The 70,047-nt window shown below is 53.2% G+C and overlaps 2 protein-coding genes across 4 annotated transcripts in view; both read right to left on the bottom strand.

The window, feature by feature from the left end:
* NECAP1 (NECAP endocytosis associated 1) overlaps positions 1-2,742 on the bottom strand; it is a 16,320-nt gene extending 13,578 nt beyond the window's left edge. Inside the window, exons 1-2 of one of the 2 annotated variants that reach the window (XM_068166028.1) lie at positions 2,107-2,387; positions 1,184-1,296 (exon numbers count right to left, since the gene is read on the bottom strand). In XM_068166028.1, coding sequence (XP_068022129.1) covers positions 1,184-1,296; positions 2,107-2,118 — 125 coding nt within the window. In that variant the 5' untranslated portion in view covers positions 2,119-2,387. Of the gene's footprint in view, positions 1-1,183; positions 1,297-2,106; positions 2,388-2,554 lie in introns of those variants that run through there. The other variant, XM_068166029.1, reaches the window with a different exon arrangement.
* A 13,409-nt stretch (positions 2,743-16,151) lies between these two features.
* Positions 16,152-69,245, bottom strand: FOXJ2 (forkhead box J2). 2 transcript variants are annotated; one of them, XM_068166027.1, is made up of 11 exons: positions 67,787-69,245; positions 30,847-31,199; positions 30,328-30,402; positions 26,341-26,409; positions 25,840-25,980; positions 24,437-24,632; positions 21,825-22,148; positions 20,742-20,843; positions 20,095-20,295; positions 19,283-19,381; positions 16,152-18,630 (listed from the first exon to the last, which is right to left on the bottom strand). In XM_068166027.1, the coding sequence occupies exons 2-11, from the start codon at positions 31,177-31,179 to the stop codon at positions 18,542-18,544; spliced, it is 1,629 nt and encodes a 542-aa protein (XP_068022128.1). In that variant the 5' UTR covers positions 31,180-31,199; positions 67,787-69,245; the 3' UTR covers positions 16,152-18,541. The 2 variants fall into 2 exon arrangements, with proteins under 2 accessions (XP_068022128.1, XP_068022127.1); XM_068166026.1 differs by having other exon boundaries at positions 24,437-24,635; positions 67,787-69,244.
* Positions 69,246-70,047: the final 802 nt, after the last annotated feature.

The following is a 70,047-nucleotide window of genomic DNA, read 5'->3' as shown; positions in this document are numbered from 1 at the left end:
CCATTTTTCTCATTTTCTGATTTTCTTGGACTTTTGAATCATCTACATCTGAGCATAGCCGGAATGGACTATGAACTTTACTCACGAACTGTAAATATCGTTTTGGATTGGATGGACAGTATGAACAGCCAATGAAATTGTTTAGAAGGGGTGGACTGTGGCCGGTTGACGTTGCCCCCTTAAGAAAGGGAACATGGTGGACGGAAGTTGGTAAACGGAAGGAATAGTCTAAACTAATTTCATTGGACGAGTGGGAGGAAGCACTTCTGAGCTGGGACTATACTGGACATTTCCAGCACTTCTCAGTCAGTCTTGCTTCCGCCTCTTCTTCAGGCAACAGCTTTCTGTCCTGGGCTTCCTGCCAAGGCTTCGGCCTTGAGGCCGATAAGATACCAGGCCTGTATATTAACTCCTTTCCAATTAACACAAAACTGCTTTTAACTTCTTTCTTTCGCTCTCTCTCTTTTCTATCCCACTCTGGGGAAAGGGGGGGGGAAGAGAGGGGAGAGCGGAGGTGGGGGACCCCTCTCTGCCGAGGGGGGCACTCTCATTTCTGTGTTACTCTGTTGTATATCTTTGTATATATTGTAGATATTGTAAATTTGTAAATAATCCCCTGCAAACCCTACATTGCTTTGTAAATATAGCTCCACTGCTTTGCTAATTCAGCTTGCGAGTTTTTTTTCCTTTCCCTTCAATTTTTTTTTTCCCTTTTACTTTACAAGGGGGAAGGGAGGAGGCTTCTCAGCCTTATCCTTCCAAACCCACCACAGAATGTGCTGCCCTGGGAGGTGGTGGAGTCCCCATCCCTGGAGGTGTTCAAGAGGGGATTGGATGTGGCACTTGGTGCCATGGTCTAGTCATGAGGTCTGTGGTGACAGGTTGGACTTGATGATCCTCGAGGTCTCTTCCAACCTTGGTGATACTGTGAACTGGAGGCTATTTCCTCTCATCCTATCACTTGCTCCTAGGGAGAAGAGACCACCACTCACCCTGCTACAGCCTCCTCCCAGGGAGTTGTAGGGAATGAGGTCTGCTCTCAGCCTCCTTTTCTCCAGGCTAAATAACCACAGTTCCCTTAGCCAGCCCTCACAAAGCTCTGCTCTCCAGACCTTTCACTAGCTTCACTGCCCTGAACCGTGGTGATGTTGCATCAGGAAAAGCCTCCACTCCATCATCCTACCCTGCTGTTGTAAAACAGCGTCGAGTACTTCTCAGCCCAGACGCAGCGAGGTGAAGCACACCACACACACACAGAGCCATCCTGCCCGGCCCATCACACCCTGCCACCCACTGCTGCAAAGGGGAAAGGAAAGAAAGGAGGGGAAAAAAAACCACAGGGAAAACAAAAAAAGACAATAAAAGACAATAAAATAAACCCTAAAGCCTACAGATTGTGCAACTAGAAACACCTGCGGCCAGGCACATCCACAGGCTGCGCGCCCAGCGGGCACCACCAGCACCTCAGAGCGCACCGCCCCGCTCCTGCCAGCCGCTGGGCACAGCGTCACCCCCCCGCTGCTGGGCGAAGGGAATGCCTTCCCAGCTGCCGGCCCTGCAGGCTCTGCTGAACCAGGCTGAACTCGCCCTGGCCTCCCGCTGCGGCGGCGCAGGGCCAGCGGGCCCGCACCCGGCACTGCCATCCCTGCCCCGCAGCCGGCGCTGCCGTCCCTGCCCCGCCGCAGCCGGCGCTGCCGTCCCTGCCCCGCAGCCGGCGCTGCCGTCCCTGCCCCGCAGCCGGCGCTGCCGTCCCTGCCCCGCAGCCGGCGCTGCCGTCCCTGCCCCGCCGCCGCCGCTGCCGTCCCTGCCCCGCAGCCGCCGCTGCCGTCCCTGCCCCGCAGCCGCCGCTGCCGTCCCTGCCCCGCCGCCGCCGCTGCCGTCCCTGCCCCGCAGCCGCCGCTGCCGTCCCTGCCCCGCAGCCGCCGCTGCCGTCCCTGCCCCGCAGCCGCCGCTGCCGTCCCTGCCCCGCAGCCGCCGCTGCCGTCCCTGCCCCGCAGCCGCCGCTGCCGTCCCTGCCCCGCCGCAGCCTCGCGTCCCGGGGAGCCGGCGACACTGGCAGGGGAGGGCAGCGCTGCCAGGAAGATGAAGCTGCTCAGACGCCTTCACCTGCTGGCACATGATGAGCAGAGCAACCCCTGCTTCCTCCCCGCAGCACGGGGGCAAAGGCTCCCGCTTCCAGGCGGCTCCAGCCAGCACGTCCCCCACGGCCACAGCCAGCTCACAGCCACCGCCACCAGCCACCGCCAGCTCCCTGCCACGGCCACAGCCACAGCCAGGCTCCAGCCACAGCCACCGCCAGCTCCCTGCCACCGCCACCAGCCACCGCCACAGCCGGCGGGGGCTAAGGCCTCGGCGAACGGGCCCGACCCGCTGCGGTCGGAGGCAACGGCTTGCCAGGGCCCCGGCTCACGGTGAGCACGCCCATCCCCGGGCTCAGCCGATGGCTGCCCTGCCCTGCCCTGCCCGGCAGCGGCAGCCCCGAGGGCAGGGCGGGCAGGGGCTCATCTAGGCTGCATCGAGCCAGGGGCACCCCGGCTACAGCGCAGAGTCTCACCTGTACCCGCGGTTGGAAGTGCGCGGCGGGATGCGGTAGACGTTGACATCAGTCTTCACGCAGAGAACGGACTCATACTCCAGCTCAGCCGCCGCCATCTCGGCCACCAAAGCGTGAGCGAAGAGTGGGAGACTAATACCCCAGGATGCTTCCGACCACCATCTTTGATGAGGGCAGACACCGCCTAAGGGCGGATGGGCAAGCCTACGTCGAAGACGCGGAGGAAGACATCTTGGATCCTGGCAGCAGCCCCGGTGAGGGGAGGTGGCCATCTTGGAGACGGTTCTGATACAGTTGCGACGCTGGCGCCATTTTGGACACTGGCAGTTTCCACACAGGGTCTGGCGCGGCCATGTTTGCTTGGGGCTGGGGAATGAGGTGCGGGGAGCATGAGGATTCCTGCGTGACTTCGGTGGAGGCCCTGAGCGCTTCTCGCCTGAGTCGTTTTCTTTCCTCGCAGCCTGTTGGGTTTAAGGGCAAACGGAGTTTTGTGTGGTCTGTGATGCTGAAATCAGGAGTCCATTGGTGAAAGAGCAGCACATCAAAGAGAAAATACAGCACAGACTTAGCCCAGGTTGTGCAGCTAGAAGCGGTGAACGTGCCTGCTGAGGAAAGGCTCATCTGAGGAGTGCTGCCCGGAGAGGTGGCCAAAATAAGTGTACAAACATTTGGGTGAGTGTTCTTATCATAATACCAGTCAGCGTTGGAAGGGACCACAAAGATCATCCAGTCCCAACCCCCCTGCCATGGGCAGGGACACCCCACACTACATCAGCCTGGCCACAGCCTCAGCCAGCCTGGGCTTAAACACCTCCAGGGACAGGGCCCCAACCACCTCCCTGCACAACCCATTCCAGGGCTTCACCACTCTCATGGGGAAGAACTTCCTCCTCACCTCCAGCCTCAATCTCCCCACCTCCAGCTTCATTCCATTCCCCCTAGTCCTATCACTCCCTGAGATCCTCAGCAGTCCCTCCCCAGCCTTCCTGTAGCTCCCTTCAGATCCTGGAAGGCCACAATGAGGTCACCTGGGAGCCTTCTCTTCTGCAGACTGAACAGCCCCAACTCCTTCAGTCTGTCCTCACAGGAGAGGTGCTCCAGCCCTCTGCTCATCCTTCTGGCCCTTCTCTGGACACCTTCCAGCACCTCCACATCCCTCTTGCAATAGGGGCTCCAGAACTGGAGGCAGTACTCCAGGTGGGGTCTCCCCAGAGCTGAGCAGAGGGGGAGAATCACCTCCCTTGCCCTGCTGGCCACACTTCTCCTGCTGCAGCCCAGGCTCTGGTTGGCTTTCTGGGCTGCAAGTGCACACTGAGAGCTCCTGGTGAGCTTCTCCTCCCCCAGCACCCCCAAGGCTCTCTCCTCAGGGCTTCACTAGAAGAAAGACATTGAGGTGCTGGAGCAGGGGTGTAGAGGGGCAACAGAGCTGGGGAAGGGTCTGGAGAGCAGGGCTGGGGAGGAGCAGCAGAGGGAGCTGGGGGTGTCCAGCCTGGAGGAGAGGAGGCTGAGGGAGACCTCATTGCTCTCTACAGCTCCTGAAAGGAGGCTGGAGCGCGGTGGAGGTTGGGCTCTGCTCCCTAGGATCAAGTGAGAGGCTGAGGGGAAGTGGTTGCCAGTTGCACTAGTGGAGGTTGAGGTTGGATGTTAGAAGAAACTTCTTTGCTAAAAGTGTTCTCCAAAACTGGAACAGGCTCCCCAGGGAGGTGGTGAGTTGGTAGAGATGTGGTGCTGAGGGAGAGGTGAGCACCAGGCTTGGGATGGGATGCTGAGTTAGAAGATGGTTGGGCTCTGTGATCTCAAAGGTGTTTCCCAGCAGTGTGCCCAGGTGGCCAAGAGGGCCAATGGCATCCTGGCCTGCATGAGGAGCAGTGTGGCCAGCAGGAGCAGGGAGGTCATTGTGCCCTGTGCTCTGCACTGGTTAGCCCACACCTTGAGTCCTGTGTCCAGTTCTGGGCCCCTCAGTTTAAGAAGGACATTGAGAGACTTGAAGGTGTCCAGAGAAGGGCAACAAGGCTGGGGAGAGGCCTTGAGCACAGCCCTGTGAGGAGAGGCTGAGGGAGCTGGGGTTGTTTAGCCTGGAGAAGAGGAGGCTCAGGGGAGACCTCATTGCTCTCTACAACTACCTGAAGGGAGGTTGTAGCCAGGTGGGGGTTGGTCTCTTCTCCCAGGCAAGCAGCACCAGAACAAGAGGACACAGTCTCAAGCTGTGCCAGGGGAGGTTTAGGCTGGAGGTGAGGAGAAAGTTCTTCACTGAGAGAGTCATTTGCCATTGGAATGTGCTGCCCAGGGAGGTGGTGGAGTCCCCATCCCTGGAGGTGTTCAAGAGGGGATTGGATGTGGCACTTGGTGCCATGGTCTAGTCATGAGGTCTGTGGTGACAGGTTGATGATCTTTGAGGTCTCTTCCAACCTTGGTGATACTGTGATACTGTGGAGAGGGGATTGGATGTGGCACTTGATGCCATGGTTTAGTTAGCCATGAGGTGCTGGGTACAGGTTGGACTTGATGATCTCTGAGGTCTTTTCCAGCCTTATTGATTTTGTGATTCTGTGATAACTGAGAGAATTCTGTAATTCTATGAGACAGTAGTGACAGAGCCATGGCACAGGCTGCACAGAGAGCTTGTAGGGGCTCCTTCTCTGGAGACATTCAAAACCTGCCTGGATGCATTCCTATGTGACCCACTGCAGGTGATCCTGCTCTGGTAGGGAGGGTTGGATCTTTTGAGCTGCTTTCCAACCCCTAACATTCTGTGATGGAAGGAGCAACTGAATGCTTTGTGTTGTCTGTAGCTTTTGACTGGCCCTGTGCTGATGTGACTTGCCACAGAACTATCTCCCCACCCCACACTACATCAGCCTGGCCACAGCCTCAGCCAGCCTGGCCTTAAACACCTCCAGGGCTGGGGCCCCAACCACCTCCCTGGACAACCCATTCCAGGGCTTCACCACTCTCATGGGGAAGAACTTCCTCCTCACCTCCAGCCTCAATCTCCCCACCTCCAGCTTCATTCCATTCCCCCCAGTCCTATCACTCCCTGAGATCCTGAGCAGTCCCTCCCCAGCCTTCCTGGAGCCCCCTTCAGATCCTGGAAGGCCACTTCTCCCACTCATGGAAGAAGTGCTTGCTGTACCAAGGTTGGCTGCAGGGCAGTGGTCTGAACTTGCAGGATCAGAGCTGATTTACTGGCGGAGGACCTTCCAGCAGAGGAGGGTTTGACTAGAGCTGGTGAGCAGCAGGATGGTGAGAAGGCTGTGTGGTCCTTGGTCACCAGCAACAACCCCTATCAGCACTTGCTGGGTCTGAGGAGTCCCCCAAGAAAAATGGCATCTGGGACTAAGATACAGCTAGAGGAATCTTCCTGGCAGGCTGGTGAGAGCCTTTCCATCTTTGCAGGCACAGCCCAGCCCTGGCCTGCCTTCCAGGTTTGGTCCTGTGCTGGAGGTGGCGTTCATGTGTTTCCCAGAGCTGTGCTCAGGAGGAGAGCTCTGCTCTGCTTGGTTCATTTTCCAGGCCAAACCCAAAATACAAAAGGTGATCCCTGTGTGCCTGGGCTCTCTCGTGTCTGCTGGAAGTCTTGATCTCCCAGACTGGGAGGGTTGGTGTGGAACCTTGTCACTGCACACTTGAACTGCCTTGCCCTGGATGCTGCTTGTAGTCTGGCCACATGTTGTGCTATCAGTGTTTCAGATAACCTCTTACTAACTTTTCATCAGTCAAGTTCCTTCTTACTTACACTAAAACCAAACCAACCAACCAACCACAAAACCACATTAGGATCTTCAATATCCTGAAAGGTCAACAGTTAGGTGAACATTCCATTGCCATGGTGAGTTCTGGTTTGCAGTGTCCTGTGTTTGGTGAGCTAAGCTATCTGAGGCTGGGCCAGAAGCTGCTCTGCTTTTATGAGTCCTAGAAATGAGATTGACTGTGTCAATGTGCTGCTCTGATAAAGCACAGAAGTGGCAACAGGACAACAGATCAGAGAGAGCTGAGTGTGGTGTGCCAGGGCTTGGAATTGCCAAACACCTTGAGCAAAGGTCAGGCTGCCAACAGGCAAGACCTCTGATGCAGCTGTGTTGTGACAACTACAGCAAAGTCTCACAGTCTCACCAAGGTTGGAAGAGACCTCAAAGATCACCAAATCCAACCTGTCACCACAGACCTCATGACTAGACCATGGCACCAAGTGCCACATCCAATCCCCTCTTGAACACCCCCAGGGATGGGGACTGCACCACCTCCCTGGGCAGCACATCCCAATGGCTAACAACTCTCTCTGGGAAGAACTTTCTCCTCACCTCCAGCCTAAACCTCCCCTGGCACAGCTTGAAACTGTGTCCTCTTGTTCTGGTGCTGCTTGCCTGGGAGAAGAGACCAACCCTTTCCTCTCAATGTCGTTCTTAAACTGAGGGGCCCAGAACTGGACACAGGACTCAAGGTGCAGCCTAACCAATGCAGAGCACAGGGCACAATGACTTCCCTGCTCCTGCTGGCCACACTGTTCCTGATGCAGACCAGGATGCTATTGACCTTCTTGGCCCCCTGGGCACACTGCTGGCTCATGTTCAGGCAACTGTCGATCAGCACCCCCAGGTCCCTCTCTGCCTGGCTGGTCTCAGCCACTCTGACCCCAGCCTGTAGCTCTGCATGGGGTTGCTGTGGCCAAAGTGCAGCCCCTGGCACTTGGACTTGTTGAATGCCATCCTGTTGGCCTCTGCCCATCTGTCCAGTCGGTCGAGGTCCCTCTGCAGAGCCCTTCTGTCCTCTAACTGACCAACCCAAAGAGTGGCTGTCCATGGCTCCATGTCCCAGTGGAGGCCAGGGACAAGCAGAGTCCCTCAGGGATCAGTCCTGGGACCAGGCTTGCTCAACATCTTTGTGGGTGCCATGGACAGTGGCACTGAGTGCACCCTCAGCAGGTCTGCTGATGACACCAAGCTGTGTGGTGCAGCAGACAGCTGGAGGGAAGGGATCCATCCAGAGGGACCTCGACCGACTGGACAGATGGGCACAAGCCAACCTCAGGAGGTTCAACAAGAGCAAGGGCAGGGTCCTGCAGCTGGGTGGAGGCAATCCCAGGCACAAATGCAGGCTGGGCAGGGACTGGCTGGAAAGCAGCCCTGAGGAGAGAGACTTGGGGGTGCTGGGGGAGGAGAAGCTCACCAGGAGCTCTCAGTGTGCACTTGCAGCCCAGAAAGCCAATCAGATCCTGGGCTGCAGCAGAAGTGTGGCCAGCAGGGCACGGGAGGTGATTCTCCCCCTCTGCTCCGCTCTGGGGAGACCCCACCTGGAGTACTGCCTCCAGTTCTGGAGCCCCTATTGCAAGAGGGATGTGGAGGTGCTGGAAGGTGTCCAGAGAAGGGCCAGGAGGATGAGCAGAGGGCTGGAGCACCTCTGCTGTGAGGACAGACTGAAGGAGTTGGGGCTGTTCAGTGTGGAGAAGAGAAGGCTCCCAGGTGACCTCATTGTGGCCTTCCAGGATCTGAAGGGGGCTCCAGGAAGGCTGGGGAGGGACTGCTCAGGATCTCAGGGAGTGATAGGACTAGGGGGAATGGAATGAAGCTGGAGGTGGGGAGATTGAGGCTGGAGGTGAGGAGGAAGTTCTTCCCTATGAGAGTGGTGAAGCCCTGGAATGGGTTGTGCAGGGAGGTGGTTGGGGCCCTGTCCCTGGAGGTGTTTAAGGCCAGGCTGGATGAGGCTGTGGCCAGGCTGATCTAGTGTGGGGTGTCCCTGCCCATGGCAGGGGGGTTGGAACTAGATGATCCTTGTGGTCCCTTCTAACCCTGACTGATACTGTGATACTTCCAGGGATGAGGATTCAACCACCCCCCTGGACAACCTGTTCCAGTCTTTGAGAACCCTTTCAGCTAAGAAGTTTCTTTAATTGCCAACCTGAACTTCCCCTAGTGGAACTGGAGGCTATTTCCTCTTCTCCTATCCCTTGTGACCAAGAAAAAGAGACAAGCACCCCCCCTACCACTGCCTTTCAGGGAAGTGTCAAGAGCAAGAGGGTCTCTCTCCAGCCTCCTTTTCTCCTAGCTAAACAACCCCAGTTCCCTCAGGTGCTCCTCCCCAGAGCTGTTCTCCAGGCCTTTCACCAGCTTTGTTGCCCTTCTCTGGGCACACTTCAGCACATTTCTTTCTGGTAGTGAGGGCCCAAGATTGAACTTAGCCCTCACAGCATCACAGAATCCCCAAGGCTGGAAGAGCCCTCAAAGGTCACCATTCAGTGTGTGGCCTCAGCAGCGCTGAGTCCAGGGGGACAATCACTTCCCTGCTCCTGCTGCCCATGCAGTTCCTGATACAGGGCAGGATGCTGTTGGCCTTCCTGCCCCCCTGGGCTGACGTTCAGCCAGCTGTCAGTGGACACCCTCAGGTTTTTCTCTGCTGGGCAGCTTTCCAGCCATTATTCTGAGTTACTCTTTGACCCAGGGAAATCTTCCAGTTTTGCATTGGTGAGAAAGCTTCTTTCACTTTGAATCTTTGTTTAGTGTAGCCATAGGTCACACCCAAGGCTTCACGTGTGAGCAACGTGAGGCCTTTCTGTCAGGATGGGAGAATGCCCTTAGCCAACCTGTGCCTGCACAGGAGGAGCTGGCATTTGTGCCCTGGTAGCTTTCTGAGTGCATTGGCTTAGGCTGAGTGGCCCCACTGGAAGGGACAAGGGACAGAGCTACCCTCCCCCCCTGCCTGTGGCACAGTGCCAGCTGGATTGTATGTTCTGCACCATGTTGACATCATACTGCAGCACAGGGAGGGGCTGGCTGGGGCTTGGGGGACTGGAAGTATGTTCTGTAGCTTATATTGGCTGTGAGGCCAAATGGACAGGAGGGGAAGCTCAGGAAGACGTAGGAAAAGTGTCTGTTTATTGCAGGGCACTCGAGGCCCTGCATCCCACTGCAGGTTAGCAAGGCTGCCAGGGCCATGGCTGGCCCACACAGGGAAGGAGACACGTTTTCCATCTGGAAAGTGCTGTGAGCCTTCAGGTGGCAAGGCTCACCCAGGCCTGTGGGTGTGATGGGACTGCAGAGCTGTGGATAGAATAGAACAGAACTAACCATGTTGGAAAAGAGGCACTGCAAGGGTGGGGATGGTGTGTCACACCTGGCAGGAAAAGGGTCTGGAGCACAGCCCTGTGAGGAGAGGCTGAGGGAGCTGGGGTTGCTTAGCCTGGAGAAGAGGAGGCTCAGGGGAGACCTTATTGCTCTCTACAACTACCTGAAGGGAGGTTGTAGCCAGGTGGGGGTTGGTCTCTTCTCCCAGGCAACCAGCAGCAGAACAAGAGGACACAGTCTCAAGCTGTGCCAGGGGAGGTTTAGGCTGGAGGTGAGGAGAAAGTTCTTCCCAGAGAGAGTTGTTAGCCATTGGAATGTGCTGCCCAGGGAGGTGGTGGAGTCCCCATCCCTGGAGGTGTTCAAGAGGGGATTGGATGTGGCACTTGGAGCCATGGTTTAGTTAGCCATGAGGTGTTGGGTGACAGGTTGGACTTGATGATCTCTGAGGTCTTTTCTGACCTTATTCTATGATTCTAAGGGTGGAAAAGACCTCAGAGATCATCAAGTCCAACCTGTCACCCAACACCTCATGGCTAACTAAACCATGGCTCCAAGTTATGATTGGATCATCTCACTGGTGGCTCTGTTTAGCTGGTTTCTGTGTGCAGTGCTATCATTTATCAGTAATCTCACCCAACTGACAAGTGGCCCAGAAGAGAGCACTTGCTCACCCTCTGAGAGCTTTCAATGTCCTTGGCACAGCAACATCAAACTACTTTTGTTGTCTCTTAAACCTGTGCCTGGTCCTGACCACAGTTCCCCAGAACAGCATTTGGAGGCCTGCCCTGGAGCTGGGTGATTCTGGGTGGCAGGGCATGCAGCAGAGCGTGGGCAGTGCCTGTGACCCTGGCCACCTCTGGTGCTTCAGAATTCACCCCTGACAGGCTGGGAAAATGCTTGGGAAAATGATGTTGTCAGGCTGGAAGTTCCCAAGAGATGCAAAGCCCTATGATGTGCTTGGGCCTGGCCTGTGCCCTTCGAGCCCTTCTCAGTGCTGGTCAGCATGTGGAGGAAAAGGAAGAGGAGGTCTCTGGGCCCACAGACTGGCCAACAGGCATGGCAGCTGCACTGCAGAGCCAGCCTGTGCCAGTAACAGTCACCCCTGTAAGGCAAGGAAGTACGGAAGGAAAACAGCTCGTCCTGCAAAGGATGAGGGTGAAACAGGGCCAGAAGAGGAAGAGCCAGAGGTGATCACTTGATCTTTATCCCTGTGCTGGGTTAATGCCCATTCTGTGAACAAAAAAACAAAGCAGGGGAGAGGGCTTGTGAGTGCTTTGCCCTCCCTGCAGGGCATTTCCCCCCTGGGAAGCTGAGTCTGTTCCACTCCCCCCTCCCTGCCCAGCTAGGGTATAAAAGGGAGGGCATTGTAGCTGTTAGTGCCCCTTTTGGCTCCTGCCTCTCCTGGAGGAGAGCTGCTGCAGCTGCCTCCCTGCTCCTCTGGCATGTGGTTGGGCCTGACCCTTCTCCCTGCTGCCTCTGTGCCTCTTCAGAGAGAGACTGGGTTTGTATTCTTATCATAATATCATAGTCTCACAGTATCAGTCAGGGTTGGAAGGGACCACAAGGATCATCTAGTTCCAACCCCCCTGCCATGGGCAGGGACACCCCACACTACATCAGCCTGGCCACAGCCTCATCCAGCCTGGCCTTAAACACCCCCAGGGACAGGGCCCCAGCCACCTCCCTGGACAACCCATTCCAGGGCTTCACCACTCTCATGGGGAAGAACTTCCTCCTCACCTCCAGCTTCATTCCATTCCCCCTAGTCCTATCACTGCCTGAGATCCTGAGCAGTCCCTTCCCAGCCTTCCTGTAGCCCCCTTCAGATACTGGAAGGCCACAATGAGGTCACCTGGGAGCCTTCTCTTCTGCAGACTGAACAGCCCCAACTCCTTCAGTCTGTCCTCACAGGAGAGGTGTTCCAGCCCTCTGACCACCCATCCTTGTTCCTTGCCCTTGTGAACCTCACCTGTTATATACACATTGTTTAAAGAAAACTCTACCTCTTCAGTTCCAGACTGGCTCCAAATGACTGCGTGGTGGATTTGCTCCTTACCCTTTCCTTTTTTTTCTCCCTCTCTGTTGGGAGGGAGGAGGGGGGAGCCGGGGAAAGATCCTCAGCCTTGCTCCCATCTGAGCTCTTAACTCCCAGTTAAGGCTCAAACCACCACAATCCCTGAGCCAGCTTCCAGACACACGAAAGGACTCTGGCCGCTGCCCAGGCAAGCCCATCATCACCTGGCTGCTCCAGTGCTGGGACAGTGGGGCCAGGAGTTTGGAGCTAAAAGGCAGGGAAACCAAACACTTGGGATCCATGTCTAGGGCAAGGGACATTGACAAGCCATCAGAAAAATGGTACAAAGCCTCAGTCTCTGGAGACAGCGTCCAGCAGGTGTAAAGGATAGGCACATCTTCAAGGAAGGTAGGATGGGTCACCTGGGAGGATGGATCACCATGGAGGAAGGCATCCAGTACCTGGGGAGCTAGCTGTGGTGGTGGAAGTGCTGGAAGTGCTCTATAGTGCCATAAATGACAATCCTCAGCCAGATGAGGTCATGAGCTACGTGGAGAAAGTGTCTGCAAAGTACACAACACTCATAGGCCAGCTCCTGGGCAAGGACATCCTGGGCCATAAAAGGTGTCCAAGGACAAACAGTGGATGATATGATTAGCGTGCTCCAGCAAGCTCCAGCAGTGTGAGGGAAGTCTGCTTTCTCATGGTCAGGCCTGTGTGTGTGGCCTGCACTTTGGCCACAGCAACCCCATGCAGAGCTACAGGCTGGGGTCAGAGTGGCTGAGAGCTGCCAAACAGAGAGGGACCTGGGGGTGCTGATTGACAGCTGCCTGAACATGAGCCAGCAGTGTGCCCAGGTGGCCAAGAAGGCCAATGGCATCCTGGCCTGCATCAGGAATAGTGTGGCCAGCAGGAGCAGGGAGGTCATTGTGCCCTGTGCTCAGTACTGGTTAGGCCACACCTTGAGTCCTGTGTCCAGTTCTGGGCCCCTCAGTTTAAGAAGGACATTGAGAGACTTGAAGGTGTCCAGAGAAGGGCAACAAGGCTGGGGAGAGGCCTTGAGCACAGCCCTGTGAGGAGAGGCTGAGGGAGCTGGGGTTGCTTAGCCTGGAGAAGAGGAGGCTCAGGGGAGACCTCATTGCTCTCTACAACTACCTGAAGGGAGGTTGTAGCCAGGTGGGGGTTGGTCTCTTCTCCCAGGCAAGCAGCACCAGAACAAGAGGACACAGTCTCAAGCTGTGCCAGGGGAAGTTTAGGCTGGAGGTGAGGAGAAAGTTCTTCCCAGAGAGAGTTGTTAGCCATTGGGATGTGCTGCCCAGGGAGGTGGTGGAGTCCCCATCCCTGGAGGTGTTCAAGAGGGGATTGGATGTGGCACTTGGTGCCATGGTCTAGTCATGAGGTCTGTGGTGACAGGTTGGACTCGATGATCCTCGAGGTCTCTTCCAACCTTGGTGATACTGTGAGACTGTGATACTGTTTGCCATGTACTGATCCAGACTGCTGAGCAGGGTGGAGCTCTGGCACACTTGCAGTGCATTGATGACAGCATCATGGGGGTGACACAGCAGAAGTTGTTGATGAGCAAGGGAAGAAAATGCTTCAGCTCTTTCTGAAGGCTCGTTTTGCTGTGAAGCAGAGTAAGGCCGAGGCACCTGCACATGAGATCCAGTTTCCAGGGACAAGCTGGCGAGACAGGCATTGCCAGACTCCAGGGCATGTTGTTAAGAAGACTGCAGCTCTGTCTTCAGCCAGCAATAAGAAGGAATCCCAGGCTCTCCTGGGGGTGTGGGTCTCTGGAGGATGCATATCCCAGACTGCAGGCTATTTGGGAGCCCTCTCTACCAAGTCACTCAGAAGAACAGTTTTCAATGGGGTCCTGAGCAGCAGCAGGCCTTGGAACAAATCAAGCAGGAAATTGTCCATGCAGTAGCCCTTGGGCCAGTTCAGACAGGACCAGAGGTTACAAATGTGCTCTACACTGCAGCCAGAAGGAATGGTCCCACATGCAGCCTTTGGCAGGAAACATCCAGGGAGACATGAGGGTGACCCCCAGGATTCTGGAGTGGAAGCTAGGAAGGAGCTGAGGCCAACTGCACCCCAACCAAAACAGAGATCCTGGCAGCATATGAAGGAGTCTGAGCTGCCTCAGAGGTGATTGGTACTGAAATACAGCATCACAGTCTCACAGTAGCACTAAGGTTGGAAGAGACCTCGAGGATCATCAAGTCCAACCTGTCACCACAGACCTCATGACTAGACCATGGCACCAAGTGCCACATCCAATCCCCTCTTGAACACCTCCAGGGATGGGGACTCCACCACCTCCCTGGGCAGCACATCCCAATGACAACTCTCAGCTCCTGCTGGCAGCCCAAGTGCCGGTGCTGGGCTGGATGGTCAAGGGAAGAGTCTCCTCTACCCATCGTGTAGCTGATGCCACAGGGAGCAAGTGGATCACACTGGTAACACCATGGGCTCAGACAAGGAGCTTATCCACCTGGGAATCCTAGGAGCCATCACAAACTGGGCAGAAGGCAGAGACTTGGTGATGTCACCAGAGGAAATGGAGGGGACACATGCTGAGGAGGCTCCCCCACACAACCAGCTGCCAGGCAATGAAAAGCAATGTGCCCTGCTCACTGACTGTGGGGAAGCACTGAAGGTGGAGAGCCACTGTGTGGGGTCCCAGATGGGCTGCAGAAGCTGCTGAGGGGGAAGGTGCATTGAGTCAGTTTGCAGAAGTGAGAACCATCCAACTGCCTTTGGATACTGCTGGGTGAGAGAAATGGCCAATGCTCTCTGCACAGACTCCTGGAGGGTGGCAAATGCTCTGTGCAGGTGGCTACAGCAGTGGAAGGAAACCAACTGGCAGCACAGAGTTAAACCCAGCTGGGTAGCTGAACTGGGAGAAGATATTGCTGCTTGGGAGAAGAACTTGGTGGTCAAAGTACATCATGGGGACACCCATGTACCCAAACCTGAGCCCCTGGAGAACATCAACCCCCAGGCAGATCAAGCTGCTAAGATCAGAGTGGCTCAGCAGAACCTGGACTGGCAATGTAAGGGTGAAGTGTCCCTAGCTCAGAGGGCCCACAGTACCTCAGGCCATCAGGGGAGGGATGTGACCTACAGATGGGCTGGAGAGCAAGGGGTGGACTTAACCATGGGCACTACTGCACAGCTTATCCATGGGTGTGAAACATGCTGGGGTCCAACAGGCCAAGTGGTAAAGCCTCTGTGGTGTGGGGGTGAGAGCTGAGATACAAATATGGGGAAGCCTGGCAGAGGGATTACATCACACTGCCACAAACCTGCCCAGGTAAATGCTGTGTGCTCACAATGGTAGAAGCAGCCACTGGATGGCTGGGAACATAACCAGTGCCCTATGCCCAGAGCACCACCCTGGGCCTTGAAAGACAAGTCCTGTGGGGACATGGCAGCCCAGAAAGAACTGAGTCAGATAATAGGACTCCTGTGCAAACCACATCCCCTGTCATGCACCAGCTGCTGGGGAGGTCAAACCTTGCAACAGTCTACTAAAAACCATCCTGAAAGCAATGGGAGGGACCTTTGAAACTGGGATTCACATCTAGCACAAGCCACTTGGCTGGTTAACACCAGGGGATCTACTAATCAAGCTGGCCCTGCTCCATCCAAACTTTAGAATGGGATAGAGTTCCTGTGGCACACATGAAAGGGAAAAAGGTCTGGGTTACTCCTGCTTCAGCTAAAGCCAAACCCACCTGTGGGGTTGGTTTTGCCCAGGGACCTGGGTGCACAAGGGAGGATGAAGCAGCCTGTTGTGTGCCACAAGGTGATCTCCCTTTGGGTGAGCAGACAGTAGATGATGTCTGATGTTCGTCGTTGCTGAGCGTGCCGTAGATGTTACAGAGTAAGGGGTGGACAGTGTCTGTTGGTTGCAGCTGCCTGACCCCACTACAAGGGCCAAGGGGATGGGGCTGCCTGGCCCCAGCAGCGGCCGAGCGCTGCACTGCCGGCTGGGTTGTGCATTCTACACCACGCTCCCTGCATGACAGGAAGGGGCTGGCTCATGGCACTTGAAGTATGTTCTACAGTTTGCAAGTTTCCTGTTGCAGTGTTCTGTGTTTTCCCCTTGGCTGCCAGGCAGGGCTGGGGCCCTTTCTGTTGGTTTTGGTTCTCCCAGTTTGCATCTTGGCCTTTCCCCTGGCTGCCGCACACACTGTTTGTTTGCTCTTTCCTTCTGTGCAGTCTGACCTCCCTGCAGTAAAGCTAGACAATTGTCCTTACCCCAGGCCCCCTTTTTCCCTTCACTTTACAGGGAGGGGAGAAAGCCTGGCCTTCCCCTCAACCCTCAACATCCTCCCATCTGTGGGGGAGGGGAGGGTTTGTGAGAGGGGCTGTGTGAACCCAGGACACGCAGAGAGGTGCGGGCTGCTCGTTTCGTGATGCCCAGGCCTCCATCCTGTGCCTGAAGCAGGCAGTGGGGCCAGAGCCCCTGCGAGGGGCGCCGCCGAGGAAAGAATGCAGAGTGGCAGCAGGAGAGTTAAACCATAACCATTCACTTTTCCTTTTTATTAAGAAAGCATGCACAAAAATAAACTGGTGAAACCATGCCCTGCTCTCCCTGACCACTGACACACAGCACAGGGCGGCCTCTCCACGACTCCCTCGCTGGGACAGGCTGCCATCCCTCCCCTCCCTGCAGAGCTCCACAACACCCACCCCATGCCTTCCAACACACTAACGAGGGGCAGAGGAACGAGGCTAATTTGCACACCGACCTGCATGTATTTACATACGCAAATGAGGCGCAACTTAATATTCAAATGAGGCAAATATGCAAATGAGGAGCACTTGGATACGCAGAAGGAGACATCTTGGTTGGTTTTGTTCCTGGTGGTGTTTTCAGGCTTCTGCAGGGCCAGCTCTACCATCCTCTGTAAAGCACTACCTGGCACCTACCAGAGGCTGTCTCTCACCGGTGTCCCTGGCGGCACGTTCCACGGAACGCTGTCACGCGTGCTTCCGAGCTGTAGCGCTCCCATCCTGAGGCAGCAGAGAGAGCAGCTGACTCCCTGTTCAAGTTGTCTGGGATTCCTCCTTTCTCTTGGAAACACTCAGTGATGAACTTTCCCCCCTCCCCCCTCAAACACACGCTTAAAAAAGAAACAAAACAGAACAAACAAAAACCCAACAAAACAAAACTGCCTGTCCCCTCCCCGCAGCACGGCCAGGCTGTCCTCTTCCCTGACAAAGGTCCAACTGCTGCGCCCCTGCAGCACAGGAACGTGCCAGGCTAGCTCCCCACCTGGCAGCAGCCACAAGAGGTATTACTACTGCCCTGCCCCGAGCCTGTCAAGCGACCATGATGGTTTCAGCTCATCTCGGTTCCCTTCACTGGCAGACAGGGAACAAGGGCTGGGGGAGGATTCACAAAACACCAAGAGGGATCTCAAGAGGTTTGGCAGAATGGGCCCATACCAGAAAAAAGGGGAACACAGGACACAGCTTTGGGGATGGAGTCTCAACACTCTCTCTAGTTCCTGGCACCTTCTCCGCCCTCCTGATTCGCAAGTGCTGACAACCCTTATTCCTCAGGACCTACACTGCATTCCATCAGCTCCCCAGCCACGCTGCAAGGGGAGACCCATCCTCCTCCCTTTTATACTGACCTCTGTCTGCTTGGTTTGAAACAGTTGCCCCACTTTGTCCTCTCTCTTCTAATGTACCTCTTACAAAACCCTCTCGTGAGAGCCTCCCAGTTATTTGACCAGAGCTCCTCTACTCCACCTCCCCTCTGAGCAGCAGCTTTCTCTCCCCACCATTAGCTTATTCCCCACATGGGAACCACTGACTGAGAACTTGCACCCAAGCCACAAGGCTCCTGGGGTTGGCCACTCTCCAACTGCAGGCAAGGACAGTCTCCAAAGAAACGCAAGGGGCTGGCAACTGAACAAATACTGATGGAAGGAAACTTCCCAATTTGCATGTGCAAGTAAGAGCCTCATGAGACATTCTGAAGAAGGGTCTGAAGAGGTGTGGGGTGAAATTAAAAGCTCTGGGGACTGGCATTTGCTGAACCACGTGCCACCCCTGACTGCTGCTTCGTCTGACAGCTGTGGATGTTTCACTTGGAGACTGCAAAAGGCAGTGCACAGAACAGGGCAGAACTGCCTCATGCTCTCAGTCCTCATGGGTGACACAGCACTCCCAAACTCAACTTTTCTGCTGAAATGTCCTCTCTGCTACCTTCTCCTTTCTCCAAACTAAGGTTTGCCCTCCCAGCTCAGCTCAGCTCTCCCTGCCTTAGGGATGACCCCTTCCTTTTGGACTTGGGAACGCTACTTTTCCTCCCGGTGCCAGAAAGTTCACAGAGCTAAGATGCGCTCCAGTGTCCCTTTAGCCCCCTGACCTTCACGACATTTATGAGACAACAAAACTAGAGGCTGCCAGGGCTCACTAGGCTCTCTCACTCCGGTAGCCAACCTGGCAGGTTTGCTGGCCACCTTGAAGGGAAAGAGGGATTGTTAAACGGGAAACAACGGAGGCAGGAAAGATGCACTCGAGGACTCAGCCTTGCAAGGTCTTTTCACGGCACCGCGGAGCCATCTTTCTGCCCTCCACACGACATGAAAGAAGCCATTCTGATGCATCCGAGGCCACCAGAGGAGGGGGAGGGCTGTGCTCAATTATTGGTAATAATAATAACAATAATAATAATAACCAAAAGGAAAAGAAGAAAAAAAACAGGAGGCAAGGAAGGATTATCTTCGGCAGCATCTTGCGGTGGCTTCTCTGGCGGAGATAAAGAATATAGATCTATACACAGGTGAGGCAGGGAGGCCGGGGAGGGTGGTGCTGGCACCGCGGGCCCCCTGTCCCCCTCCCCTCCCTCGTCCTTCACAAAGGACGGGCTATCGAGTCTGTAATTTGCTAGGTGATTAAGTCCCAGTCGAAATCATCAGGGATTTCCTCATTGGCACCTGGAGGAGGCCCTGGAGGCCGAGGAACCAGATGGTGAGCTGGGCCGAGAAAGAAGAGAAGGGAAAGAGAGCAGTTAGAATGAAGAGTCAGCTCTTCTGTGGTGGGCAAAAGCAAGCATAAGAACCTTGGGCCTTCCCCCTTCCAACAGGATAATAAGCAGCGATGCTATTGGCAGGAGTTGCTCCATCACACAGCACCTACCAATGTCTCTGGGTGGTGTGCTGGGAAATTCTCAGTATCAGTATCACTAAGGTTGGAAGAGACCTCAAAGATCATCAAGTCCAACCTGTCACCACAGACCTCATGACTAGAGTAGGGAGGACACTCCTGCCCACTGCAGGCTTGAACTCACCACCTTCCCAGTAAGGGTCTTAAGTGCTACCAACTGAGCCACAACAGCAGCACCTACAGAGCTTAGCTTTCAGCCTGCTTAACTCCCCTTACAGCACAAAGGACCTCCTCGATAGAAGCTTCTCATGTAAAGCTGCCTGCAAGCAAGCAACTGAAGGTGAGGCTGAGCTAGACAAGCACTCATCAGGCCACTGAAATCCTACCCCCTGCCAGAGCAATGGCAGAGCCCCAAACAGAGGGGCCCTGGCAGGCCAGGCTCCCTCTCCACTCTCGGTGCTCCACTTGAGTGCATGAAGGGCTGGGGAGCTGGTTGTTAGTGCTGACAATGCTGCTCCTCACCTGGGCGATTGTATCCTGGAGAGTCCTGGGTGGAAATCTGATACATAGGAGATGGCCCGGAGAAGAGATGGGGAGGCTGGGGCTGACCATAGGAATTGACTGTGAAAGGAGAGCAATAACACAAAAAGCTGTTCAGGTTTCTGCTCAGCTGGCTCGGCTCTGACTCGAGCGGCAGCTCTGCCACAAAGGAACTCACTCAGACCCATGGGAGACTGAGGAGGTGTTCAGCTGTTGGGTTCTAACTGCAAGCTATAGCTTGTGCAGCAATCTTTCTCTTGGAACCAGCAGGAATTTCTCTAGTGTGAAAGAAAAACATTTTCATCCAGAAATACCACGAGCTGGCTCAGCAGCACCCATTCAGTAAGTTCAGGACTAGAATATACACACCATCACAGTTCTATCAAGACCCTGAGAGCCTCTCTGCTCTCCTGAGAGCACATCCTCCTGCCATCCAATGGCTATGTCTCCAACACAGTTGCAAGTGCTTTCTTCTGCACAGCTCCTGCCACCTGGAACAGCTCTCTCTCTACCTTGCCATTCCTTTCTGCTGGTTGCCTGCAACACCCACCCCCTCCCTCCTCCTTTACCTTTCAAATGCTTTTCTGACTGGAAAGGCTGCTGTCAGTGGTACCCACAAGTCTGTCTAGGCCACAGACATAGGACACCCTAATTCTTTAAAGCTGGATGAACAGCTCTGACAGCTGAGCCCTGGGTGGCTCAGTGCTGCACTGCCTGGCAAGGCTGCAAGTGGTTGAGGACACTACAGAATTGGGCCTTAATTTATGTGTCCTTTTAGTCTCCCTCCTGCTTACCTTGATTCATGGGCTGCTCCTGTTTGCCACTGTTCAGGGCACAAGAATCAGAGATTCGAGGGGGCTGCTGTGGGCCAACCAGATGGGGGAGCTGCCCAGTCTGGGTAAGGAATTGGTTAAGGGAGTCGCAGAGGTTGGCAATGTGGTGTTGATCCAGCGTCCAGTTCTTCCGCTCAGCCTGGCGCAGACTCTCCATCAGCTCTGCAGGGGACAGACGATGGTGTCAGAGACAGCACCGCACTGTGGCCTTCCCTGCTGAGAGCTTCACTCTTCCATCCCTAAACTCCACCTGCTCCCTGAAAACCCCACTCCACCACTTCAAATCTGTCACCAAACTCTTGCAGAGCTCTCTGTCTAGGCTAGTGTCTCACTGATGCAGATGGGGGAGGGAAGAGTAGGAGGGGAAAATAAATCCATTACCTTCCTGACATGCTCTTATGAATTATTCCCCCTGCCCCACATTCCTGAAGTGCTTAAGTGCCTCAGGGTCTTTACCAGAGCCCATGCAGCACAACACCTCATTTTACCAATAGAAGAGTTGAGTCACTGAGAAAGCCAAGGACCTGACAGGGTTACATTGAGAAACCATCCAGGCAAAGCCCTCTAGGCTGCAGCCCTGGTCGCTGAGCCACTAGGCCAACACTGACCTGAGAACTGGGAGTGCTCAATGCTAGACCAGTTCAGCCGGTTTACCATCTTGAAGCTTTCCTTCAGGGAATCAATGTTGGAGCACCAATCAGGGGGGAAAGCTGGAAGGGAATGGGGACAAGATTATTCTGATAGAGGCTCCCCCTGTCCCTCCACCCCTTCATACAACATTATTGTCCCCTCTTAACCAAGGAGCCAGACAGTGGCTCCCTTGGAAGGCCAGTGCCTCCTTTTCCATGTGCACCCTGACTTTATGCTGCAGCTCTAGACAAAGTCCCAAGTCCACTGTCAACAGAACCTTTCCTTCATTAAGGAGGCACTTTTCCTCTCAGATCCTAACTGGCTCTCACCTTTTCCCATGCACCATTATATAGACTCAGAGAAGCATTAAGGTTGGAAAGGACCTCTAAGATCACCAAGTCCAACCATCAAACCAACACAGCCGTGCCCACTAAACCCACAGTGTCATGTCTACTCTTTTTTGAACACCCCCAGGGAGGGTGACTCCACCACCTCCCTGAGCAACCTGATCCAATGCCTGCTATCTCTTTCAGCAAAGATATTTTCCCTAATTTCCAACCCAACCCTTCCCTGGTGCAACTTGAGGCCATTTCCTCTCATCCTGTCATGAGTTACCTGGGACAAGAGACCAACACCCACCTCACTACCACCTCCTGGCAGGGAGCTGTGGAGAGCAAGAAGCACTTCCTTCAGCCTCCCTTCCTTCAGACTAAACAACCCCAGCTCCCTTGGCTGCTCCTCACAAGGCCTGTTCTCCAGAGCCTTCACCAGCTTCCTTGCCCTTCTCTGGACACACTTCAGCACCTCAATGTCTTCCCTGCAGTGAGAGCCTCAGAACTCAACCAAACGTACTCAAGACGTGCTGAGTCCAGGGGAACAATCCCTTCCCTGCTCCTGCTGGTCACACTGTTCCTGACACAGGCCAGGATGCTGTTGGCCTTCTTGGCCACCTGGGCACAGTGTTGGCTCATGTTCAGATGGCTGTCAACCAGTACAGGCACTGCCTGTGGAATTAGTGTCTGAGGGCTCCTCACTGCTCTATTCCCTCCCCCCTGACTCACCAAAGCCAGCACTGTTGATTGAAGCCTGTGACTGCTGCTGCTGCTGCTGGTGTGGCTGCTGCTGTGGGTGGGAGTGTGGGTGATGTTGTTGATGCTGGTGGTAGCCTCCATGCTGCATTGGGGGTGGATGCATGGACATCACTGGTGGAGGGCCATAACCTTCACCACCCTGCTGTTTTCCCCCTTGGGATGGACAACCCTCTGGGGTTGGAGTGTGGAGTGGAGTGGCAGCACCCACTGATGAAGGGCCTTGCTGCTGCTGCTGCTGGTACATGTAGTAGTTGTGGTTGGAGGGCTGCATATCACCAAGGAGAGAAGAGAAACCTGCCAGGAAAAAGAGAAGAGGAGAAAGCTCTAAGAGCTGCCTGGATCAGACCTCTGCTTACATTGTCCAGCTCTCATCTCGCACTGCCCATCCTGCTACTTGTGAAGCTTCTGGAGTGCCCTCTACAGGCAGCCGGCAACTCACAGCACCATTATGAGCCCACTGTGCTCCACATTCTGCTCAAAACTAAAGGCTCTACAACAAAACCACATCAGGATGCACATAGAATCCCAGAGGAATTTTCTGTTGGAGAAGACCTTTAAGATCACAGAGTCTGATCACTCTCTATTCTAGAGAATCTGGTGCTGAGCCATATCCCTCAGCACCACATCCCTGCCTCCTTTAAACACTTCCAGGGATGGGGATTCAACCACCTCCCTGGGAAGCCTGTTACAGGGTTTGAGAACCCCTTCAGGGAAGAAGGTTCATCTAATGCTCAGCCTAAACCTCCCCTGGTGATACTGGAGGCCATTTCCTCTCACTTGATGCTCAGAAGAAGAGACAGAACCCACCTGGCTATAACCTCCTTTCAGGCAGTTGTGGAGAGCAAGAAGGGCTCCCCTCAGCCCCATTTCCTCCAGACTAAACAACTCCAGTTCCCCCTCAGCTGCTCCTTATGAGACCTGTTCTCCAGACCTTTCACCAGCTTTACCCTCCTCTGAAACCACTCCAGGACCTCGATGTCTTTCTTCACACAAGAAGTACTCCCAGTACAGAGTTGGGTGCTTACAGTCCTCTCTGGATCTTGCTTCTGTTCACTACAGCAAGCCCTGCTTCCTTCACATGTCACCCACAGGTTGTTTTCCTAGAAGTTACCATTAAGCCAAGTCAAACAACAAAATGCTTAGAGAACAGGTAACTTGCTGAATTGGAGTGGCTGTTACCACAAGCTCCCTTCACTTCTCCTTTTAACAGCAGCTGCAGTGGGAACCTGCCCAGTTCTCCTCACACTGATCACTAGAGGTCACACATTCTGCTGCTTCTGCAGAGAGAGCATACTGCACACATCAGGGCTCCTCTTCATACTTCCACTCTTGACTGACTGAGTGCATCATGTCCATACTCTGGTATCTGAGACATCCACCACATGTCAGAGCATCAGGTGTGCTCTGTTCTTCCCCACATCAGGAGCTCAGCACCTCTCTTGCAGCTGCTTTCCTGGTTCAGTCTCCCCTTATGTTGCAGCACCTCTGGGAGAAACTGGAGTGAGTGGCATTACAATGCCCTGACCTGAGCTCCCCCTTCCTTGCTTTGAATGCCCTCACTTGGCCATCCACAAGCAAGCTTTATCTCTCTTCACTAGATTCAAAGTCAACCCTTAGTGCATCCTGCTCCTTTGATGGAGCAAATAAGCTGCATATTGCCATCCTGACTCAAAAGCTGCTCACAAGATGTCCTCAAAACCTGCAAGGTTTCCCAGACTACCTCACAGCTGAAGACTTGGTGGGGGGAACCAAATCAGAGCACTGCTAAGGTTTGAGAGAGGCACACACTGAGCTCAGGCTCTTTACAGTTTTGTAGCTGCTTGGTCCACACCACCTCAGCCAGCAGGCTCCTGCTCAGAGATCTCAAGTGCCAGCATGGTGAAAGCAGTAAAAGCAATACATTTTTATGTCACTGAAGCTACCAGCTCAGGAGGCTACTCCTAGAGAAGCAGACTGTCTCCACTGTGCAGTGACAGCACAGGTGAGAAGGTAATACACATCAGACTAATGCTGCCAGCAGTCTTTCAAGGGAGGAGGAACAGCTGTGGATTTTTCTGGTGTTTTCCATGAACATCTCCTGCTGTCTTTTCAGCCCTGCCCTCTGGTGGCTGCATCCTTCATCCCAGAAATGCAAGCTGTGGATGGAGATGCAGGCTCTCTGCCCCACTCTCAAAGATCAGACCTCCAAGGCCTTGTACAGTCCTGGTTTTAAGGACAGATCTGAGCACCAATGGCTTTCGACTCTCCTTCTGGAGAGACTCCACATGGAACACTCCTCTCCTCCTGGTTTCTAGCCTGACAGATTCTGAGTATTCCTCCAACATGCCTTCCTCCAGGTGGTCATTTCCCTGCCCTCCAGCCATTTCAGCCTCTGCTTCTGCACCAGCCCAAGGCATTTTCAAACCCTTAGGCTCTTCATTCTGGGGAACCCAAGGGAAGCGATCAAGGACGTGGAGATTGCTTATCTGCCCCTGGCAGAGCCAATGGCAGCATGCCAGGGAAGGGAAGGCTGTTTGCACAGGTTCCCAACCTAGGAGGGAGCTCAGTGGACAGGACTGTGTGTGAGGCAGGCGGTTACTCACCGTGCTGGGAGGAGGAGGATTTCTCCAGCATGGACTTGTAGAGGTTCCGGAAGGACCAGCTAAGGTCCTGGAAGTTGATCTCAGAATAGGAGAATTTGAAGTCATGGTTGGCACTGTACAGTGGAGTTGGCACATCAGCCCCTTCACGGCCCTGCCCCCCTGCTACGGTAGAGGCAACATCCACAGGCCCTGCACCCTGCTAAGGAAGAGAGAAGTAAGGCCTTCAGCTTCTTCTAGGCTTTGTAACGTGAAACAGAGATCCAGGGACTAGACACAGACAGAATATGCAATGATAACCCCTGCTGCTTAGCTCATGTCCCAAGGTATAGAATAGAATAGAATAGAATAGAATAGAATAGAATAGAATAGAATAGAATAGAATAGAATAGAATAGAATAGAATAGAATAGACCAGGTTGGAAGAGACCTTCAAGATCATCGAGTCCAACCCATCAACCAATCCAACACCACCTAAACAACTAACCCATGGCACCAAGCACCCCAGCAAGTCTCCTCCTGAACACCTCCAGTGATGGTGACTCCACCACCTCCCCAGGCAGCCCATTCCAATGGGCAATCACTCTCTCTGTGTAGAACTTCTTCCTAATATCCAGCTTAAACCTCCCCTGGTGCAGCCTGAGACTGTGTCCTCTTGTTCTGGTGCTGGCTGCCTGGGAGAAGAGACCAACCTCTGCCTGTCTACAACCTCCCTTCAGGTAGTTGTAGAGGGCAATAAGGTCACCCCTGAGTCTCCTCCTCTCTAGTCTAAGCAACCCCAGCTCCCTCAGCCTCTCCTCACAGGGCTGTGCTCCAGACCCCTCCCCAGCTTTGTTGCCCTTGTCTGGACACCTTCCAGCAACTCAACCTCCTTCCTAAACTGAGGAGCCCAGAACTGGACACAGGACTCAAGGTGTGGCCTAACCAGTGCAGTGTACAGGGGCAGAATGACCTCCCTGCTCCTGCTGGCCACACTGCTCCTGATGCAGGCCAGGATGCCATTGGCCCTCTTGGCCACCTGGGCACACTGCAGGCTCATGTTCAGCCTACCATTGACCTGTACCCCCAGGTCCCTCTCTGTTTGGCAGCTCTCAGCCACTCTGACCCCAGCCTGTATCTTCCCAAAGGCTGCTTCCAATAAGGAAAGTCAAGCACTCTTCCTCCACAGCACACTGGCTCCAGCCTTTTCCTCAGCTATCTAATGACATCATGCCTTTGTCCCTGTGCAGGCCTTTGGCAAAGTTACCTTCCTCCTCAGTTTCTGCCTCCTCCCTTCCCTTCATTTTTGCCTTTCCATTATCCATTTCCACGAACCCCTCTCTTCTTACCGCTGTGCTTTTCCATTTCCACAGTCTCCACCCTCCTCCTCTTCCCACCCCTCACCACACCCTTCTCCTTGTGGCTCACCTGACTGTAGTTGGCAATGGGGGTGGTGCTCTGGAGTGACAGCTGGGAGGTCGCCTCAGGTGGCAAAGATGCTTCTGTGCTGACTGGAACAGCCCCTCGGGGGCTTTTACTCGCCTCTTGCTCTGGGGAGTCTTGTGGCATCTGTGGATGGAGAAGAAAGAGAAAAGGAAAGGAGCAGAAGTCCAAACCAGATGGAGAAGTGAAACTGCAGATGGGAAGCCAGCTCCCCTGCTGTACAAGTTCACATCTTTCACAAGAGGAGGACTGAGCCTTAGTCACTGAAGAGTAAGGATAAAGGACTTTAAACAAGATTAACTTTGCTACTGAACAGCAGCAATGGCCAATCAGCAGGACATACATGATAGCTGATTTAGAGCTAGCCTTTGTCTCCCCATCATCTGCGCCCTCTGCCTCCAAAGCAATGCCACAGCCTGGTGCAGGAAGGACTGCTTGAAACAAGAAGGGAGTTACCCCATGGTGTCTGAGAGGAGCAACACTCACGTCATCATCCGGAGGGTGCCGCCGCTTGCGGGAGATGTCTGGACACGTGTCGATGGTCCAGTACGAGCCCTGGGGAGGAGACCCACTGTGAGTGCAGGGTTCCACTGCACAGCTCCTTGAAGCAGGGACTTATTGCCTTCAAGAACTCAGCACCAACTAAACAGCAGGACCACAAGGACCACCCTCCAGAACAGCAGACAACCAAGACTCGGACGTTAGAAAGAGATTCCTCTCTCGCACTGTGCTGTACTGAACAATGAAGTGTGATGCCTCTGGGGGCAGGCAGAATGTTCTGTGTTTTCATCACCCACAGACAGGGCACCAAGGATCACAGACTGGTAGGGGTTAGAAGGGACCTCAGGAGATCATCCAGTGCAATCCCCCTGCAAAAGCAGGTTTGCCTAGAACAGGTTGCACAGGATCGCAATGTCCAGGTGGGTCTTCAAAGTCTCTACAGAAGGAGACTCCACAACCTCTCCAGGCAGTCTGGTCCAGGAAAGTTTTTCTTTATGGTTAAGGAAAACCTCCTGAGCTCTACTTTGTGCCCACTGCCCCTTGTCCTAGCACTGGGCACTGAAAAAAACCCATCCTCTTGACCACCATCCTTCAGATGTTACAGTATCACAGTATAACTTAGGTTGGAAAAGACCTTGAGGATCATTGAGTCCAACCTATCAACACAGACCTCATGACTAGACCATGGCACCAAGTGCCACATCCAATCCCCTCTTGAACACCTCCAGGGATGGGGACTCCACCACCTCCCTGGGCAGCACATTCCAATGGCGAATGACTCTCTCAGTGAAGAACTTTCTCCTCACCTCGAGTCTGAACCTTCCCTGGCGCAGCTTGAGACTGTGTCCTCTTGTTCTGGTGCTGCTTGCCTGGGAGAAGACACCAACCCCTTCCTGGCTACAACCACCCCTCAGGTAGTTGTAGAGAGCAATGAGGTCTCCCCTGAGCCTCCTCTTCTCCAGGCTAAGCAACCCCAGCTCCCTCAGCTTCTCCTCACAGGGCTGTGCTCAAGGCCTCTCCCCAGCCTTGTTGCCCTTCTCTGGACACCTTCAAGTCTCTCAATGTCCTTCTTAAACTGAGGGGCCCAGAACTGGACACAGGACTCAAGGTGTGGCCTAACCAGTGCAGAGTACAGGGCACAATGACTTCCCTGCTCCTGCTGGCCACACTGTTCCTGATGCAGGCCAGGATGCCATTGGCCTTCTTGGCCCCCTGGGCACACTGCTGGCTCATGTTCAGCAGCTGTCAATCAGCACCCCCAGGTCCCTCTCTGTTTGGCAGCTCTCAGCCACTCTGACCCCAGCCTGTAGCTCTGCATGGGGTTGCTGTGGCCAAAGTGCAGCCCCTGGCACTTGGACTTGTTGAATGCCATCCTGTTGGCCTCTGCCCATCTGTCCAGTCGGTCGAGGTCCCTCTGCAGAGCCCTTCTGTCCTCTCACTGACCAACATCTGCTCCTAAACCTTGGTAAGTGCAGAAGATGTTTTGATACAAGCTAGGCCAACTCTTTCAGGCCTGCACCCCCTCCTCAGTACCTTCCTCACCCCATGAATTTGTTACTGTCTGATGAAAACAAATTCAGTGTTCAGACTGGGCAGGGACAGCAAGAAGGATTGCTTTTTTCCCCCCCTTACTTGTGAGACTCCACTTTGAGCACTGTGCCCTAGACAAACACTGACATGCTGCAATGCATCCAAAGAGGGGCCACCATGGTGCTCAGGAACCAGAACACATGAGGTACAAGCAGCTCACACATACAGAACTGAACAAGAGGCTAAGGGGAGCTAACCACTGTCTTCAACTGTGTAAGGAGATTATAAAGAAGGAAGAATCAAACTCTTATCAGAACATGCAAGGCACAAGAATAAGAGGGAACACATCTAAGTTACAGCAAGGGAAATTATAATCAACAACTTCTTCAGAATGATGGTGTTGCAGCACTGGAATAAGTGCCCAGTTCCAGTATCTGCATCCCTGGAGATACTCAAAAACTCAGTAAGACCTCAACAGCCCAATGCAACCTATCCCTGTCTGGGAGAGAAGTGAGCATGCATGTTGACCTCCAGAGGTCCCTTTCAACATAAAGCAGTCTATAATTATGTCTGTTGTATTCTGAATAAACATAAAGAGAACTCTAGAGAGTGATTTAGCTCATTTTAACTTCCAGCTGAAATGTGAGGAGAGGTGAGGTGGAGGAGGGGAGGTGGTGGAGTCCCCATCCCTGAAGGTGTTCAAGAGGGGATTGGATGTGGCACTTGGTGCCATGGTCTAGTCATGAGGTCTGTGGTGACAGCTTGGACTTGATGATCTTTGAGGTCTCTTCCAACCTTGGAGATACTGTGATACTGTGAACAGTCAGTGACAGGCATGGGCCAGGTTTTCATTATAAGCCCAGCCCAATGTGCCAATGAACAACTGCAAACACATAAACTGAAGTCAGTTAGAATCTCCTTGAATACATCAAATGATCAATGGTATTTTTGAGCAGTGATCTTCAAAGATATACCACTTCCATTTATAGATGCCAACTGAGCACCACTTACTCCTTTAAATATAACCTGAAACAAAAGGCCTGAGCAAGGGGCCCTGTCTGGTAACTTCAGGATGGGGGTGAGCAGTCTATACATCCTTTAGTAGAGCTTTAGTAGTCCTTACATAGCCAAATTCCTTGTAAATGATTTGTACAGATTTGAATGGAGGATGACAAATCCAAGTGCCAGGGGCTGCACTTTGGCCACAGCAACCCCAGGCAGAGCTACAGGCTGGGGTCAGAGTGGCTGAGAGCTGCCAAACAGAGAGGGACCTGGGGGTGCTGATTGACAGCTGCCTAAACATGAGCCAGCAGTGTGCCCAGGCAGCCAAGAAGGCCAATGGCATCCTGGCCTGCATCAGGAACAGTGTGGCCAGCAGGAGCAGGGAAGTCATTGTGCCCTGTACTCAGCACTGGTTAGGCCACACCTTGAGTCCTGTGTCCAGTTCTGGGCCCCTCAGTTTAAGAAGGACATTGAGAGACTCGAAGGTGTCCAGAGAAGGGCAACAAGGCTGGGGAGGGGTCTGGAACACAGCCCTGTGAGGAGAGGCTGAGGGAGCTGGGGTTGTTTAGTCTGGAAAAGAGGAGGCTCAGGGGAGACCTCATTGCTCTCTACAACTACCTGAAGGAAGGTTTTAGCCAGCTGGGGATTGGTCTCTTCTCCCAGGCAAGCAGCACGAGAACAAGAGGACACAGTCTCAAGCTGTGCCAGGGGAAGTTTAGGTTTGTGGTGAGGAGAAAGTTCTTCCCAGAGAGAGTTGTTGGCCATTGGAATGTGCTGCCCAGGGAGGTGGTGGAGTCCCCATCCCTGGAGGTGTTCAAGAGGGGATTGGATGTGGCACTTGGTGCCATGGTCTAGTCATGAGGTCTGTGGTGACAGGTTGGACTCAATGATTCTCGAGGTCTCTTCCAACCTTAGTGATACTGTGACATTTTTCCCCAACACCCAATATTCTTTTGCCTAAACAGGCAGTAATTCTGCTCTCCTGGATCTCCTGATCCCCTGGATCTCCTGCTCTCCTGGATCTTGCCTCCATGAAACCCATGGTGTCACATCACAGTCCTGCTGCTCACCACTAGACATCACAGTCTTTCATGACAGAATACACTGGGCTAGACACACATTTTATATGCAAAGATCAAGACCAAAAAGAAATAAAACCAATCAAGTATATATGGCCCCATTCCCCCACCCTTCTTCCAGTATCTTTAAAGTGAACCAAAGATCACAGATCAGAAAAGCCACTGCTAAAATCATTAAGGCCTCTTTATAGGCTCCCTTTAAATGAATGTTTCCACAGCCAAAGCACTGCAGTAAATCTTAGCACTGCTTCCATTTTTGCCCACACTTTAGGTTTCAAATTTCAACCATGAGTTAGAAAGGGCAACCCTGGCTTCTCCCCTGCAGTGACACTGCCTGCCCAGCAGCAGGCAGATCTCTTACCTTTCCAGGGTCGTCTCTGGGCCGAGGCACCTTCCGGAAACATTTATTGAGGGAGAGGTTATGGCGAATGGAGTTCTGATGAGAGCAAGACAGAAAGGGCAGTGTTACAACAAAGGCAAGCAACATCCTGACTCTGCCTGGAAGCAGGGAGAGAAAATAGGATGGCACACACACAGAAAAGCCACAGCTCACTAGCTGTACCTGTAATGAAGCAGGCCAGAGCTTTGACAAGGATAGGGACAGCTCAGGCTGCACATCTACAGGAGATGCCGTGAAGGCAGTGTCAGTGTGAGGCACAGGTTGGTAGTGATGTGCCTTTGTGAGGTTTTGGGGGTGTTTTTATGGGGGTTTTTTGCATGCTCCTTCTCCAGGGGCCATCACACACCCACAGAGACAACAGGACTTGGGGGACTGTGCTTTCTCCAGTCTTTCCTCCTCCTGTTTTGCCGAGCGAGGACGTTCAGAACGCCGGTCCCCTAACTGGCCCAAGGAAAGGCGCTCCATGGCGCAAGCCCTCACCTTCCAGCCGATGCCAGCGTTCTTGTAGTAGGGGAAGTTGTCGCAGATCCAGCGGTAGATCTCGCTGAGTGTCATCTTCTTGGCCGGGGAGGAGTTGATGGCGTAGGTGATCAGCGTGGCGTAGCTGTAGCGCGGCTTCCCGTCCTGGTGCACCGCCGCCTCGTCCTTGCTCAGGGTGGCGTTGGGGTCTGTGGGCGAGCCGGGGGCGCACTTGCGGGCCGCTCCCGGGGGGCCTGCTTGCGAGGAACCCCCTAGTTTTTCAATAGTAGCCCTTAAAGTAAGCTGTGGGAGCCAGTCTATGGAAGTGAGGCTGCTTTCCAGATCAGAGGCCATGCTGCCGGACACAGGAGTGTCTGCGAGGAGAAAGGAGCAGAAAGGGAGCTCCTGAGGTACAAGCGAGCTGAACCCTGAGAACACAAACAGCCATTTGCCTTCCTCCTCTGCTTCTCCCTCTGTCACAAGTACCTGTGTCCCTGCTTCATGTACCTGGACACAGCCAGCCAGAGTCATCCAAAAAGGCCTATGCCTACCTCTCTGGGAGGAGCATCCTTGCTGGTAAGAGCTGGGACATGCTGGTGGCAATGTTGTTAGACAGTCTCACCCAGCGCATCCCAACTGCTGCCAGGTAAAGAACTAGAGTCTTGGAGTGGAGTATTTTAGGCAGCTGGATCACATTCACTCCTTTAGAATAAACCTTTATTTAGAATAAACCAAACCAGGTTGGAAGAGACCTTCAAGATCATCATGTCCAACCCATCAACCAATCCAACCCACCCAAACAGCTAACCCATGGCACCAAGCACCCCATCAAGTCTCCTCCTGAACACCTCCAGTGATGGTGACTCCACCACCTCCCCAGGCAGCCCATTCCAATGGGCAATCACTCTCTCTGTGGAGAACTTCCTAACATCCAACCTGAACCTCCGCTACTACGTAAGCAACGACCTTGGGACCCTTCACCAAGATGACTCAGAGCCCAGTACTGTGTCAGGTAAGGGAAAAGTCACTGAGATCACTTGGCAAAGCCAGAACGGTGACCATCTTCACTTGAGGGGAGCTAAATTGCTCTCTTAAGGTCCAGCCTCTTTTTTTTTGCATCAGGTGACATCACAGTGAATCCTACTCCTTTGGGCTAGGATTACCTATCTGCTTTTAAAACAGCAAGACCATGCATAAAACTATATACAGATAAACTACATCTGCCACGTCAAGGGGGAACAGTCTCTAAGCTCATCACAGTTAAAGCTTTGCCCATATTGCCCAAATACACATATTGGCTGACTGAATTAAGCCTTGCTTAATTCACAATGTAACAGACAGAGATTCTCCCCAAACCTCAGACATGATAAAAATGCACCCCTGCCAAGACACAGAACAAGTCTGCCAGCCGGTGAGAACAGGCTCAGGATCTTTCCTCTCATGATGATTGTGCATTTCCCCTTGTAAAAGTGAATCACCTCTGTCCAACCTCTACCACCAGGTGTCTACTTAACAATGATTCAATGCAAAGGAAAGAGAGAGCAGGAAGAACTTCTATGAAATTGTACACTTGACACACAAATTTGTGTGCTGGCTTCTGTGGGACACAAGGAATGGAATGGAATGGAATGGAATGGAATGGAATGGGATGGGATGGGATGGGATGGGATGGGATGGGATGGGATGGGATGGGATGGGATGGAATGGAATGGAATGGAATGGAATAGAATAGGAATAGGAAAGGAATAGGAAAGGAATAGAGAATAGAATAGAGAATAGAATAGAATAGAATAGAATAGAATAGAATAGAATAGAATAGAATAGAATAGAATAGAATAGAATAGAATAGAATAGAATAGAATAGAATAGAATAGAATAGAATTAACCAGGTTGGAAAAGACCTCAGAGATCATCGAGTCCAACCTCTCACCCAACACCATCTAATCAACTAAACCATGGCACCAAGCACCCCATCAGGTCTCTTCCTAAACACCTCCAGGGATGGTGACTCCACCACCTCCCTGGGCAGCACATTCCAATGGCCAATCTCTCTTTCTGTGGAGAACTTCTTCCTAACATCCAGCCTAAACTTCCCCTGGCACAGCTTGAGACTGTGTACTCTTGTTCTGGTGCTGGGTGCCTGGGAGAAGAGACCAACCCCCACCTGGCTACAACCTCCCTTCAGGTAGTTGTAGAGGGCAATGAGGTCTCCCCTGAGCCTCCTCTTCTCCAGGCTAAGCAACCCCAGCTCCCTCAGCCTCTCCTCACAGGGCTGTGCTCAAGGCCTCTCCCCAGCCTCGTTGCCCTTCTCTGGACACCTTCAAGTCTCTCAATGTCCTTCTTAAACTGAGGAGCCCAGAACTGGACACAGGACTCAAGGTGTGGCCTAACCAGTGCTGAGCACAGGGCACAATGACTTCCCTGCTCCTGCTGGCCACACTGTTCCTGATGCAGGCCAGGATGCCATTGTCCTTCTTGGCCACCTGGGCACACTGCTGGCTCATGTTCAGGCAGCTGTCAATCAGCACCCCCAGGTCCCTCTCTAAACTGGGGGGCCCAGAACTGGACACAGGACTCAAGCTAAAATACATAGTAGCAAAGATCACCTTTCTACTCCTAACTGGCTGCATCACTCTCCCTAGGAGCAATCCCCTGAAGTCTGGAAGAAGGCAGCTAAGTTTCCATGACCACAGCCTGCACTGCTCTGCACCTCTCTGCGTAAAGGGAGGAACCCTGTTTGGAAGCTGCATGCTCTGCATCTTTCATTTTGGAACTTCACCTTTTTGCAGGGTGAGATCACACAGCCCTGGAGCACAGTGCTGCATGCAAGGGGTAAAAGCACAGACACACAGGCACTTGTGCACACACACACACACACCACATCAAGCACAGGTGCACACGTGAGAGCAAACCACGGCGAGCGCACTGCTGAGGAGCCATTCACCAGCAGACACCTCCCACCAAGTGCATCACTCACATGAGACAGGGAGACACCCATCTGCAGGCACACCAATTACATACTCCATCTAAAAATAGGTATTTGACAATAAACAGTGTGGAGGCACAGGCCCAGAGACACACACAGCCAGCGTTCTGACACACGAGCTCCTCGTTCTTCCCCCACAGCCATATGCATCACACTTGCTCCTCTCTCTCACAGCACAGAAGCTGCCCATGCTCCAGCACCTTTGTGTGTGCTACCCCCCTTGTTTTCCTGCACGTGCTCATGGCACCTCCTGGGGCTCAAACACCTGCCCCATGCCTCCAGCACCACAAGGAGTGGTTTCTGAAGCACCTCTCAGTCGCACAGCTGACGTGAAGCACTCAGACTACCGTGCAGGCCCAGACTGAAAGGCAGCATTGCAGCACTACAGTGTCTGTAGGAGTGCAAACATCTTCCTGTTGGTGGGGGAAAGGAAAAGCCCAATTGCTACTAATTTATCTATCTAATCCTGTGCCATACTATCTTACCAACTACTTGATACACAGCCAACTAGATGAACAGAGCTGCAAAAGGCTTTCTGTTAGCCACCCCTGTCAAGGGGTTGTTAACCAAATTTGGCCTGAATTGACCTAATCTCAAACATTTTAACTTAAACAGTGTAGCACCAGTTGTCCCTGAGATATAAAAGGGTACATCAGCAATGTCTTTTTATCCACTGGAGATGGACACAGAGCTGATCCACATACCTGACAGGGGGCTAAATTTGCATGGTGACTTTACAGCTACAGCCCTCAATAAAAGTGGTGTTCAACCTAGGAGATGAGAATAGAATAGAATAGAATAGAATAGAATAGAATAGAATAGAACAGAACAGAACAGAACAGAACAGAACAGAATAGAATAGAATAGAATAGAATAGAATAGAATAGAATAGAATAGAATTAGAAGTAGAAGTAGAAGTAGAAGTAGAAGTAGAAGTAGAAGTAGAAGTAGAAGTAGAATAGAATTGACCAGGTTGGAAGAGACCTTCAAGTTCATCATGTCCAACCTATCATCCAACACCACCTAATCAACTAACCCATGGCACCAAGCACCCCATCAAGTCTCCTCCTGAACACCTCCAGTGATGGTGACTCCACCACCTCCCTGGGCAGCCCATTCCAATGGGCAATCACTCTCTCTGTGCAGAACTTCCTCCTAACCTCCAGCCTAAACCTCCCCTGGCGCAGCCTGAGATTGTGTCCTCTTGTTCTGGTGTTGGCTGCCTGGGAGAAGAGACCAACCTCTGCCTGTCTACAACCTCCCTTCAGAGAGTTGGAGAGAGCAATGAGGTCTCCCCTGAGCCTCCTCTTCTCCAGGCTAAGCAACCCCAGCTCCCTCAGCCTCTCCTCACAGGGCTGTGTTCCAAACCCCTCCCCAGCTTTGTTGCCCTTCTCTGGACACCTTCCAGCAAGTCAACCTCCTTCCTAAACTGAGGGGCCCAGAACTGGACACAGGACTCAAGGTGTGGCCTAACCAGTGCAGTGTACAGGGGCTGAATGACCTCCCTGCTCCTGCTGGCCACACTGTTCTTGATGCAGGCCAGGATGTCATTGGCCCTCTTGGCTGCCTGGGCACACTGCAGGCTCATGTTCAGCCTACCATCAACCAGCACCCCCAGGTCCCTCTCTGCCTGGCTGCTCTCAGCCACTCTGACCCCAGCCTGTAGCACTGCCTGGGGTTGTTGTGGCCAATGTGCAGAACCTGGCACTTGGATGTGTTCAATCTCCTGCCCTTGGCCTCTGCCCATCTGTCCAGCCTGTCCAGGTCCCTCTGCAGAGCCTCTCTACCCTCCAGCAGATCAACTCCTGCCCCCAGCTTGGTGTCATGCACAAATTTACTGATGATGCAGAAAACAAGCAGGAACTAAATACCACTTGAATGCTTAATTTTCTAAGTGTCACTCATCCAAATTTTCATTTCCAAGGTGCAGGCAGAGAGCAAATGACTGCTATGTTACACTGCTGCATGGTAAGCCATTGTAAGCTACCAGCCCTGCTAACAACCCAAATCCAAACCCAAATCAAAACGTATTTCCCAGCCCCCTCTTTTTAAGACCAGCACAGAATCAAGACAATTAGGTTATAAAAGCTTATCACAGATTAAGATAACACTCTGCATCATGAGAAGCTCAAGAAGCAGAAGAACATACTGCAGTTTTCACAGAGCCTGAGACCTGGACAGGTTCTATCAGCAGCTGCCCTGGAGCGACTGCCCTGCAGTAGAAGGTGAGGCTGCCAATGCGGTACAGCCACCCCCAGGTACACAAGCTGCGGTGTGCCTGTGTGAGAGACAGCTGCCAGGCAGACAAGCAAGGTCAGGATTGGATCACACCACACCCACACTAAGAATCTGAGTATTTCCATTCCCTATTTTACAAACCTCTTTGGCAAGAAAACAAAATCCCTAAACCTTGCATTAAAAACTCTCTTGTCTACAGAGGCACCGCTCCCCCAGGCCTGCACCGACTGCTCTCCTGCAAAATGCAGCAGCTCCTGGCCTGCAGCAGGAGCAGTGTGGCCAGCAGGAGCAGGGAGGTCATTCTGCCCCTGTACACTGTGCTGGTTAGGCCACACCTTGAGTCCTGTGTCCAGTTCTGGGTCCCTCAGGTTAGGAAGGAGGTTGACTTGCTGGAAGGTGTCCAGAGAAGGGCAACGAAGCTGGTGAGGGGTTTGGAACACAGGCCTGTGAGGAGAGGCTGAGGGAGCTGGGGTTGCTTAGCCTGGAGAAGAGGAGACTCAGGGCTGACCTTATTGATCTCTACAACTACCTGAAGGGAGGTTGCAGCCAGGTGGGGGTTGGTCTCTTCTCCCAGGTAACCAGCACCAGAACAAGAGGACACAGTCTCAGGCTGTGCCAGGGGAAGTTTAGGTTGGATGTTAGGAGGAAGTTTTACCCAGAGAGAGTGATTGCCCATTGGAATGTGCTGCCCAGGGAGGTGGTGGAGTCACCATCACTGGAGGTGCTCAGGAGGAGACTTGATGGGGTGCTTGGTGCCATGGCTTAGTTGGTTGGGTGGTGTTGGATGATAGGTTGGACACGATGATCTTGAAGGTCTCTTCCAACCTGGTCTGGTCTATCCTATCCTATCCTATCCTATCCTATCCTATCCTATCCTATCCTATCCTGTCCTGTCCTGTCCTGTCCTGTTCTGTCCTATCCTATCCCATCCCATCCCATCCCATCCTATCCTATTCTCTTTAAGAATATAAATGCTAGACAGTACCTGAGGACAGAAAGTGGCAACTCCAGCACAACAGCAACCACGAGGGACATTACAAAGGAGTGGAATAAGATTTGGTGTCCCAAGGTTGAACTTGATTATGTTATTGGATTTCGAGGTCTGTATCCTGGCAATGTGGCATCTGCAATAACCAGGCACTGCCAGACCTGAAGCAAGGTGGCAATCCCAGAGCACTGCCAGGGCAGAAATAACTTCATGCAAAAACAATGTGCAAAGTTAAAGCAATGTTAAGGTAATGCAGAAAGTTATTGGGAAGAATCCACCCTCTAGCAGTGATATCTGCTATAATTTTTGCTGCATATCTCATTCACCTGAGCCAGGGAGTACAGCAGCCTGACACTGCTTAATGGTATGATGAAACAAGACTTCAGCCAAATCAAAGCAGGTTGGTCTCTTCTACCAGCCAATCAGCACCAGAACAAGAGGACACAGTCTCAAGCTGTGCCAGGGGAGGTTTAGGCTGGATGTTAGGAGAAAGTTCTTCCCAGCAAGAGAGGTTGGCCATTGGAATGTGCTGCCCAGGGAGGTGGTGGAGTCCCCATCCCTGGAGGTGTTGAAGAGGGGACTGGATGCAGCACTTGGTGCCATGGTCTAGTAGTCCTGAGGTGCTGGGTGACAGGTTGGACTTGATGATCTCTGAGGTCTTTTCCAACCTTAGTGATTCTGTGATTCTTCCAGCTTTCCCCTCCCTGTTTATAGCCTGGCAAACCTTCTTTCAAACTCTTAATTTCTGATCCCACTCAAGCAAATGGAAAATAACCTAAACTGCTAGCAACTAACAAACACACTGATCCAGGGTGTTTGAAACAAAAACCAACACTGTGTTAGCAAGCCAGAATTAACTTTGATGAAGCAAAAAGAAAGTTTAAGACCAGAATTCATAATCTCCCACTTTCCAGGGTAAAGGATGTCCACATGCATTGGGCTGGACTTAAAAACCAAGGGTAAGGCAGAATAGAATAGACCAGGCTGGAAGAGACCTTCAAGATCATCACATCCAACCTATCATCCAACACCACCTAATCAACTAACCCATGGCACCAAGCACCCCATCAAGTCTCCTCCTGAACACCTCCAGGGATGGGGACTCCACCACCTCCCTGAGCAGCACATCCCAATGGCTAACAACTCTCTCTGTGTAGGACTTCCTCCTAACCTCCAGCCTAAACCTCCCCTGGTGCAGCCTGAGACTGTGTCCTCTTATTCTGGTGCTGGTTGCATGGGAGCAGAGACCAACCCCCAGCTGGCTACAACCTCCCTTCAGACAGTTGTAGAGAGCAATAAGGTCTCCCCTGAGCCTCCTCTTCTCCAGGCTAAGCAACCCCAGCTCCCTCAGCCTCTCCTCACAGGGCTGTGCTCCAAACCCCTCCCCAGCTTTGTTGCCCTTCTCTGGACTCGTTCCAGCAACTCAACCTCCTTCCTAACCTGAGGGGCCCAGAACTGGACACAGGACTCAAGGTGTGGCCTAACCAGTGATGAACACAAGGCACAATGACTTCTCTGATCCTGCTGGCCACACTCTTCCTGATGCAGGCCAGGATGCCATTGGCCCTCTTGGCCACCTGGACACACTGCAGGCTCATGTTCAGCCTACCATCAACCAGCACCCCCAGGTCCCTCTCTGCCTGGCTGCTCTCAGCCACTCTGACCCCAGCCTGTAGCACTGCATGGGGTTGCTGTGGCCAATGTGCAGCCCCTGGCACTTGGATGTGTTCAATCTCTGCCCTTCGACTCTGCCCATCTGTCCAGCCAGAGTCATCACCATCACCAGCTGGAAATTGAGTGCAGCATTCATTTCTCAAGCACTAACCAGTTCCAAGTGTAATTCCAAGCCAAGATAGGTATCATAGTATCACAGTATCAGTCAGGGTTGGAAGGGACCACAAGGATCATCTAGTTCCATGGGCAGGGACACCCCACACTAGATCAGCCTGGCCAGAGCCTCATCCAGCCTGGCCTTAAACACCTCCAGGGACAGGGCCTCAACCACCTCCCTGGACAACCCATTCCAGGGCTTCACCACTCTCATGGGGAAGAATTTCCTCCTCACCTCCAGCCTCAATCTCCCCACCTCCAGCTTCATTCCATCCCCCCTAGTCCTATCACTACCTGAGAGCCTGAGCAGTCCCTCCCCACACAAAAGTGACAACCCAGCACTGATCCAAACTACAACTAAAGAGAAGAGAATCTGTCTGGCTCCTAAGGACAATGTATTCATCACTACAAACAGCCTAGCACTGAGCATTGTTTGTAACTGCTAATTCACTCAGCCTTCAGTTCAGCTTTCCAGCAAAGCCACTGACTTCAGTACTTGCAACTGGCAAACTGAACCTCAGGCTGAGAGTGGAAGGCAGGCAGCCTGAGGTCTGTCAGAGAGCAGTGCCATGCTTGCCCATGGACTACACAATCTCTACTCTGCCTGCCCTGCTCTTTTGCAAACCCTTGCTGTAAGCCAGTCAGGGCTTATCTAAGGGCCAATGCCACTGATAGATCAGGACTGGAAAATCTGGGAGCAGCACTCTAAGGGTCACAGCAATTGCAGCTAATAAGCATTTATCACCTGAAACATTCCCCAGGGCTGAGCTCAAAGGCTGGGCAGGCAGGATCAGTCACAGCTGGAGCAGAGAGCCACACAATGAATGAAACTATGCTGTGCACAGCTTACAGAAGAGGCACCTTCTAGAATAAAGCTCTACAGTTACTTCTCCATATTTACTTTCACTGTTGCTTTATTTGCTGCTCTTCCAACCCAATGAAACACCACTGGCCAAACACTGAAAGGAGACTCAGCTTAGGTTCCTCAGGGTAAATTTGGACAGGGATGAAATGCTCAAGGGGCTCCTGAGCAGTAGGAGACAGTGCTGTGGAACTCCTATAAAAATAAGGCCACTTCTATTTAGGTGTCTGAGACACAGATCCTGTGATGTAACAGTATCAAGCAAGCCAGCTTCTGCAGTACCTAAGCAAAAAAACCAACCCTAGAACCTAATAAAGAGGCAAAAAGAGAACCATCTGACTGGTGAGCTCCATCTCACAGTCTCACAGTAACACAGGGTCACCAAGGTTGGAGGAGACCTCAAGGATCATCCAGTCCAACCTGTCACCACAGACCTCATGACTAGACCATGGCACCAAGTGCCACATCCAATCCCCTCTTGAACACCTCCAGGGATGGGGACTCCACCACCTCCCTGGGCAGCACATTCCAATTGCTAACAACTCTCTCAGTGAAGAACTTTCTCCTCACCTCCAGCCTAAACTTCCCCTGGCGCAGCCTGAGACTGTGTCCTCTTGTTCTGGTGCTGGTGGCTAGAGACGAGAGACCAACCCCCACCTGGCTACAACCTCCCTTCAGGTAGTTGTAGAGAGCAAGAAGGTCTCCCCTGAGCCTCCTCTTCTCCAGGCTAAGCAACCCCAGCTCCCTCAGCCTCTCCTCACAGGGCTGTGCTCAAGGCCTCTCCCCAGCCTTGTTGCCCTTCTCTGGACACCTTCAAGTCTCTCAATGTCCTTCCTAAACTGAGGGGCCCAGAACTGGACACAGGACTCAAGGTGTGGCCTAGCCAATGCAGAGCACAGGGCACAATGACTTCCCTGCTCCTGCTGGCCACACTGTTCCTGATGCAGGCCAGGATGCCCTTGGCCTTCTTGGCCACCTGGGCACACTGCTGGCTCATGTTCAGGCAGCTGTCAATCAGCACCCCCAGGTCCCTCTCTGTTTGGCAGCTCTCAGCCACTCTGACCCCAGCCTGTAGCTCTGCATGGGGTTGCTGTGGCCAAAGTGCAGCCCCTGGCACTTGGACTTGTTGAATGCCATCCTGTTGGACCCTGCCCATCTGTCCAGTCTGTCGAGGTCCCTCTGCCAGAGGAAACTATGTCAGAAAGTAAGGAAGAACAGTGACACAGAAAAACACCACATGCACAGAGAAGCAGCTTCTGCTTTGATGGCAAGAGGCAATTTTGCCATACTTGTGCAAATTACACATGCAAGAAATGTGCATTCTTATGCCAACAGAGAAAGAGGGGAAAGAACCAATCCTGCTAGCCCTGTCAGGAAGTCTGCCACTTCAAGGCATGTTCTTCCCCACAAAAATAATAGTTAATAATAATAATAATAATAATAATAATAATAATAATAATACCAGGTTGGAAGAGGCCTTCAAGATCATTGTGTCAAGATCATCGTGTCCAACCCATCAACCAATCCAACACCACCTAAACAACTAACCCACGGCACTAAGCACCCCATCAAGTCTCCTCCTGAACACCTCCAGGGATGGTGACTCCACCACTTCCCTGGGCAGCACATTCCAATGGGCAATCACTCTCTCTGTGTAGAACTTCTTCCTAACCTCCAACCTAAACCTCCTCTGGCACAGCCTGAGACTGTGTCCTCTTGTTCTGGTGCTGGCTGCCTGGGAGAAGAGACCAACCCCCACCTTCAGGTAGTTGTAGAGAGCAATGAGGTCTCCCCTGAGCCTCCTCTTCTCCAGGCTAAGCAACCCCAGCTCCCTCAGCCTCTCCTCACAGGGCTGTGTTCCAAACCCTTCACCAACTTTGTTGCCCTTCTCTGGACACCTTCCAGCAAGTCAACCTCCTTCCTACACTGAGGGGCCCAGAACTGGACACAGGACTCAAGGTGTGGCCTAACCAGTGCAGTGTACAGGGGCAGGAACAAGACACTCAAGTACATTGACCTTTACCTCCTCTCTCTGATGGAGAGGTGTTTGTGTCAGTAAGGAATTAGCAAAAGCAAGCATACTTATTACCTCCAGAGTCTGAGATTGCTGTCCAGCATCTTGCTAACTACTAGTGAGAAGTGCAAGAGGAAATGGCCTCTGGTTGCTCCAGGGGAGGTTTGGGTTAGGTACTAGAAGAAAATTCTTGACTGAAAGGGTTCTGAAAGACTGGAACAGCCTGCCCAGGGAGGTGGTTGAATCCTCATCCCTGGAGGTGTTTCAGAGAGGCAGGAATGTGGTGCTGAGGGACATGGTTAGCACCAGACTTGGGAGAGTCAGACAATGGTTGGACTTGATGATCCCAAATCAATTCCATGACTCTGTAATTCAGGTCTTCAGGCAGTGTTTCTGTTTCTGGAATCAGAAGGATGTGAGAGGATGCTGGGTATTGTTCATAATACAAAATGAGCCCACAAGGGCTGGTAGGTGTCATGCAAAGCAAAAGAAAAGCACTTGCTGGATGAAAACATGCTCCTGCCTGCAGTGGCATATGAAAGGAGGAGAACCAGTCCCTGGGGCAGAGCTAAGAGAAAGCATCATGCACCCTAGAGCCACGTTTCCCTCCTTGGGGGGCAGCACACCAAGCTGAGAAACACCTTCCCACTAAACCCCAGGTTTGCAGCTGGGGTAACAGGAGGCACCCAGCCCTCACTAGTCATGAACTGCCAATGGGAACAACAGTTCAACCAAAGGAAGTCATTGCCACCTAACAGCACACAGTGTGGCCACAGCAACCCCAGGCAGTGCTACAGGCTGGGGGCAGAGTGGCTGAGAGCAGCCAGGCAGAGAGGGACCTGGGGGTGCTGGTTGATGGTAGGCTGAACATGAGCCAGCAGTGTGCCCAGGCAGCCAAGAGGGCCAATGGCATCCTGGCCTGCATCAGGAACAGTGTGGCCAGCAGGAGCAGGGAAGTCATTCTGCCTCTGTACACTGCACTGGTTAGGCCACACCTTGAGTCCTGTGTCCAGTTCTGGGCCCCTCAGTTTAGGAAAGATGTTGAGACGCTGGAAGGTGTCCAGAGAAGGGCAACAAAGCTGGGGAGGGGTCTGGAGCACAGCCCTGTGAGGAGAGGCTGAGGGAGCTGGGGTTGCTTAGCCTGGAGAGGAGGAGGCTCAGGGGTGACCTTATTGCTCTCTACAACTACCTGAAGGGAGGTTGTAGACAGGCAGAGGTTGGTCTCTTCTCCCAGGCAAGCAGCACCAGAACAAGAGGACACAGTCTCAAGCTGCACCAGGGGAGGTCTAGGCTGGAGGTCAGGAGGAAGTTCTACCCAGAGAGAGTGATTGCCCATTGGAATGGGCTGCCTGGGGAGGTGGTGGAGTCACCATCCCTGGAGGTGTTCAGGAGGAGACTTGATGTGGTGCTTGGTGCCATAGGTTAGTTGTTTAGGTGGTGTTGGATTGGTTGATAGGTTGGACACGATGCTCTTGAAGGTCTCTTCCAACCTGGTCCATTCCATTCCATTCCATTCCATTCCATTCCATTCCATTCCATTCCATTCCATTCCATTCCACTCCATTCCACTCCATTCCATGTGAATAGGAACTCTCAGAGTCCACACCTGTCCTTGTCACAGTGCTCTTGACCCCTATCAGGATAGCACTGAATGGTTTGCACTATACTGTGCAAAAGAGTGCAGGTGGCACAGTAACTGTGGCCTCCTGAACTGGCAATGCTGAGAGTTACAACATGAAAGACAAAGGTGGTGCTAAAAACCAGTTCAGAGGATAATGAAAACTTGTCAGCCCTGCACAGCTTAATGTACACCACTGGGCTCATGGTTTGGTTATAACTGAGCTGTGACACAGATGTGGCCTTGACTGAGTTTCATCAGTGCCTTGAGCAATGGCAATGAGATCAATTCATCAAGTATTGTTGTTGTCCACTGTGTAAGCAAAGAAGAAATAGTGCACCAACAGGAGGGCAGAATTGTTCTGGTTGGACATTTGAGATCACCAAGTCCAACCATGACCTGACCCTGCCAGGTCTTATGCTACACCATGCTCCTCAGCACCACCTCTGGAGAACAGGAGGCTCAGGGGAGACCTTATTGCTCTTTACAACTACCTGAAGGAAGGTTGCAGTGAGGTGGGGTGAGCCTCTTCTCCCAGGTAACTAGAAATAGGACGAGAGGGAATGCCCTCAAGTTGTGCCAGGGAAGGTTTAGGTTGGGTATTAGGAAAAATTTCTTTAGCAAAAGAGTGGTTAAGCATTGAAACAGCATTGAAACAGCACTGCCCAGGCAAGGGATAGGAGTCACCAGCCCTGGAGGCATTGAAAACAACAAACCTTTATTTAGAATAAACCAAACCAAGTTGGAAGAGACCTTCAAGATCATCGTGTCCAACCCATCAACCAATCCAACACCACCTAAACAACTAACCCATGGCACCAAGCACCCCATCAAGTCTCCTCCTGAACACCTCCAGGGATGGTGACTCCACCACCTCCCTGGGCAGCACATTCCAATGGGCAATCACTCTCTCTGGGTAGAACTTCTTCCTAATATCCAACCTGAACCTCCCCTGGCGCAGCCTGAGACTGTGTCCTCTTGTTCTGGTGCTGGCTGCCTGGGAGAAGAGACCAACCTCTGCCTGTCTACAACCTCCCTTCAGGGAGTTGTAGAGAGCAATAAGGTCACCCCTGAGTCTCCTCTTCTCCAGGCTAAGCAACCCCAGCTCCCTCAGCCTCTCCTCACAGGGCTGTGTTCCAAACCCCTCATCAACTTTGTTGCCCTTCTCTGGACACCTTCCAGCAAGTCAACCTCCTTCCTAAACTGAGGGGCCCAGAACTGGACACAGGACTCAAGGTGTGGCCTAACCAGTGCAGTGTACAGGGGCACAATGACCTCCCTGCTCCTGCTGGCCACACTCTTCCTGATGCAGGCCAGGATGCCATTGGCCTTCTTGGCTGCCTGGGCACACTGCAGGCTCATGTTCAGCCTACCATCAACCAGCACCCCCAGGTCCCTCTCTGCCTGGCTGCTCTCAGCCACTCTGCCCTCAGCCTGTAGCACTGCCTGGGGTTGCTGTGGCCAATGTGCAGAACAAGTGTGAGCATGGCACCTGAGGGCACAGAGGTACTGGGCTGATGGTTGGACTTGATGACCTTAGAGGTCTTTTCCAACCTAAATGATTCTATGCTCTCTGTGCCTTTGAACACCTTCAGGGCTGGGGATACAGCCACCTCCCTGGGAAGCCTCGGCCAGCCTCTGACAACCCTGTCACTCAACATGTTGTTTCTAATATTGGAGCACAGCCCTGTGAGGAGAGGCTGAGGGAGCTGGGGTTGCTTAGCCTGGAGAAGAGGAGGCTCAGGGGAGACCTCATTGCTCTCTACAACTACCTGAAGGGAGGTTGTAGCCAGGTGGGGGTTGGTCTCTTCTCCCAGGCATCCAGCACCAGAACAAGACGACACAGTCTCAAGCTGTGCCAGGGGAGGTTTAGGCTGGAGGTGAGGAGAAAGTTCTTCCCAGCAAGAGAGATTGCCCATGGGAATGTGCTGCCCAGGGAGGTGGTGGAGCCACCATCCCTGGACGTGTTCAGGAAGAGACTGGATGAGGCCCTTGAAGCCATGGTTTAGTTAGACATGAGGTGTTAGGTAGTAGGTTGGACTTAGTGATCTCTGAGGTCTTTTCCAGCCTGTGATTCTGTGTTTCTACAATATCCACCAACCTAAAGCTCCCCTGGTGCAACTTTGAAGCTCCTTCCTCCCATCCTATCACTTGTTACTAGGGAGAAGAGACCAACACCTACCTGGCTACAACCTCCTTCCAGGTAGTTGTAGAGAGTGAGAAGGCCTCCCTTCAGCCTCCTTCCCTCCAGACCAAATAACCCCAGTTCCCTCAGCCACTCTTCATACATTACAGAGACCACTCAGACAGTCTAGGTTAAGATTAGTTTGCTTATTTATGGTGCTGCAGAAGTTAAGTTTGGGAATATGCAACACCTGTCAAAAGAAACAGCTAATTATTCTCAGAGCACAAGTATGCCTAAAATACTTCTGAGCTGAAAATTCTTCTCTTTGCAGTAAGACTGCCACTGAAGATTTATTCTATTCATTACAATAATAATGGCTGTCCCATTAAACCCCTCCTCACAGCAGCCTGGAAGGAGAAAGGAAACCAAGCACTTTGGAGAACTCAGCTGGAAGGCTGAGCCCAGAGAGTGGTGGTGAATGGTGCCACAGCCAGCTGGCAGCCAGGCACCAGTGGTGTGCCCCAGGGATCAGTGCTGGGCCCCATCCTCTTGAACATCTTCATTGATGATCTGGATGAGGGCATTGAGTCAGTCATCAGCAAGTTTGCAGATGACACCAAGCTGGGAGCAGATGTTGGTCAGTTAGAGGACAGAAGGGCTCTGCAGAGGGACCTCGACCGACTGGGCAGATGGGCAGAGTCCAACAGGATGGCATTCAACAAGTCCAAGTGCCAGGGGCTGCACTTTGGCTATGGCAATCCCATGCAGAGCTACAGGCTGGGGTCAGAGTGGCTGAGAGCTGCCAAACAGAGAGGGACCTGGGGGTGCTGATTGACAGCTGCCTGAACATGAGCCAGCAGTGTGCCCAGGCAGCCAAGAGGGCCAAGGGCATCCTGGATGAGGGCACTGAGTCCATCATCAGTAAATTTGCAGATGACAGCAAGCTGGGGGCAGGAGTTGATCTGCTGGAGGGTAGAGAGGCTCTGCAGAGGCACCTGGACAGGCTGGACAGATGGGCAGAGGCCAAGGGCAGGAGATTGAACACACAGCTACACACAGCTACAGGCTGGGGTCAGAGTGGCTGAGAGCAGCCAGGCAGAGAGGGACCTGGGGGTGCTGGTTGATGGTAGGCTGAACATGAGCCTGCAGTGTGCCCAGGCAGCCAAGAGGGCCAATGGCATCCTGGCCTGCATCAGGAACAGTGTGGCCAGCAGGAGCAGGGAGGTCATTCTGCCCCTGTACACTGCACTGGTTAGGCCACACCTTGAGTCCTGTGTCCAGTTCTGGGCCCCTCAGGTTAGGAAGGAGGTTGAGATGCTGCAAGGTGTCCAGAGAAGGGCAACAAAGCTGAGGAGGGGTGTGGAACACAGCCCTGTGAGGAGAGGCTGAGGGAGCTGGGGTTGCTTAGCCTGGAGAAGAGGAGGCTCAGGGGAGACCTTCTTGCTCTCTAAAACTACCTGAAGGGAGGTTGTAGCCAGGCAGAGGTTGGTCTCTTCTCCCAGGCAGCCAACACCAGAACAAGAGGACACAGTCTCAGGCTGTGCCAGGGGAGGTTTAGGTTGGAGGTTAGGAAGAAGTTCTCCACAGAGAGAGTGATTGCCCATTGGAATGTGCTGCCCAGGGAGGTGGTGGAGTCACCATCACTGGAGGTGTTCAGGAGGAGACTTGATGGGGTGCTTGGTGCCATGGGTTAGTTGATTAGGTGGTGTTGGATTGGTTGATGGGCTGGACACGATGATCTCTTCCAACCTCGTTTATTCTATGTAATGAAAATACATCACCACAGCAGAAATGCCTCCACAGCATCCCTCCACCCTCAGCACACAGCATTTTACCACTGGAAGTAGGAGCTGCAATTCTAAATATATGCCAAGGCATGCAAGAGAAATCTTTGGCATTTGCCTGAAGAGTATCAGCAAAACAATCACTCTGCCATTGAGAGAGGCATCCTGCATTGCTCTGGGAGTAATTCCATTGATAGCATGTACCTGGGATGAAAAGTTCCCAGGGAACCACAGAGTCTGGGACAGAGAAACTGCATCTCAGAGAAGCTACTTCCCCCAGATTTCTGAGAGCAGCCAGGTTGAAGAGAAGCTGCATCCCACAGTCTGAGTGGATAGAATAGAATAGACCAGACCAGAAGAAAACAAAACAAACCAGGTTGGAAGAGACCTTCAAGATCATCGTGTCCAACCCATCAACCAATCCAACACCACCTAAACAACTAACCCATGGCACCAAGCACCCCATCAAGTCTCCTCCTGAACACCTCCAGTGATGGTGACTTCACCACCTCCCCAGGCAGCCCATTCCAATGGGCAATCACTCTCTCTGTGTAGAACTTCTTCCTAACCTCCAACCTAAACTTCCCCTGGCACAGCTTGAGACTGTGTCCTCTTGTTCTGGTGCTGCTTGCCTGGGAGAAGAGACCAACCCCTTCCTGGCTACAACCACCCTTCAGGTAGCTGTAGAGAGCAGTAAGGTCTCCCCTGAGTCTCCTCCTCTCCAGGCTAAGCAGCCCCAGCTCCCTCAGCCTCTCCTCATAAGGCTTATGTTACAAACCCCTCACCAACTTTGCTGCCCTGGATGGTTGGTGCCAGAATCTGTGGCACAGACCTCCTCCTCCCAGCTCCAGGAGGTGACCTGGGATGGAACATAAGGATCTGGTTTGCAAATACCTGGTTCTGAGCCTGGTGACACAGGCAGGGCTTTGGGTGCTTTCATCATGGCTGGTTCTGTAAGACATCAGGCCTGAGGGGAGTAAGTGGGAAAGGCTCGTCTGGCAGGGGGAAAAGGGGACTAGGACAAGAAGAAGCAGGGCTCATTCATAGAGCTTTAAACCAGAATCAAAGGGGGATGGGGCTGCAGCTGGGCTTGCACCAGTGGGGCAGTGCTGTGGTATTAAGGAAGAGCAGAAGGCCTCCCAGGCAGGCAGGGAGGGATCAGCATGCTCAGCTCGCTCCCTGCACTGCCTGTCCACCAATGCAGGTAGCACGGGGAATAACCAGGAGGAGCTGGAAACCTGTCTGTGGTCAAGGGGTTATGATCTGATGGCAGTGAGATGGTGGGACAGCTCACAGGGCTGGAATGTGCTCATGGGTGGCTATGGCCTGTTGAGGAGAGGCAGGCCAGCAGGGTGAGGTGCTGGAGTTGCTCTGTGCATGACAGAGCAACCAGAACGTGTTGAGCTCTGTCCCGGGCAGCTGAGGGGAGAGCTGGTGGGTGTGAGTGAAGGGGCAGACTGGCATGGGGAGTACTGTTGTGGGTGTCCATTCCAGGCCAGCAGATGAGGATGAGGAAGTTGAGGAGCTCTTCTACAGGCAGCTGATAACAGCCTCTTAATTACAGCCCTTGGTTCTCCTGGGGGATTCCACACCCAGGTTATTTGCTGGAAGGCCTCCTCAGGCAGCCACAGGCCAGGAGCTTCCCCCAGCTCATCAGTCCTAACTTCCTGATGCAAACAATGGGTGAGCCAGCTAGGAGAGGAGCACTGCTGGATCCCATACTCACTAGCAAGGAGGAGCTGGTTGAAGCAGTGAAGGCTGAGAGCAGCCTTGGCTGCCACAACCATGAGATGGTAGAGTTCAGCATCTTGCATGGTAGGAACAGAATACAAAGGAGGATGACAAGCCTGGCCTTCAGCAGGGCCAACTTTGGCCTTTCCAAGCAATTGCTAGGGAAAATCCCACGGGACAGGGGGCTAGAAGGTAATGGGGCCCAGCAGAGTTGAGTAACATTCAAGTGCCACTTCTGCCAAGCTCAAGATCAGAGCATCCCAACAGGTTGAAAAGCAAGAAGGGGAGCCAGGAGAGCAGCATGGTTACCCTGCTGGGCAAACTCCAGTGGGAAAAGAGTTCACAGACCATGGGAAGAGAGGCTGAGCACTAGGGAAGAACACAAGACTCCTGTCAGAGGATGCAGGCAGGCAACTAGGAAAGCTAAGGCCTCCTTGGAATGAAACCTTTCAAGACAGATTAAGGACAACAAAAAAGGCTTCTTTAGAATAGAGTTAACCAGGTTGGAAAAGACCTCAGAGATCATCAAGTCCAACCTCTCACCCAACACCATCTGATCAACTCAACCATGGCACCAAGTGCCTCATCCAGGCTCTTCCTAAACACCTCAAGGGATGGGGACTCCACCACCTCCCTGGGCAGCACATCCCAATGGCCAATCTCTCTTGCTGGGAAGAACTTCCTCCTGACCTCCAGCCTGAAACTCCCCTGGCACAGCCTGAGACTGTGTCCTCTTGTTCTGGTGCTGCTTGCCTGGGAGAAGAGACCAACCCCCACCTGGCTACAACCACCTTTCAGGTAGTTGTAGAGAGCAATGAGGTCTCCCCTGAGCCTCCTCTTCTCCAGGCTAAGCAACCCCAGCTCCCTCAGCCTCTCCTCACAGGGCTGTGCTCCAGACCCCTCCCCAGCTTTGTTGCCCTTCTCTGGACACCTTCCAGCAACTCAACCTCCTTCCTAAACTGAGGGGCCCAGAACTGGACACAGGACTCAAGGTGTGGCCTAACCAGTGCAGAGTACAAGGCACAATGACCTCCCTGCTCCTGCTGGCCACACTGTTCCTGATGCAGGCCAGGATGCCATTGGCCCTCTTGGCTGCCTGGGCACACTGCAGGCTCATGTTCAGCCTACCATCAACCAGCACCCCCAGGTCCCTCTCTGCCTGGCTGCTCTCAGCCACTCTGACCCCAGCCTGTAGCACTGCATGGGGTTGCTGTGGCCAATGTGCAGAACCTGGCACTTGGATGTGTTCAATCTCCTGCCCTTGGCCTCTGCCCATCTGTCCAGCCTGTCCAGGTCCCTCTGCAGAGCCTCTCTACCCTCCAGCAGATCAACTCCTGCCCCCTGCTTGGTGTCATCTGCATGTTTACTGGTGATGGACTCAATGCCCTCATCCAGATCATCAATAAAGATATTGAACAGGATGGGGCCCAGCACTGATCCCTGGGGCACACCACTGCAGACAAAACTGACACTGGAGGCAAGGCAGACCACTGCTGCCTGAGGTGGTTGTGCTGGTGATAGAGGATAAAAAGAAGGCAGAGATACTAAATGCCTTCTTTTCCCTGTCGATACTGTGGAGCCTGTCCTCAAGAGCACCAGACCCCTGAGGCCCCAGAGCAGGTCAAGATAAAGGAGGAGTTTGCCTTGGTTGATGAGCATGGGGCTAGGGATCAGTTTAGCAATCTGGACAGCCATAAACCCATGGGTCCTGATGGGATGCACCTGCAGCTGCTGAGGGAGCTGGCAGCAGTCAGTGCTAGGCCACTCTCCATCATCTTTGGTAAGTCATGGGGAACAAGGAGAGGGACCTGAGGAGTGGAGGAAAGCCAATGCCACTCCAGTCTTCAAAAAGGGCAAGAAGGATGATCCAGGTAACTGTAGACTGGTCAGCCCCACCTCCATCCTTGGCACTGCCTAGAGAGGCACAGCAAGGACAAGAGGGTCATTAGGAGCAGTCAGCATGGCTCTACCAAGGGGAAGTCATGGCTGACCAACCTGACAGCCTTTTATGAGGACATAACCAGGTGGACAGATGATGGCAGAGCAGTGGATGTGGTTTGTCTTGATTTCAGGCAAGCATTTGACACCATCTCCCTCAGCATCCTTGCAGCTAAGCTGAAGCAGGGGGGTCTGGATGATCAGGTAGTGAGGTGGATTGGGAAGTGGTTGAAGGAAAGAAGTCAGAGAGCTGTGGCCAATGGACAGAGCCTAGCTGGAGTCCCTCAGGGGTCAGTACTGGGACCACTACTGTTCAATATATTCAGCAGCAGCCCAGATGGGGGCACAGAGAGCACTCTCAGGTTTGCTGGTGGCACCAAGCTGGGTGGAGTGGCTGAGACACCTGGAGGCTGTGCTGCCATTCAGCCAGACTTAGGCTGAGAGCTGGGCAGGGAGGAATTGAATGCAGTTCAAGAAGAACTGTAGAAGCTGTGGAGTATTGCTGTTATTAACAGTATCACAGCATTACCAAGGTTGGAAGAGACCTCAAAGATCAAGTCCAACCTGTCACCACAGACCTCATGACTAGCCCATGGCACCAAGTGCCACATCCAATCCCCTCTTGAACACCTAAGTCTTGCATCTTGTCCCACCTTGCTGGGAAAGAACAATGCCATGGACCAATACAGGCTGGGGGCTAACCTGTTAGAGAGCAGCTCTGGTGAAAAGGACCTGGGAGTCCTGGTGGACAACAGGATGACCATGAGGCAGCAATGTGCTCTTGTGGCCAAGAAGGCCAATGCCATTCTGGGCTGTATGGTTAGTAGGTTGAGAGAGGTTCTCCTGCCCCTCTACACTGCCCTGGTGAGGCCACATCTGGAATATTGTGCCTGGCTCTGGGACCCTCAGTTGAAGGAGGACCTGAGGGAACTGCTTCGAAGAGTCCAGCACAGAGGCACAGGGGTGATTAAGAGAGTAGAACACCTCCCTTAGGAGGAAAAGCTGAGGGAGCTGGATCTCTTTAGCTTGGAGGAGACTGAGAGGGGACCTCATGAATGTTGATGTGAATGGTGCATGCTGGAAGGACAGAACCAGGCTCTTCTCAGTGATGTCCAAGGATAGGACAAGGGGCAATGGGTGCAATCTGGAGCACAGAAGGTACACTTGAACAGAAGGAATTTTATTCCCTGTAAGGGTGACAGAACAGGCTGCCCAGAGAGGCTGAGGAGTCTCCTTCTCTGGAAACATTCAAACCCACTTGGATGCATTCCTGGGTGACCTGCTCTACATGGCCCTGCTCTAGCAAAGGGGTTGGACTTGGATGATAGAAATCATAGAATCAATGAGGTTGGAAAAGACCTCAGAGATCATCAAGTGCAACCTGTCACTCAACACCTCAGGACTAACTAAACCATGGCTCCAATCCCCTCTTGAACACCTCCAGGGGTGGTGATCTTGCAAGGTCCCTTCCAACCCCTAACACTCTGTGATCCTTTGATTTCCATTTTAGCTGCCTGTCAAGAGTCCCATCCAGTAGCAAACCCAGCACAGGATATACAAGCACTGATAGCATAATCCAAATTAGCTCTGAAGTTACAGACACCATCAGAAGTAGGTGAGCATGCAGAGCATCCTGCCCAGAAGATCTTCACATCATTGCAAAGACATGTAGAGAAAATCAGATTGAAAGAATCCCACATGCACCTATGGCAACTGCATTTGTGTTCCCATGCAAAAGCAACGGCTCTGCCAGGGAGAAAAGGTTAACCTTGTTGCCCCTCCAACCTGATCTCCTTCTGTGCCCAGGTGACTGCCTGGTGGATGTGGGGCAGGCTGTGGATGTGGTCTGCCTGGACTTCAGCAAGGCCTTTGACACCATCCCCCACAGTAAACTGCTGTCTAAGCTGTCAGCCCCTGGCTTGGACAGCAGCACTCTGAGCTGGGTTAGGAACTGGCTGGAGGCTGAGCCCAGAGAGTGGTGGTGAATGGTGCCACAGCCAGCTGGCAGCCAGGCACCAGTGGTGTGCCCCAGGGATCAGTGCTGGGCCCCATCCTCTTTAACATCTTCATTGATGATCTGGATGAGGGCATTGAGTCAGTCATCAGCAAATTTGCAGATGACACCAAGTTAGGAGCAGATGTTGGTCAGTTAGAGGGCAGAAGGGCTCTGCAGAGGGACCTCGACCGACTGGACAGATGGGCAGAGTCCAACAGGATGGCATTCAACAAGTCCAAGTGCCAGGGGCTGCACTTTGGCCACAGCAACCCCATGCAGAGCTACAGGCTGGGGTCAGAGTGGCTGAGAGCTGCCAAACAGAGAGGGACCTGGGGGTACTGATTGACAGCTGCCTAAACATGAGCCAGCAGTGTGCCCAGGTGGCCAAGAGGGCCAATGGCATCCTGGCCTGCAGCAGGAACAGTGTGGCCAGCAGGAGCAGGGAGGTCATTGTGCCCTGTGCTCTGCACTGGTTAGGCCACACCTTGAGTCCTGTGTCCAGTTCTGGGCCCCTCAGTTTAAGAAGGACATTGAGAGACTTGAAGGTGTCCAGAGAAGGGCAACAAGGCTGGGGAGAGGCCTTGAGCACAGCCCTGTGAGGAGAGGCTGAGGGAGCTGGGGTTGCTTAGCCTGGAGAAGAGGAGGCTCAGGGGAGACCTCATTGCTCTCTACAACTACCTGAAGGGAGGCTGTAGCCAGGAGGGGGTTGGTCTCTTCTCCCAGGCAAGCAGCACCAGAACAAGAGGACACAGTCTCAAGCTGTGCCAGGGGAAGTTTAGGTTGGATGTTAGGAGAAAGTTCTTCCCAGAGAGAGTTGTTAGCCATTGGAATGTGCTGCCCAGGGAGGTGGTGGAGTCCTCATCCCTGGAGGTGTTCAAGAGGGGATTGGATGTGGCACTTGGTGCCATGGTGTAGTCATGAGGTCTGTGGTGACACGCTGAACTTGATGGTCTTTGAGGTCTCTTCCACCCTTGGTGATTCTGTGATACTGTTAATAACAGCAATACTCCACAGCTTCTACACAAGAGAGCCCCCAGAGGTAAATGGATGCCACCCAGGCACAGCGGAAATGAAAATCTGACTGCCAGTGGTCACAGCCTGCTCACCAAAGGCTGAACCACTGAATAAAGATCAATCAATAGGAACTCTGTCATAACTGCTGAAACAAGCCACAACCCACTCTGGCCCACTTGTGGAAACAGGAATCAAGCCCTAGCAAGACCTGTGTGCTGAGTTCACAGAAAATAAGGGAATTGGTACCAAAAGCAGGGCAGTGGCATGGCCTGTGGCAGCAATGTGGATGCAGCAGGAAACTCCCAGGGTTACCATTACCAAAGCACTGCAGAAAAGCCTCTGAAAGAGAAGTCTGGAAGCAAAGAGCAGCTGAAACTGAACGAATAGAATAGAAGAGACTAGAATAGAGACTAGAATAGAATTACATAGAATAAACCAGGTTGGAAGAGACCTTCAAGATCATTGCATCCAACCCATCAACCAATCCAACCCACCCAAACAGCTAACCCATGGCACCAAGCACCCCATCAAGTCTCCTCTTGAAAACCTCCAATGATGGCAACTCCACCACCTCCCCAGACAGCCCATTCCAATGGCCAATCACTCTCTCTGTCTAGAACTTCTTCCTAACATCCAGCCTAAACCTCCCCTGGCGCAGCCTGACACTGTGTCCTCTTGTTCTAGTACTGGCTGCCTGGGAGAAGTGACCAACATCCGCCTGTCTACAACCTCCCTTCAGGTAGTTGTAGAGAGTAATATAAGGTCACCCCTGAGTCTCCTCCTCTCCAGGCTAAGCAATCGCAGCTCCCTCAGTCTTTCCTCCTTCTGTAAGCCACCAGACAAATTCCTTTGCTCACACACACTGTTTTAAAGCATTTCTTTGCAAGTAGACCAGACCAGGCTGGAAGAGACCTTCAAGGTCATCGAGTCCAACCCATCAACCAATCCAACACCACCTAATCAACTAACCCATGGCACCAAGCACCCCATCAAGTCTCCTCCTGAACACCTCCAGGGATGGTGAATCCACCACCTCCCCAGGCAGCACATTCCAATGGGCAATCACTCTCTCTGTGTAGAACTTCCTCCTGACCTCCAGCCAAAACCTCCCCTGGCGCAGCCTGAGACTGTGTCCTCTTGTTCTGGTGCTGCTTGCCTGGGAGAAGAGACCAACCTCTGCCTGTCTACAACCTCCCTTCAGGGAGTTGTAGAGAGCAAGAAGGTCACCTCTGAGCCTCCTCTTCTCCAGGCTAAGCAACCCCAGCTCCCTCAGCCTCTCCTCACAGGGCTGTGCTCCAAGCCCCTCACCAGAATGGTCAGAACAACTCAGTAACACGGTGTGGAGATCACCCCTTAGGTCTCAACCACTGTTTCAACATCATTCCTTTACACTATGCTGCTGGCAGCTTCTCTGAATGAAATGACTGAATTGTACTGAGACAAACCAGCTGAGAACTCCCAGCCAGGCTCACACCTTGTAAAGATTTGTCCCATGCCTGAATGTCAGGAGGACTCAGAACCACACAGGCAAAGAATATACACCCATTGACAGTTCATTCCAACTAACAGTGCTAGCACTGCACTGACTTTTGCATCCTAGTCATAAGATGATCCATTGTGAGCATCATCCTCAGACTAAATCTCCTGCTCAGTTCCTTACAGACACTGACAGAAGGCCCTTGCTTCAGCACACATCCTTGCCTTTGCAACTAGGAGTAAACACTGCTCTGCTCCCACCCTGACCTGCCCAGTCTTAGGAGAGAGAGGCTGGGGAAGGGGAGAGAGACGGAGAGGCAGGCTGGGGAAGGGGAGAGAGACAGAGAGGCAGGCTGGGGAAGGGGAGAGAGACAGAGAGGCTGGCTGGGGAAGGGGAGAGAGACAGAGAGGCTGGCTGGGGAAGGGGAGAGAGACAGAGAGGCTGGCTGGGGAAGGGGAGAGAGACAGAGAGGCTGGCTGGGGAAGGGGAGAGAGACAGAGAGGCAGGCTGGGGAAGGGGAGAGAGACAGAGAGGCAGGCTGGGGAAGGGGAGAGAGACAGAGAGGCAGGGGAAGGGGAGAGAGACAGAGAGGCTGGCTGGGGAAGGGGAGAGAGACAGAGAGGCTGGCTGGGGAAGGGGAGAGAGACAGAGAGGCTGGCTGGGGAAGGGGAGAGAGACAGAGAGGCTGGCTGGGGCAGGGGAGAGAGACAGAGAGGCTGGCTGGGGAAGGGGAGAGAGACAGAGAGGCAGGCTGGGGAAGGGGAGAGAGACAGAGAGGCAGGCTGGGGAAGGGGAGAGAGACGGAGAGGCAGGCTGGGGAAGGGGAGAGAGACAGAGAGGCTGGGGAAGGGGAGAGAGACAGAGAGGCTGGGGAAGGGGAGAGAGACAGAGAGGCTGGGGAAGGGGAGAGAGACAGAGAGGCTGGGGAAGGGGAGAGAGACAGAGAGGCTGGGGAAGGGGAGAGAGACAGAGAGGCTGGGGAAGGGGAGAGAGACAGAGAGGCTGGGGAAGGGGAGAGAGACAGAGAGGCTGGGGAAGGGGAGACAGACAGAGAGGCTGGGGAAGGGGAGACAGACAGAGAGGCTGGGGAAGGGGAGAGAGACAGAGAGGCTGGGGAAGGGGAGACAGACAGAGAGGCTGGGGAAGGGGAGACAGACAGAGAGGCTGGGGAAGGGGAGAGAGAGACAGAGAGGCTGGGGAAGGGGAGAGAGACAGAGAGGCTGGGGAAGGGGAGAGAGACAGAGAGGCTGGGGAAGGGGAGAGAGACAGAGAGGCTGGGGAAGGGGAGACAGACAGAGAGGCTGGGGAAGGGGAGACAGACAGAGAGGCTGGGGAAGGGGAGACAGACAGAGAGGCTGGGGAAGGGGAGACAGACAGAGAGGCTGGGGAAGGGGAGACAGACAGAGAGGCTGGGGAAGGGGAGACAGACAGAGAGGCTGGGGAAGGGGAGACAGACAGAGAGGCTGGGGAAGGGGAGACAGACAGAGAGGCTGGGGAAGGGGAGACAGACAGAGAGGCTGGGGAAGGGGAGACAGACAGAGAGGCTGGGGAAGGGGAGAGAGACAGAGAGGCTGGGGAAGGGGAGACAGACAGAGAGGCAGGGGAAGGGGAGACAGACAGAGAGGCAGGGGAAGGGGAGACAGACAGAGAGGCAGGGGAAGGGGAGACAGACAGAGAGGCAGGGGAAGGGGAGACAGACAGAGAGGCAGGGGAAGGGGAGACAGACAGAGAGGCAGGGGAAGGGAAGACAGACAGAGAGGCTGGCTGGGGAAGGGGAGACAGACAGAGAGGCTGGCTGGGGAAGGGGAGAGAGACAGAGAGGCTGGCTGGGGAAGGGGAGAGAGACAGAGAGGCAGGGGAAGGGGAGAGAGACAGAGAGGCAGGGGAAGGGGAGAGAGACAGAGAGGCAGGGGAAGGGGAGAGAGACAGAGAGGCAGGGGAAGGGGAGAGAGACAGAGAGGCAGGGGAAGGGGAGAGAGACAGAGAGGCAGGGGAAGGGGGAGAGAGACAGAGAGGCTGGCTGGGGAAGGGGAGAGAGAGACAGAGAGGCTGGCTGGGGAAGGGGAGAGAGACAGAGAGGCTGGCTGGGGAAGGGGAGAGAGACAGAGAGGCTGGCTGGGGAAGGGGAGAGAGACAGAGAGGCTGGCTGGGGAAGGGGGAGAGAGACAGAGAGGCTGGCTGGGGAAGGGGAGAGAGACAGAGAGGCTGGCTGGGGAAGGGGAGAGAGACAGAGAGGCTGGCTGGGGAAGGGGAGAGAGACAGAGAGGCTGGCTGGGGAAGGGGGAGAGAGACAGAGAGGCTGGCTGGGGAAGGGGAGAGAGACAGAGAGGCTGGGGAAGGGGAGGCAGACAGAGAGACTCATTTTCCCTTTCGTCATCATGCTTCTTTACAGAAGCAGCCAGGGAGAGGAGGGTACAGACAGGAAGCCAACTGCCCCTGACTATCAGTTAAGACCTTCTGAATAATTTTCAACTATGGAAATCAGTAGCTTGCAGTGTGCCTGGCCCCGATTGGCTGGCAATTTTCCTCTGTGTATCAAGGTATGAGTCAGCTGAGGAAGAATGTGAAGAGATGCCCATGCAAGAAATGAAAAACACAAGGTTGAGTTTGTGCTGCTGGCAGGGTGAATGGCAGGGGAGACAGTGACAGGCAGGGGAGACACAGAAAGGTAAAGGCCCCTTGGAGTGAGTACAAGAAGCTGGAACCTTATGTGGTGGAAGGCAGCCACAGAACAGGCATCTCAAGGAGGAGATGGCAACATGTTGAGAAAATGGGCCAGGAAGGTAGCTCCAGTAATTGTGCTTTCAACAAGGCCAGAAGGAAACCCTGCATGATGTAGGAGTTATCATGATGTTATCATGATGATATCAAGGCCAACAAGAACCAAGGCCATCACTAACCAAGATAGTAAATGAAGGCAAAAGTGTAAGGCTTACCCAGAGGCTGAGAAAGAAGTGGGAGATTAGATGAGTGCATGTACAGAGCAAGGTAAGTGTGAGAGGCCTTGAGCACAGCCCCGTGAGGAGAGGCTGAGGGAGCTGGGGTTGCTTAGCCTGGAGAAGAGGAGGCTCAGGGGAGACCTCATTGCTCTCTCCAACTGCCTGGGAGGTGGTTGTAGCCAGGAAGGGGTTGGTCTCTTCTGCCAGGCAACCAGCACCAGAACAAGAGGACACAGTCTCAAGCTGTGCCAGGGGAGGTTTAGGCTGGAGGTGAGGAGAAAGTTCTTCACTGAGTGAGTCATTCACCATTGGGATGTGCTGCCCAGGGAGGTGGTGGAGTCCCCATCCCTGGAGGTGTTCAAGAGAGGATTGGATGTGGCACTTGGTGCCATGGTCTAGTCATGAGGTCTGTGGTGACAGGTTGGACTTGATCCTTAAGGTCTCTTCCAACCTTAGTGATACTGTGAAAACCCATGTTACAGGCCCAACTGTGCAGGCTTGTCACAGAGGAAAGCAGGAAACCAAGGGAAATTGCAGAGGAGCTTTCTAGAGCTCCACCTTGGCCTCAGCAGTCTTAACCCTGCAGCAAACCATTCACAAAGATGGGAAGGCAGCATGCTAAGTTGTGCCATTTAGTACCACTGGCATGAAAGAAGGTAAAGAAAAACAAAGAGAGGACACCAGGGGTGGGTTCTGGGTTGAAAGCATGAAAAACACAAACAGCTTAGTGCAGAGGCAACCAAACAAATTACCAGAGCAGCAGGAGGGAAAGAAGGAAAACACTGAGACAAAAGTCAAGGGAGGACAGGATTTCAAGACTGGGCATGATCAAGTGTCAAAACCAGCAAGGAAGCCAAGAAGGATGAAGATGGAATGGAGACCCTGAGACCTGGCCAAGAAAAGGTCATCAGAGAGCTTCAGAGAGCTTCGAGGGAGTCAGAGTAGCTGTACTTAACTTAAACAAGAGTTCTAGGCTGCAAACACTGTGCAGGATCTTCTACTTTGGGAGTCACAGCTCCTTCTATGAAATAAAACTGGGACACCATGCTTTGAGTGTGTTTTAGTGCCCCCAAAAGTGGCATGCAGAGGTTTTAAGCTCAGTGTCACACTGTAATTCAAGTCATCAACAGCCTTCAGAACGTGTTTTTCATCCTTAAACTTTGGAACCCTTACAAAGCATCAAAATCACACCTTGAGTCCTGTGTCCACTTCTGGGCCTCTCAGTTTAGGAAGGACATTGAGAGACTTGAAGGTGTCCAGAGAAGGGCAACAAGGCTGGGGAGAGGCCTTGAGCACAGCCCCGTGAGGAGAGGCTGAGGGAGCTGGGGTTGCTTAGCCTGGAGAAGAGGAGGCTCAGGGGAGACCTTCTTGCTGTCTACAACTACCTGAAGGGAATAGAATAGAATAGAATAGAATAGAATAGAATAGAATAGAATAGAATAGACCTGACCAGGTTGGAAGAGACCTTCAAGATCATCGTGTCCAACCCATCAACCAACACCACCTAAACAACTAACCCATGGCACCAAGCACCCCATCAAGTCTCCTCCTGAACACCTCCAGTGATGGTGACTCCACCACCTCCCTGGGCAGCACATTCCAATGGGCAATCACTCTCTCTGTGTAGAACTTCTTCCTAACAGGAGGTTAGGAGGTTGTAGCCAGGAGGGGGTTGGTCTCTTCTCCCAGGCAAGCAGCACCAGAACAAGAGGACACAGTCTCAAGCTGTGCCAGGGGAGGTTTAGGCTGGAGGTGAGGAGAAAGTTCTTCACTGAGAGAGTCATTCACCATTGGAATGTGCTGCCCAGGGAGGTGGTGGAGTCCCCATCCCTGGAGGTGTTCAAGAGGGGATTGGATGTGGCACTTGGTGCCATGGTCTAGTCATGAGGTCTGTGGTGACAGGTTGGACTTGATGATCCTTGAGGTCTCTTCCAACCTTGGTGATACTGTGATAAAAAACCTGCTCCACAATAAATGAGAAGCCATGCATGGGGAGTGAAGAGCCCAAGCTCAGCCAGCAAAGGAGCAGCAGGACCATGCTGAGGGCAGAGCTCTCCAAAATCACAGAGCCGTTCTCCCCAGGCAAAGCTTGCATGCTTCACTCAGGTAGGATCATAGGAATCATAGGATCAATATGGTTGGAAAAGACCTCAGAGATCATCAAGTCCAACCTGTCACCCAACACCTCAGGACTATTACACCATGGCACCAAGTGCCACATCAAATCCCCTCTTGAACTCCTTCACTACTTGGAAAAAAATTCCCAGCCAAGACACAACTGCTTTACAGACCTCAAAGCAGCCTGTCCATCTGTACACATAACAAACCTCTCTCTCCCACTCCTATATGTACAAGTCAATTTCTTGAGATTTTAACTCACACTCAAGTGATTAATGATGCTCATTTCAGAGACCTCTGCAAACCACGAAACACCCCAAGCTAGTTTCACAGTTAAAGTGCCAGAGTAGCTGTGTTGCTGGAGATGAAAAGGAGCCTCTCTTGTGTGATACTTTTCCCTCTTACAAAGCAAAAAGCTTCTAGCAAATGCATCACAGTACCACAGTAGAACTAAGGTTGGAAGAGACCTCGAGGATCATCAAGTCCAACCTTCAAGTCTCTCAATGTCCTTCTTAAACTGAGGGACCCAGAACTGGACACAGGACTCAAGGTGTGGCCTAACCAGTGCAGAGCACAGGGCACAATGACTTCCCTGCTCCTGCTGGCCACACTGTTCCTGCTGCAGGCCAGGATGCCCTTGGCCTTCTTGGCCACCTGGGCACACTGCTGGCTCATGTTCAGGCAGCTGTCAATCAGCACCCCCAGGTCCCTCTCTCTTTGGCAGCTCTCAGCCACTCTGACCCCAGCCTGTAGCTCTGCATGGGGTTGCTGTGGCCAAAGTGCAGCCCCTGGCACTTGGACTTGTTGAATGCCATCCTGTTGGACTCTGCCCATCTGTCCAGTTGGTTGAGGTCCCTCTGCAGAGCCCTTCTGCCCTCTCACTGACCAACATCTGCTCCCAGCTTGGTGTCATCTGCAAACTTGCTGATGACTGACTCCATCCCCTCATCCAGATCATCAATGGAGATATTTAAGAGGATGGGGCCCAGCACTGATCCCTGGGGCACACCACTGGTGCCTGGCTGCCAGCTGGCTGTGGCACCATTCACCACCACTCTCTGGGCTCAGCCTCCAGCCAGTTCCTAACCCAGCTCAGAGTGCTGCTGTCCAAGCCAGGGGCTGACAGCTTAGCCAGGAGTTTGCTATGGGGGACGGTGTCAAAGGCCTTGCTGCAGTCCAGGCAGACCACATCCACAGCCTGCCCCACAGCCACCAGGCAGTCACCTGATCATAGAAGGAGATCAGGTTGGAGAGACAGGACCTGCCCCTCCTAAATCCATGCTGGCTGGACCTGAGCCCTTGGCCATCCTTCAGGTGTGCAGTTCTTGCCCCCAGGATAATCTGCTCCATCACTTTCCCTGGCACTGAGGTCAGGCTGCCAGGCCTGGAGTTTCCAGGTTCCTCCATCCGACCCTTCTTGTGGATGGGGACCACCTTGTCATACATCCCAGACATCTATCCAATGAATCACAGACCTGTTAGGGTCGGAAGGGACCCCAAGGATCATCCAGTTCCAGGTAGAGAGAAAGGTAACTGCAGAGGGAACTACTTCATCAGCTTGTTTGTTTTCAGTTGCAAGTTCCTGATGGGGAGGCAGAAGTGTTTTGGGTTTACTTAATAGCTGGTTTTTTTTGTGGGGAAACTGAGAATTCAGAAACTCTGCTCCTTGAATGGGTGACCACAAAAAAGGTGCAGATTCCTTCCCAATTACCCAAATCTGAACTTTTAGCAGTAATTACCTACTTCTCACACAATCAGCCCCACTCTTTGTAGAGCAGAAAGCATAAACAACATCTGAATTGCTAATTAGATATTAAAAACAAAATTAAAAGGCAAATGTTTCTTCCCTGAAGGTATAAAAGCTCTCACTCATCACCTCGCCCTCTCCCTCATTATTCACTCTCCCTCAGACACACAAAAAAGGGCCAAAGAGAGGATGTGCATTCCCTTATTTCTTCACTTCACCTCAAATACATTGACCAGATTAGAAAACTCAGGAATGGGGTACCAGGCCTTGCACAGACCCTGCACCCCAGCTCTCAAGAGCAAGATCCTGGAAAGTGGAAAGAACCAGGGAATGTAACTCAAAGGCTTTTCATTCCAACCGCCTCAAATCCAGCTGGTCCTGAGGAAGGCAAGAGAGGTAGGGCAGAAGGGAGAGTGGGAGAATGAGCCTGGTGGATCATGAAATGCTACTCCCCAGCAACAGGTACTGACCACAGGACCAAATGCCAAAGGGACAGCACAGAGAATAGAATGGGATAGAATGGGATAGAACGGGATAGAATGGAATAGAATGGAACAGAACGGACCAGACCAGGCCAGACCAGGTTGGAAGAGACCTTCAAGACCATCGTGTCCAACCCATCAACCAATCCAACACCACCTAAACAACTAACCCATGGCACCAAGCACCCCAGCAAGTCTCTTCCTGAACACCTCCAATGATGGTGACTCCACCACCTCCCCAGGCAGCCCATTCCAATGGGCAATCACTCTCTCTGTATAGAACTTCCTCCTAACCTCCAACCTAAACCTCCCCTGGTGCAGCCTGAGACTGTGTCCTCTTGTTCTGGTGCTGGCTGCCTGGGAGAAGAGACCAACCTCTGCCTGTCTACAACCTCCCTTCAGGTAGTTGTAGAGAGCAATGAGGTCTCCCCTGAGCCTCCTCTTCTCCAGGCTAAGCAACCCCAGCTCCCTCAGCCTCTCCTCACAGGGCTGTGTTCCAAACCCCTCACCAACAAGATGCAAGGAGCAGTGCAGAAAGAACTGGGAGGAGGAACGGAGTGTAGGAGGCAATGAGTGTATGGAAGTAGGCGGAGTGAAAACATGCTGGGCCTTAAACATGCAGAGAGGAACCCAATTGTGACATGAGGCTGGGAAGCTCAACATGGGACTCAGGGAAAGGTTCCAAAAGGGCAGGAACTACCAAAATCTCTTTGTTGTCTACCTCTAAGACACCAACTCCAAGGTTCATAATAATATCATAGTATCAGTCAGGGTTGGAAGGGACCACGAGCATCATCTAGTTCCAATCCCCCTGCCATGGGCAGGGACACCCCACACTAGATCAGACTGCCCAGAGCCTCATCCAACCTGGGCTTAAACACCTCCAGGGCTGGGGCCTCAACCACCTGCCTGGACAACCCATTCCAGGGCTTCACCACTCTCATGGGGAAGAACTTCCTCCTCACCCCCAGCCTGAATCTCCCCACCTCCAGGATGTGGTAGGAGATGAGGCAGGGGAGAGACAGAAGGCTGGAACAACAGCCCAGTGCAGATTTGAGGAGAGCACAAGCCACGCCGTGAAGCTGGTCCCAAGCCCTGCTGTGTGGTCTCTCAATTCTTTTGTACCCCCATGATTGTGCATTTTCATTTTGAACTTCAAATGAAAACTTGCAATTCCTTAACTGCAAAACCATACAGCAGCATGTTTGCTCTTGCTCAGCACCAGACATGCACAGGCTGCCTTTAAAAGGGAAAACATGAGCACGGGGCAAGAGCACATTATAGACTTTTAACTTCATCTTAGTGAAATAAGAAACAAACCCAACAGAAGAGGCAGAAAAAGCAGCACCACTGACTCCTACCAAGACGGTGAGCTTCTGGGGGCTAAGCACATCAGTGGTGTGTTCTGGCTAAACTAATACCACGTGGAGCTGCCGGCAACAGAGAGATTTAAATGCTTTTCTTTAGGTTTCAGAGTTCACACCATCAGAGAGTTCAAATGTTTTGGGGATGCCATTTTAGGCTGTCCACTAATCTAGGCACTACTCATCTTTTCCAGGTTGTCTTCCAGACCCAGCATGCCAGAAAGGGTCCTTTGAAAGCTTCGATTCTAAAGCATCGCTCAGCGATAGACTCTACAAACGCAGTACTGCAAGACACACAGCTCTGTGTGAGTGTCACTGCCCAGGCTTCCAACCAACAGCAGGAGAAACAAGTGGAAAAATCAGTCCAACAGCCTTCAACTTCTTTGGTTGCCAATGCCTGAGATGTAATTCCTGTTTGACAACTGTGTAAAAGGAGATAATCAGCTCCGTCCTGCTCTCGGGAGACAGCTGTCCGTATCGCAGTTGCCATGAGCCATGCTTCCTTTCTGACATCTGAAGGGCCAAAGGTCCAAGCTGTGATGCAGACTGAATCTCCCTGCTATAGGAAGGGCAGCTGAAGCTCAGGTGAAGAGGCAGGAAGCACAGAGACCTGTAACTGTGGCAAGCAAAAACTTCTCCAGAGACAGCAGGGTTCAGCTGGGATGTTTGGGGGTTCCTGGGAGGACTTTGTGTTGTTGGGCTGGGGGGGTCACTTCTTTTGGTGGTTTGTTTGGTTTGGTGGTGGGTTTTGGGTTGGGTGTTCATTTGTCTATTCTATTCTATTCTATTCTATTCTACTCTATTCTACTCTATTCTACTCTATCCTATCCTACTCTATCCTATCCTACTCCATCCTATCCTACTCCATCCTATCCTATCCTACCCAAAGTACTATAGTGGCCATAACCCCATCTCAGACTGGGAAATTACATCCTCACTCCTCAAACTGTTTCTTGCATGTCATATCCACTTTTCTGCCTCCCAGAATCTTACTTACAGAGCCATGTTTCCAGATGAAACCCCAGACCTTACAGAACACATGCTTAAACACTACTATAACCTCAGGATCTTCCAGTAATTTCCCCCTAACTCTCTAGACCACCTCATTTAACCCCAGTTAATGGCCTGACCTGAGAAGCAGCACACACTAAGTTTTTGGATGGGAGCAAAGCGTCCATAGGACAGGAGCTGACTGCTTCCACTTAGAAAGTATCATAGTATCAGTCAGGGTTGGAAGGGACCACAAGGAGCATCTAGTTCCAACCCCCCTGCCATGGGCAGGGACACCCCACACTACATCAGCCTGGCCACAGCCTCATCCAGCCTGGCCTTAAACACCTCCAGGGACAGAGCCCCAACCACCTCCCTGGACAACCCATGCCAGGGCTTCACCACTCTCATGGGGAAGAACTTCCTCCTCACCTCCAGCCTCAATCTCCCCACCTCCAGCTTCATTCCATTCCCCCTAGTCCTATCACTGCCTGAGATCCTGAGCAGTCCCTCCCCAGCCTTCTTGTAACCCCCTTCAGATACTGGAAGGCCACAATGAGGTCAGGTTAAGTCAGCTTTTGGAAGCATGGACATCCCAGCTGGCATTTACAGACCCATGCCTGTGTAACTACATGTCTCTGTACTCAAATATTGAAGTCAACTGTACATTCCTGGGCAGTCACAAGAATTATGCTGTTTACGTAGGTACCTAAACCTATTTACTTAGGTACCTAAATGTGGGGTTTAGAGCCTAAGCTGAGGTGTTTGGGTTCAGCACTCTTAATGTAAACTCTTGAAGAGGCAGCACTTCCACTTCAACGTGTCTGTAAAGCACCATGCATTTTTATGGAGACAAACAACACTCTGCCTTTTTCTTTGAGGGATACTTTTGGATGAAACAAATGGTGCAGGGGAGCTGCAGCATTCCCCCCCAGAGTAAGCTTCACTTTTGCCTGTGAGGAACAGTTGATGGGAATACCATGATCACACTCAAGAGCTATGCTCACTAGAAAGAAAAATACCCTTCTCTTCCTTAAAATTACAGCTGCATTTTAGACTACAAAATTGATTGAGAGTCAGCACTGGGTGCATTGTCAGCAATTAACAAATTACTCTACAGCACACAACTTTCAGCCTGGTATGTCTGGCGTGAATATTTAAAGCTCAGGCAGCAAACACCACGTCTTAATCTTTACCATGAGCACTGAACAACAAACCATTTCATGTGCAGCAAGATGATGGCTGTGGGAGAGCAGAATTTTGTGAGGCTGGCATACACGCTCCCTGAAGTGCCCTGGCATCCATCAGAGCCAAAAGCACTTGAAAAATGTCAAGTCATTACTGTGAGGAAAGGGGCAGGATGAAGTAAATCAACCTCAGCAGCATGAAAAGTCAGTTACCCCTTGGATGTACAAAGGCCAGAATGCCTCAGTTATCTCTTCCCTTGTGCTAGATAATACAGCTCCACTCAAAACAGGCTGATTGCATAACTAAAGGGCAACAGGTAGGAGGGCACCTAACAGTACCCCCAGAACAGATGCACGCCTCATGGTTCAGCCTTGCCTCAGACAGAGACACCTTCTGAAGCTACCTAGAGCTGTCAAAATGACGAATAGCTCTGGAGAGATCTCGCAGCTTTTGTCTAATCTCCATAGTTCCTTCTTCAGGGACTCCTTGTTAACCATTGTGCTCCCAAATGGATGCCAGAAGGGTTCCTGCTCTGGCCAAGGACCCTTTGATCTTCCATTTCGTCACTGCTGTCTCACTGAAGCACAGAGGCAGGAATGTATCAGGAGAGACACCCTGACACTCTGCTATGGGAGTCTGTTTTGACTTCATTTGAGATAAATCTCCCTCAGCCTTGATTTCTCAGGAAATCACTACCCTAGTGTCAGACCACTCATTTGTGAGTGGAAATTAACTGCCTCGTTTTCAGAAGGCAGCCAGCTTGGCTCCCCATGGCACTAGCACGAGGATTCACATCCCCAGCCCCGGAATACAGCGTGAATCACAGACGAAAACTGGTGGCAACAGAATGGCTTCTCCTGCCTTTCGGAACAGGCTCCACCAGCACCGGCATGACTTTCATACCCAGGCCCCTCAGCACCACAGCACCCACTCTCAAGGGCACTCCTTCCAGAATCCATCCCACAGCCCCTAGGCACATTAGCACATACATCCTGGGGCACTGGCACTAGGATCTGCATCCCCAAACGATGTCATTCACATTGTTGTGAGCACAGTGTGACCCACACGGAGAGCAACTGACACTCCAACCCCACAGGTGCATCCTTGGACACTAGTACACCACATCGCTGCTCCTGACTTCTCAATGCCTTTTTGGCCAGTATTATCCTTCTCAGTGACCCCTAAACGACAGAAATTAATTCATACCAATAATGATGAAGACTGAGCCTAGGATATGTCAGTGAAAGAAAGTGGAAGGGAAAGGGTAGGGAGGTTTCTTACAATTAAATAGGTCTAAGGTCTCCCATAAGCTAAATAGTGAGGGGAAGCAGCAGGTCAATTCCAAACAGCATATAAGGGAGCTAAATTACAGAGATGGAGAAAGACATGCAGAAAAAGAAGCCTGGGGAGAGGTTCAGAAAGAGAAGGAATTAAAAGGAAAGCAGATACAATGAGAGAGATGGAAAACAAGGACAGAAGGCTAAAGAAGAGGACAGCTAGGAAGAGAAAGGCAATATAACGTGGTCACTCACTCTGTCTGGAAGATTTTCTGGAGGGAGGTGGATTATCTTCAGTGTTGGTTTCTGGAGTGCTGCCCTTCACACTTCTCTGAGACCCATCATCAGAGCATTGCTGTCAGCTACTCCAAGAGCTTCTTGAAGAAATATTTGGAGGGCGCAGGGTTTGTGGACGAAACCAGGGTCTTGAGTACTAAACCAATCTGCCTGGGACTCTCAGCCCCCTAAAACTGCCTTCTGGCAGCTGACTGCTAAAGGGGTGCTCCCCCAGGAGACAGCTTTTCCACTGATTGTCAGGTAATTTGATACCAATTTCCCTACCTGCAAATCAGTCTCCTCTCCCCTCGAGGTGCACCTTACCCTTAAGGCTGAGCTAATGTCTTTGTCTGAAAAAAAATTCTTGCTCTCTCTGTAGGGATCAGCTGCAAATGCTGCCTTCTCCTTTCCCTGTAACGGGGAGGTGCACCTTCTCTCCTCGCACAGGGTGTTGGAGGAAAACCCTCTGGGGGTTAGGGGATGAAGAATCTTCCCTCTGATGAGGGATACTGTCCGTATTGGAAATTACCTGTATCTCCAGGGGTTAACATCAAATGGAAAAGGGAAGAGTATCTAAATCTGACCCTGCTTTCTCTCCCTTGTTTTTCCTTCTCTGCTGCCTGCTGAGCAGATGTAAAAAATTGAAATTACTGGGTATCTGGAGCTCCTGATTACTTCTGTCTTGGGGACTGTCTTTCTTGGGCATATGGGGTTTCTTCTGTCTGGCCTGAGGAAGAACTGGGGAAGTGCTGTCTCTTCCACTTGGCAGAGAAATTTCCTCAGTGGCAGGGGGGTGCAGATGGCTTGGGTTGCTCTCACAAGCCTCAGCAGCGGGGCTCTGAGGATGCAGACCTGCTTCTAGATAGTTAGGAGGGCTCGGGGGCGGGGGCCTCTGCCCACCCTCGGCTCCTTAGCGGGGAACGGGGTAAATGTCAAGCTCCCACGGCAGTTGCGGGGGACGGGGGCTGGCAGGCAGCTGTGCCTCGGTTTCCCAGCGAAGCGGGGTCGGCGAGGGGCTACCGGGGTGCCCCCCAGGCCGGGCGCGGGGCTGCCGAGCGGGGCTGGCCCCTCTCGGCCCTGGATGCAGCAGCGGAGCGAAGGGCAGAGTCTCTTCCCCACCCCGGCAGGCTACGGGGGTGTCCCCCCCACCCCTGCTGCCCGGAGGCTGTCCCTCGCTTCCCCCCAGGCCCCAGCTCCTCTCGCCCGGGCCCGGCTACCACGGCAGGCCGCGGCTGCTGGCGGGCCTGCGCGGGGCTGAGCAGCCGTCTCCGCCGCTTCCCGCTGGGCCTCCGCTTCGTCCCCGGGGCGCTCCCCGGGCTCCGGTGCCGGGGGAGGGGGGGCCCGGCCGGGCGGCGCTGAGTCTCTCCAGGCCCCACCGCTCCCGCGGCTGCTGCTCCGGGCTGCGGCTCCACTGCAGGCCCCGGCTCCTCCCCGGCCTCCGCTCCGCCTCCCCGGGCTCCCCCCGGCCGCGGCCGCCCCCGCCTCCCCGGGTTAAGGAGGCGCCGGGCCCGGGGAGCTCCGGCCGCCCGAGCTGAGGCCGCGCCCGCCCCAGCCGGGCAAGGAGGGATCTGGCATCGCCCGGAGAGCCTGGCTGGCCGGCGGGACCGCTGCGGGCTGCGGGCTGCGGGCTGCGGCCTTGCCCAGCCCCCGCGCCTGCCCCGGGGCTCCCTGCGCCCTGCAGGGGCCGCGGGCCTCGCCCCTCGCTCAGCGCGGGGCAGCAGCCCCCTGCCGCCCCCCAGCTCTTGGGCCCCCCCCGCCACCGGCTCTCGGCCGCCCAGGGGTCATCCCTTCTGGCCTGCGGGCTCTCCTCGGCGCCCTGGCGGGACGCGAGTGGCGAATGGCCGCCTGGGCCCCGGCCTGTGCGTGGCAGCGCTGCCCGCGGGCTTGGCTTGCTGCGCCGTCTGACCTCCCTGCCCACCAGCCCGCCTGACCTCCCTGCCCGCCTGACCTCCCTGCCCACCACCCTGCCCGCCTGACCTCCCTGCCTGCCTCCCTGCCCGCCTGGCCTCCCTGCCCGCCTGACCTCCCTGCCCGCCTGGCCTCCCTGCCCGCCTGACCTCCCTGCCCGCCTGACCTCCCTGCCTGCCTCCCTGCCCGGCTGACCTCCCTGCCCGCCTGGCCTCCCTGCCCGCCTGGCCTCCCTGCCCGCCTGACCTCCCTGCCCGCCTGGCCTCCCTGCCCGCCTGACCTCCCTGCCCACCACCCTGCCCGCCTGACCTCCCTGCCTGCCTCCCTGCCCG

Source organism: Melanerpes formicivorus, unplaced genomic scaffold (assembly GCF_026170545.1).
Source record: "Melanerpes formicivorus ecotype bairdi unplaced genomic scaffold, bMelFor1.0.p_v2 SCAF_96, whole genome shotgun sequence".
In the NCBI taxonomy this organism is placed as follows: domain Eukaryota; kingdom Metazoa; phylum Chordata; class Aves; order Piciformes; family Picidae; genus Melanerpes; species Melanerpes formicivorus.
Note: the sequence above shows the minus strand (reverse complement) of the source record. Positions and strands in the feature narration are given on the sequence as shown.

Bases quoted from the DNA above. Each gene is read 5' to 3' on its own strand.
- FOXJ2 (XM_068166026.1), bottom strand. From the start codon at position 31,179: ATGGCCTCTGATCTGGAAAGCAGCCTCACTTCCATAGACTGGCTCCCA. The intron at 26,410-30,327 runs GTAAGAGATCTG...TCTCCTCCCCAG, and splicing joins CCAGAGACGACCCTGGAAAG to GGCTCGTACTGGACCATCGA. The intron at 24,636-25,839 runs GTGAGCCACAAG...TCTCTTCCTTAG, and splicing joins CCATTGCCAACTACAGTCAG to CAGGGTGCAGGGCCTGTGGA.